The 72,089-nt window shown below is 33.3% G+C and overlaps 2 protein-coding genes across 6 annotated transcripts in view; both read left to right on the top strand.

The window, feature by feature from the left end:
• Nucleotides 1–3,128, top strand: part of PDE3A (phosphodiesterase 3A) — a 261,680-nt gene extending 258,552 nt beyond the window's left edge. For 3 of the 5 annotated variants that reach the window (XM_039882552.1, XM_039882551.1, XM_039882555.1), the window contains exon 16: nucleotides 2,448–3,128. In XM_039882552.1, the coding sequence (XP_039738486.1) occupies nucleotides 2,448–2,689 (242 nt within the window). In that variant the 3' untranslated portion in view covers nucleotides 2,690–3,128. Of the gene's footprint in view, nucleotides 1–1,460; nucleotides 1,574–2,447 lie in introns of those variants that run through there. The other 2 variants (XM_039882553.1, XM_039882554.1) reach the window with 2 other exon arrangements.
• Nucleotides 3,129–18,801: 15,673 nt separating this feature from the next.
• Nucleotides 18,802–65,831, top strand: SLCO1C1 (solute carrier organic anion transporter family member 1C1). The gene is given in 16 exon segments (XM_039882550.1): nucleotides 18,802–19,175; nucleotides 23,349–23,502; nucleotides 24,388–24,529; nucleotides 31,960–32,092; nucleotides 36,566–36,690; nucleotides 39,899–40,045; nucleotides 40,943–41,041; nucleotides 42,896–43,018; nucleotides 43,021–43,140; nucleotides 44,258–44,422; nucleotides 48,853–49,048; nucleotides 53,754–53,919; nucleotides 56,371–56,555; nucleotides 58,766–58,830; nucleotides 63,412–63,529; nucleotides 65,023–65,831. Coding segments are annotated over 15 exon segments (2,136 nt in total). The 5' UTR covers nucleotides 18,802–19,175; nucleotides 23,349–23,373; the 3' UTR covers nucleotides 65,246–65,831.
• The last annotated feature ends 6,258 nt before the right edge of the window (nucleotides 65,832–72,089 follow it).

Genomic DNA, 72,089 nt, shown 5'->3' with positions numbered 1-72,089 from the left:
CTTGAAAGCCTCCTAGACACTTCATGTTCAGCATACCCCTCAGATCTGCTTTTCACCTAATATTCCCTTTCTCAGTTCATAGTACCACCATCTACTCAACTCTTCAGTCCAGATAGTGCAAAGTTGTCTCTGATTCCTCCCTCTTGTTCATTTCATACATCTAGTCAGTTGTCAAAATCTTGTTGATTAAATATAGCTCACATTTGTCACATTTGTCTGTGTATCTTCATCTTAGTCCAAGCCACTGCCATCATGCAGTATCCTCCCTGGTGAGTCCTTTCCCTCTCTGTGTGCTACCTTTCAAAGATTTCGTAAGACTCAATATAATTGTAGCTACGTGCTTATTCTCTATCTTCCCACTATAGTAAAAACTCTGTGATGACAACCATTATATCTTTCTGGTCTATCAGAGAATCACCAAATGCTAGCACACTTGATATATACTACGTACTTAATAAATAGACAAGAAATTAGGAGCCTAAATAGTGAATTATGGTATCAGTACAAATTCTGTAAAACATTTTATGTTTCTTCTGTTGATGTTGATTTTTTTATTATTTTTATTTTTTTTATTTTTTTAAGTTTATTGGGATAACATTGGTTAATACAATTATATAATTTTCTGGTGTACATTATAATTTAACATCTATATATTCTATTGTGTGATTACCACCCAGAGTCCAGTTTCCTTCAGCTACCATATATTTGATCCCTTTTACCCACTTCATCCTCCCCAACACCCTTATATGTGACCCCCCTTACTCTGTCCTCCACTTCCCTCCTCCCCAACCCCCTACCCTCTGGTAACCACTAGTCCATTGTCCATGTCCCTGAGTCTTTATTTGTCCTGTTCATTTGTTGCTTTTATGTTTATATCCAACATATAAGTGATATCATGTGATTATCAACTTTTTCAGTCTGGCTTATTTCGCTTAGCATGATTATCTCGAGATCCATCCAGGTTGTCACAAATGGCAGTATTTCATCTTGAAGTTGACTTTATTACACTTTCTCAATCAACAGATGCCTTTCTATGAAAATTGTCTTTAGTACTTCTGTGTTGAAAACATTAAATTGTTTGATCACAAGAAAAGGTAATCTATTATTAACTGCATTTTTGCTGAGGCTTGTTCTGTAAAAAGTCTGTACATGTCTTTACAAAGCTTCCTGAAAGAGGCTATCATCTAGTAAAGGAGCTGGAATATATGAGAATAAAATGAATGCCTTAAAGGATGTACATTATTTAGGACACTGTTTTCATTATAAGTGACAAAACTCCAATCAAATGAATATATACAAAAGGGAAAATTATTTCTTCATATAAAAATGATGTTGGCTAGTATTAGAGCTTCTTACTCCTGTTCTTGTCTCTGACTCATCAGCCTGATAGCTTGGTCTTTCAACCTCGCTTTCTTCATAAAGCTGGCACTGTTGTCAGCTCTATGTTTACTTCATTCCAGATACGTTTATTCTGTGCCACTGGGGAAAATATCAGGAAAGTACTCTGGATTGGCTTGAGTTGGGTTACATATGTACTCACCAGTCACTGTGACACGGCTGTATTGTCAGGAGGTGAGTAGGGAAGTAGAATTCGAAAGCCTTTTTTGGGACTACATAACTAAAAGAAGGAATAAGAGTCCCTCTTAAATGACTTTGGATATGCAATTATCAGAAAAAGAGATAATGATAATGAGAAACGGGGGAGGAAATGGGAAACAGCATCTACTTGAGAAGCATATATAGAGTGACAAAAGAGTTTAGAAGAGAAAGATTATTTCTTAGAAGAGGAATTCAGTGACATCTGACTAGATCTCAAAATAATAAGTGGACATTGAACTTTTAGTGACTGAGTAGCATTTCAAAAGGAGGAGTAGTACCAGCTTGGAAGTAGAAGAATTCAGTGAATGTGCAGAAAAGAGAGCAGTGAACTATAGATAGATACTGGGCTGCAGATGGAGGAAGACAGCAAAAGTGTATTTGTGCCAGCTTGTGGGAGAACAAGCGTTCTTTGAGAGGAACTTGAAATTAATTTTTTAGTCCACATGAAGCAGAACAGTAACATTAAAGCCATCTTTAAAGAAATCAATCTTGTAGATTCTTGAACTCATTGACAAAGTAACGGAGGATATAACAAGAATTTATTCCAATAATCTAGGTGAAAACTTTTCAGAGTCTGAAAGAGTGGGAATAATATCAAGATATAAACAGAACCTTGTATTGAACATTACCAGATATTACACACTGTTCACGGTTATGTCTCAATGTCATATTAATGGTCATTGCCATCTTATTCTTATTTCTCCATTCTTGAAAATGACGTTATTACAGTATACAAATCAAATAATATAGGTACTCATTTGGTACTTAACTCATATTAATAATGTGAAAAGAAATAACTGTTACGTATTCAGCATATAAGTAAGTAGTCTAATTTATTGTTTTCTCAGGAAAGAAAACTTTCAAAAGGAGGAAAATCTACTGCCAAATAACTCAGCACCTCCTGCAGAACCACAAGATGTGGAAGAAAGTCATCGAAGAGGAACAACGGTTGGCAGGCACTGAAAATCAGCCCCTGGACCAGTCTCCCCAGCAGCATTCCTCAGAACAGATCCAGGCCATCAGGGAAGAAGAAGAAGAAAAAGGGAAGCCAAGAGGAGAGGCAATCCCAGCCCCAAAGCCAAACCAGTGACAATGGATAAAACGAGCTGTGTTCCAAACCGAGTGACTTGTCACAGACTCTTTTCAAGCCAGCACAACACTTAGACACAACACTGTAGAAATACAAGAAGATGGGCAAATGGCTACTGCATTTTGGGATTCTTCGCATTCTGTGTGTTTATTTTTACAGTGAAGTAAATGGTTAAAAACTCTTGCTCAGAGAAGCTTTCACATTGCAACACCAGCTTCTAAAGATTTTTTTTTAAGGAAGAAATATATTTGTGTGTGTATATATATAAGCTCTCACGTAGATACATGTAAAATATATTCACACACATGAACACACATAAACATACACACTGAAAGCCAGGATTACTGGCTCCACAATTTAGTAACATTCGTATTAAGATATATAGTGGTCACTGTGATATTATAAATCATAAAGGAAAAATAAAGGAAAATGAAGGAAATGGTGCCGCTTAGCAAGGGAACAGTGCAGCAAATGTAGGTTACAATTAAGAAGCTTTTGCTCTTAATTCCGAGGGATGAAAGTTCCAGAGAATTATTTGAATTCTTATCTCTCCTGCCAACATCTTGTATGTGTGTGTGTATGTCTGAGTCTGTGTCTGTGTGTGTGTATTAAGAGGGAGAGAGAAAGAGGATTGAAAGGGTTCTTGTGTGTATGTATTTTTCTGTGTATGTAGAGAGAGATTTTTGTGGTTAGTAGTTCATAGAATTCCAGCAGCAGATGACTCAGCAATTGTGAACAAACAGAAGGAAGTCCACTCTGCAGTGTCTTAGGCAGCCATTCCAAAAGCCTTCCTCCATTTAGCTTCAATAAAGATCTCTTTGCAGAAGGAGGGTAGTCATCGGCTGGGTGAGAGGGCCATGTGATTGGTACTACTGCTACAGACCACTAGGGGGCTCTCTATCACCAGCCTTAAATCTGGAAGACTGAGGCATTTTTCAATCTACTTGCCTAATGAATGTATAGGAGATGTTTGTCTCTGAATATGTCTGTCGCTCAACCTAAGATCAAATCACCATTTAAGGGGACGGCATTCTTTAAACACCTAGGAAGGAGCTGGAGTCAGATCTTTAATCAGGTTAGAACTCTAAAAGTTTTCCAGAGAAAACCTGGGAAATTACTCTTAACGGTAATCTCCCATGTCTTAATTTGCTGCAAAATGTGTGTGATAGAAAAAGGCAAACAGAGACCCCCTTTGGGATATATAGTGAGAGATGAAGGGGAAAATTTCAACCTAGCTTTTGGTGTTTGTTGACATAGTGAAAGCCTGATTCTTGGCAACTGTTGAAGATTGATTTTTTTGGTGGTAAAGGTCCCACTGACCAACCCTGTTGTGGTATTCCACATGCTGTGTGATGGGGTGGCTTTTATCTGCAATTTGGCCCATTGTCATGCTTCTTTTGGCAGGGACAATTATAGAAGGATTTGGGGGGACTGGCCTATTATTGAAAGTTGGTGTTTTTTTTTTGGTTTGTTTATTTACACTTGTTTATGCTGTGAGCCAAACCTCTATTTAAAAAGTTGATACTCACTTTCAATATTTTATTTCATATTATTATATTTGTCATGAATAATTACCTTGATGTAAATATAAAGATTTTTTTTTGTTGTTTCTGTAGATATAAACTTTTTTTAAAGGGAAAATGAAACATTTTTATAAAGTTATATTTTAATCACCATTTTTATACATTGAAAATATCTCCAAGCCCAGTAAATGAGTGATGATTCATGGAGGTCTATGGACAGCCACACATCTACCTATTCTAGTATAAGTGATAATCTGATACAGGTATCTTGTGCCAATTAAATGAGGATGCTGCAAAGAATGTTTTTTTTACTAGTAACTTTTGCTAACTTTTGGGTCCATGACTCCCAAGTGAAAGACTTTCCTGACCAACATGAAATGCTCATCATTGATGTTCCAACACTTTTGGTTATAACTCTTCCTTCAGTACTATATACAGACCTGCTCATCATCTAAACAATCTTAGCTTCTAAGCAAACCTTGATTGCGATTTCTACTTTTTATTTCCTCTGAAGTCATAGAAGAGTGTTTACATTAAAAATGCCTTTGTTTCTCATTAGCAATTATTTTTCCATTCCAAAGCAATGATTTTACAGTAATCCATGGCATTTTTAAATTAAAGCAAAGATAATACAATCAGAAATAAACATGGTTTCAAGGCAAATTTCCCAATAAGTAGGAAAATATGGAAAAGATCAAACTGATGCAGACTCTACCTAAATAAGAATAATTGCATTGTTTTTTTTTTGAGTTAACACCAGTTCTTCATTATTTAGGACTTACTGAGTTGTTTTCCATTTTCTTAGTATTACTAACTGTGTGCTTCTCTGTTTGCAAAACTTACTGTGAGTCAGATACATATTTCCCAGTGAACTTAACTGTTCTCCTTCCCTTGCATATAAAAGAAGAAAAAAATAGACTTTATACTCACATACCTCTTATATCTAATTTCTTAACAAAACTAATCTTTTCCCTTCTCCAGATGCCATACATCTGTAAAATAAATATAAGTTGAGGAAAACTCTAGGCGAGAAATAAGTAGAGTGTCGGAAGAAGAGTTGTGAGTTCATAACTGGATGTTGGCAGCTCTATCCAAGCTTCCTGGCCCCAAGTAGTGGCCAGCCTGACTGCCAGAACAGAGTTCTTAGCAAACTACCTGGTTTTGTTTGTTTCATTTTAAAGTACATGAAATAATGATGGCCAAAGCAGTTAGAACCTCTTCATTCCAGAATTGTGTCCATCAGTCTAGGAAAATTGATCATTTTTTCTTTAAAAATAAATTTTCAGTATATTAAAGATAGATGTCAGTTGAAATAAAGAAATGGAGATTCATCAAGTATGTGACTTTCATACACACAGTACATCCCAGAGGATGCCTAGGAACGTAAAAAGATATTTTCTGCTACTGAAGGTCTCCCTCTCCTTAGTGACAGCAATATTACTATGTCCACTTCTAACTCCAGAGCTTAATTCCTTAGAAGTGTATTTGTTGCAATTTACTACATTTTTATATGAGTCTATTTATAGGTGCCATTAGATAAACTCAGGTCTTTCAAATGAAGGAATTTCTAGCTCGTTTAAGGAAAAGAATAAATGTATAATAAACCATAAAACCAATGGTAGGAAAAGCTGGAAATGGCGAGTTTGATGCTACCAGTTGTTCCCTGTTAAGGAAAAGACCAGGTATACCATGAGTGTAATCGATGTCATTTCCAGCATACTGATACAATGCCTTTCTACTTACCTAAGCCAACTTTCAGACTATTGTTTCTTTGGTGAAAACACCACTTGAGGGTTTTTTAATACAAGTATAAAAATTTGTTTTTGTCGTTTATATAAGACCTGGTTTTGCTCTCAGTAGAAGATGAAGACAGTAGCTTGTACAGGGATATATCTATATTGGTCTTCATCTGACAAGGAATTTCTTCATGTTTAAGAAAATATCCACTTTCTAAAAGCAGAGTACCAAATTCTGTCTGTTCCATTTTGATGGAATTCCAGAACAAATCCTAACCATTGCAATCCCAGTAAAACTAAAGAAAAGGGATTGTGTGTCGTGTAGACTGTTCGTATTACGTGTATGTATTGCGATTTCCTCATGTTCCCTGCCTCTCTTGGTTTGCGTTTCCCGACGTCCCTATCATGTTCCCAGAGAACTTTCTTTGAAGGTAAAAGCTGTGCAAAAGGCATGAGACTCAGGCCTATACTTTGTTTAAATGATGGAAAAAATATAAATTATTTTCTAAGTAATAAAGATATGAAAATTAACATTGTAAATAAAGACTAAAGTTTGAAATGACTGCTTTACAAAAGTGAACTATTTGTGTGATGAATAACTCATGGCTAATGAGAAGAGAGTAATCAAAAAAATTATTTCTATTCCACTTTGGGAGGTCTTTTTGGTGCTTCTGTGTCAGTATGAGGATCTCCACTGTCCTTGTCATTTTTAATATTTCTAAAATAATAATTAAAACCACAATGAGGGTCTTAATCGTTTTTTTCTTCTAACCCCGATTCTTAATGCCTTTTCTAGCTTATATGCCATTTTGGAGGTAAACTGCCTTTTAAACTGGCAGAAGACTCCTGTAAAACAATTCTATAAACTTTCATAGTGTAGAGTAAATCAAGATTCTCCTTATACTAGAGATTATCAGTAATGTGTGTGGGGAAAAAAATTAATAAAATTTCAAGTGGTAATAGCTCAACTCCAGATAATTTAGAACTAAAGTATCTATATACTTTGAAACCAAACTGATCTTCTTTCATTCACCTACTCTCCTAGTGGACGGGAAAATACTTTATGACCATTATTCTAAATCATTCATTTTTTTCATGACTCTTCCATGAAGTAAAACTATGAACTTCTTTATAATATAAGTGACATTTTTCTAATCTGGTCAACAAAATACAACATTAAATTAGGAGGAAGATTAGCCATTTTAGGCAAAGAGCACATTCCAAAATTTAATTATTAATAGGATTTCTAATCAGAGGAAAATATACCAGTTTTAGGTCCTATATTCATATCAATGTGCTCCTCTAGAAAATATTCAAATTCTTAATGGAAATTTGGGGGTAAATTGATTAAACTATAAGTACTGAGTAAATTAAAATACAAACTATGCATTCAATAAAGAGCTTAAATTGAGGTTTCTATAAGCATTTGTATGTTTCACACTAATGATCCATGTCAAAGAACACAAATATTTTTCAGTCTATATTATGCCCATGGATGTTGGGCAACTCGCTAACATTTCATTTGTGAAAATGATGCTGCTTTTATCTTACCTAAGGGTGCTTTTACCTTATCTGAACTGATGTTTATGTTGACTATCAAGTCATCTTAACAGCAGGTTAACAATGGTGACAAAAATAATGGAGTATTTTGTTGCTAAATATGTTTGAAGATACAAAACTGAAGATTAAGGCTTCATTTCATTGTTGGAACTCAATCTGCTGATTCCAAAATACTAATCCAGTATAAATTACTTTGGTGCAGGTAAGAATATAAACTATATGAAGTGATATGTAGATGGAAAACAAAATTGACTTTTGACATATGCTTAATGCTCTAAAAAGAATCCAAATTCTCCATATTATGCTTACAAGTTTGATTACTTTGACAGATGTTGGTATCCATGGATTTCTGCTTCTCTGAGGAGTTGTGAAATACAGAAGAAAAGGCAAGCCTTCTCCTTATTGATAAGAAATACTGAATCAGATTTCCATATTACTTCATATCAAGATGATTTTTAATCATACAAATAATTTAATCAAAAATTGTTGAAAGATAGTAATATTTAATCCTCAAATGTAAGTAGTATTGCAAATACTTAAATATGATTTTTTTTTTGATTGAAGCTATTAAACTTTTTTTATTCAATTAAAACAAAACCCACAACATGACATTCCATGGTATAAAGATGCTAAATATTTTGATAGAACTAGTATATAACAAAACTGGAAAGAAGATTTACTTCTTTTTCTAATTAATGTCTTTCATGTCTCAGGGAGGAAAATGTTCTATGAAGGGTCCAATAAATACATGAGATAAAAATAAATTTAGTCCAATAATTTAATTATAATAATTGTACAAATTATAGTCTGAGTTGTTCTGAGTTATTCCAAGGAAAAGGCATGTGCTATCCCTCAGTTTATTATGTTTTAGGTTGTTTTTTTAAAAAAAGATCTATTAATGTAGGTTATATTTAACTAAATTTTAACAATTAAAAACCTAAATACTTATCTTCCTTACTAAGAAAATTAAATCTTATTAATCTCGACTTCCACAGATAAAGCACTACATCCATCTGCCAAGAGTGATCAAATGTTAGGTTGGAATTTGAAATTTATAAATAGAAAAGAAATAAAAAATATTTTTAAAGACAATGCTTTAAGTAAATTTTGTGTAGAAATATCTATTTCAAATGAAACAGAAACTACAGCAGAGAATTCTTCCTATTCTCTAAAAAAAAAATTCAAACACATAGGAGAAAAATATGGCTTCTCTTCAATTTTACTTCTCCAACTCAAAGTTAGTAAAGGAAAAATAATCAGATATTCTCATCTGCTGTGATAAGGAGATTGCCTTTCACCTCAAGTTCTAACTTGGCACATCTAGTTTCATTGTGTAGCCCACTGTACTAAAAAGCAAAAAAATAAAACACAGCTGTAGACTGGGAGTGAACACTACATAAAAGTTCTAGGTTCATCCCAGGACACATCTCCATTTCACGACAAACCAATTTAGTTTTCAGTTACTCTGGAGTAAAGAGACATAATGGATTCATATTTCAACCCTGATTTCGTTTATTACAATCAACACTCACACATGAATTCACCCATGGAGCATAGAAACTGCTGCTTGAATACCTTTTGAAGGGAAGGTTTTTGTTTTGTTTTTAATGCTAGTAATTTTACTCCCTATATAATAGCAAACTATTTAGATGGTTCAATGTGAAATTAAAAATAAATGTTTAAAGATTTTTTGTCTGTATATATAACTTGTTGGCTGATAGAATTTATCATCACCTTTTAAAAATTAACTGATTATTTTTATGACTCAAAAAACCCATATTATATCAAATACTTTGTTTTAGCTATTTATAAGCATAATCCTGTACTATGGTGTTGCTATCTTTAAATAATAACCCTAACATATCTATATATTACCTGTTAGTGGGATTTGAATGGCTTGAACTTTAGTATACATTTGTTCATTAGTTTGAAAATCACTATTTTTAATACTCTATACAATATTTGCATGGAATTTTTACCATATTTTGTTTGTTTTACTGGTGTGTGTTTGTTTTTCATTTGTGAGTGTAGGTCATCTCTTAGTATAGTCTCACAGAAGAACTTACACCATTTTTGTTCTAACAAGGACAATTTGTTAGTTGACAAGCACTGGAAATAAATATCACTGAACCCATCTAGAGATTTTTATCATGCAAGTCACAAAATAAAAATTGGTGCTTTTATAAATATTTTAAAACTCAATGCAAAATAATCAAAATGAGATTCTCTCTAGCTTTCTATAATGATATTAGAATATACGACTAAAAGTACATTAATTAGAATCCAGAGTGTTTTTGTTTTGGTTGGTTTGGTTAATTTGATTAGGTTTTTGGTGTTAAAATGTGTTGATTCCTGATGGAGCAAGTTGTTCTGGTCAGTTGTTACCTCTTGCTGACATAAAACAGTCACTGGAAAGTTAAAATTAGCAAATATTTGACTTTGTAGAATATGTGTAAACCAGAGAGTATTGGATTAACTTAATTTAGAATTCCTAAAAAAAAAGCAATATTTCAAATAACTGCCAACCAAAGTAACGGTGTAGGGTATGTCATATGTACATGACAGTGTAATTCTCACCAATTTCAAAAACTGAATCTGTTTATTAATAACTTTCCAAATTTATCAACTCTTAGAAACCCAAGAGTGAGGCATTGGACTTAAGTGATCACTTTGCAATTGAAAATAAATCTGTCCTCTCACCTGTGTCTTGCACTTAATATACGTAGCAATACTTTGTATCGTCCCATCACATGTATTTGTTAAACGACATAGTTAATGGCTGGTAAATGTTTTGTAAAAAGTAGAATCTGTACAGAAAAAAATTATATAAATTGTATTTATTTTTGTTGTTTTTTAGCTTAGACACTATAATAACGCTCCTTTTTTTCCCAGATTTACTGGAAGTGCCTCTTGGTTTTATATATATTAATATTACAGTAAAGATATACTCAAGATTATTAGACTTGTGTCACAGATAATAGATATGGATATTGCAATGTGAAAATAATGTATAATATAAATATAATTCTGGTAGCATGTTTGATGTAGTTATTTGTACAACCCAGGTCCTCCACCCAGCATTTTGAAGGCATCCTTTCCTCTCATATTCAAATTTAGTAGTTGTACCCAGCCTATGCTGTAGTATGAAAACTATTGGCCTTCTTATAATTTCCAAGGACTCCTGAGGACTTCTATTTTCATGGTCATTCTCCCTGCCTACTACTGATGAATTCTTAGCCATGTTAACCTTCATCTAACTTTCTGTAGCTAAGCTGTATTCTTTCTCTAATTAAATAGTACCAAAAGTAAGATATTCAAATTTCTGATATTCAGTTTTAGAGTCCTGTTAAAAGACAGGGTTGCTATTTATCCTATAAATGCTACAATTTATCCTATAAAGATTTTTCATGGATGCCATATGTACACGGGATCCCTATGCACATGGAATATTTGGTGGTACAGACAGAATTATGTTTGTTCTGCATATTTGAAGAGCTTTAGAAAACTTTGAATGATTCAAAACACTCAGTATTTTAATTAATTCAAATATAGTCCTCAGAAACAAACAAAAGCAAAATGTGATTTCTACTCAAAGTTCCTAAGGAATTAATTGTTCCTTATTTTGCTTTTCCCATTACCTATGGGACAAAACTCCAACTCCTAAGCCTGGAATAATCAAAGATCCTTTTGCTCTGGCCCCAATTCCTCCATGAAAGGCACCAGCCATTTATCACTTATATTTCTATGTCTTGGGCATATTATATTAGTGGAGTATTTATACACTCTGCATACATACATGTTCCTTCTCCCTCTGCATGCACACACACTCACGCACACACACGTGTACATACACATGCACACACATTCTTCCAACTATAGATAGAATGACAGGGCAAGACTGTGCCCTCTTTAGTTGTGAATTTTATCCTTCTCCCAGGGTTTTCCTATTATGGTGATGCTCTGTTAGCTGGATAATACAGTCTGAACCTCCATCTCTTTGTGCAGTTAGGTTTTGTCAAAACTGGTCTCAAGTGAGGAAGAGTTAAGTTACATGGTAGGGTAAAAGGAGTCACATGGGTAAGTTCTAATAGAGCCTGAGACTCAGGCTAGAGGAAAGGGATGGCCACAGCCACTGCCCGAAACAGAAGACCTCAGAGATCAGAGTGGTGTTTCCAGCTCTGCATATCACCCCTACACCTGCTGAACACATGAGGTAGAGCTTGGAGTATAGGTAACACACTCTGACCAATGAAAATAAAAAACAAATGAAATTAGTTCTTAAATAATTAGAAAATTTTTACTTATTAGCATAGATTTAAGAAATAAGTCTTGACTTATTTTAGTCCTGGAGCTACTTTGTATCCTGATAATTTCTGAAATCATTGCTAGCTTAAGAAAGGAGCCTCATGTCCACCTCTGCTGAAATCTGTCAGATTTGAAGTATTGTCAAGCTGCCCATACTGTCTGTGATCCTTTGGGCTAATGGGACCAGACAGAGCTGGATGGGGGAGGGGGAAGGGATTGCTTCATCTTTGTAGTTAGCGCTTGTGGGATGCGGGGGTGGGGGTAGGGGACAGCTCTTTGCTTTATTGTCAATTTGACTCTTTTTTCTGCCAGATACCAAAGGTGAATTCATTGAAGGCCTGGGACTTCGAAGTAGCTAGAGATGATGTATTGGTTTTCTGTTTCTGCCATAATAAATTACCACAAATTTGGTGACTGAAAACAATGCAGGTTTATTAGCTCACAGCTCCGTTGGTCAGAAGTCCAGATGGGCTTGCCTGTACTCTCTGCTTTGGGTCTTTCATAAGACTAAAACCAAATGTTTACCAGTCTGGGATTATCTCCAAAGTCCGTAGAATCTACTTCTAAGCTCATTTAGATGGCAGAATACAGTTCCTTGTATTTATAGGGCTGAGGTCCCCATTTCCTTTCTGGCTGTCCTCTGGGAGCCTCTCCCTCTTCTTCTTAAGGTCACCTACCTGCCTCCTGGCATTGCTCCTCTCGTCCACCCATTTAGACCATCAACAGCACATGATTCCTTCTTACACTTGGAGACTTTCTGACTTCCTCTTCTGACACATCCCTTCTTTCTCCAGCTAGAGAAAGTCTTCTACTTTTAAGGTCCCATGTGATTCCATTTGGTGCAAAAAATCTCATCTCCCTATTTTAAGGGCTTTAATTATATCTGAAATGTGTCATTTGCCATGTAACTTAATGTATTTAAAATTTTCCAGAAATTATGGGGTGGACATCTTTGGTAACTATAATTCTGCTTTCTACAAATCAAGAAAAGGATGAGAGATACAGTGAAGATAATGAAGGTATGTGGGCCACACAATTGTTTCACATAATGGAAACTCATATGCATAATGGAATTGGGTGTTCAATTGTAAAAGCCAGCAAGAGTAATGAGGAAAGCAGGAAAGACACAGTTTTGAGAATGTCGGAACACCCTACTAAAAACTGAGATAGAGTGCTAGTTGTAACCCCAGTATGATTGGGATGTGGTTGGTTACAAGGCAACATATAGTCTTAACCATCTACCATTATATGTTGTTTGTCCCACAGAGAGTATACATATTGGAATTAAAGAGTAGAAGTAGGAATTATTCCCCTCACTATTATACCTAATAACCAATTTAGTTTCCTACCTCTTAAATTTTTGGTTTTGCTTGTTTAGAGGAAGTTGTTTCCAAGTGAGGGATATTTTCATCACAGGACGTGGTGTTTCCATAACCCTGGAATTGATGCTGCCACCTGCTACTTTGTTCTTTCATGTCACTGAGCCAACAAGAGAGGAAGTAATTGATCCCAATTATCAAGCTGAAATTGGATTCTATTACAAAATAGTGACAGGAAAGATTATATTTAGAACCCAAAGGATTCTCTGTGGAGCCTTTTAGTACTGCCATGTCAAATAGTAAATACAGTGGGAAACTAGAGCAACCCCATAAAGGCAAGACCACTAAGGACCTTGTCTTTTCGGTAATAAAGTTTGGGGTAATTTCATCAGTAAAAACCTTGAACCAGATGAAGTATTGTCTGAGGTCAAAGAAAACATGGAATAGATAGTAGAAAACAAAAGTTATGTATATAATAATAATTGTGGCCTTATGGCCTATTAAAGAAAGAAATTTGAAATTCATCCACTAATAGTTTATCTATCTATACATATCTATTATTTATTTAAACCCCTATTATGGAAATTTTTAAACATATTCAAGTCAGAGACATGGTACACTGCATACTATGTACCCATCACCCAGCTCACACAATTATCATGGCCAATCTTGTTCCATCTATACCTCCAAATATTTAACACCAAAATTATTTTGAAAATATCTAAGACATAATATCCTTTCGTTTGTGAATGATTTAGTATTTACCTCTAAAAGATATGTGCCTTAAACAATAACACCTTTATCATCTCTAAAAAAATCTAACACAAATTTCTCAATACAACAAATACCCACCCAATGTTCACATTTCTCGGGTTATAGATTTTTGAATAAGATTATAAAATCTTGTTATCAGTTATTTCTTTTTAAATAAGGGCACAAATAAGGTTCATACACTGTCAACTTACACAATATCAATTCAATTCCTAAATTTTTTTCATATATAATTTCTCTATTTCCTTTTTTCTTTTATCAAGAATTTTGTTAGAGTAGTTTTAGGTTCACAGCACAATTGAAAGGAAGATACAGAGATTTCCCAGAAACCTCCTGCTTTCCTCCCACCCCCAAGCACACACAGCCTCTCTCATTATCAACATTCCCACCAGAGTGGTACATTTGTTGCAACTGATGAACCTGCAATGACACATCATAATTAACCAAAGTCCGCAATCTACATTGTAATCAATCTTCATGTTGTACATTCTATAGATTTGGACAAATATGTAATAACATGTATTCATCATTTTTGGTATCATATAGAGTATTTTCACTGCCCTAAAAATCCTTTTTTTCTCCACTCATTCATTCCTGCACCCATCACCAACCTCTGGCAACCACTGAACTTTTTATTGTCTCCATAGTTTTGCCTTTTCCGAAATGTCGTATAGTTAAAATCAAACAGTATGTAGCCTTTTTAGATTGACTTCTTATATTTAGTAATATGCATTTCTAAAGTTTCTCCATATCTTTTCATGGTTGAATACATTTTAGTGCTGAATATTGTATTGTCTGAGTAGATTACAGTTTATCCTTTCATTTCCTGAAGGACACCTTGATTGCTTCCAAGTTTTGACAATTACGAATAAATCTGCTATAAATATCTGTGTGCAAGTTTTTGTGTGATTGTAAATTTTCAAATCCTTTGAGTAAATATGATTCCTCGATTATATGGAAAGAGTATGCTTAGGTTTATAAGAAACAGCCAAACTGTTTTCCAAAGTGGCTGTCCCATTTTGCATTCCCTCCAGCTATTGCTCCACATCCTCACTAGCATTTGATATTATTAATGTTCTGGATTTTGGCCATTCTAATGAGTATTTAGGTATATTATTGTTGTTTTAACTTGCATTTTCCTGATGACAATGTAAAGTGGAGCATCTTTTCATATGCTTATTTTTCATCTGTATATCTTTGTTGGTATATCTATTAAGGTTTTGGGTCCATTTATTAATCAAGCCCATCTCCTTTTTCCCTTGCATTTTTTGATTGGGGGAAAAAAAAAACCCTGATTTTTTTGTCTTATTGGGATTCTCTATTTTGAACTTTGCCAATTGCATCTGTATTGTCAGTTGACATGTTCTTCTCTTCCCTGTATTTCTTATGAACTATTGTTTCATTCTAAACCAAGGCTTGATAAGATTAGTTTGTTTTTTTAAGTAGAGAGGAGGGCTATTTCAGAAGTGGTATTTTAAGTTTCTAACTTCCATCAAGATGGCTGTTTCTTTTTTGTGAAATTGTTGATCACTGATGATCATTATTTTGATTCATTAATTCACTAATGAATTAATTCAATAGGGGTTTGAAAATTATGATATTGTAATTATCTTTTTTTTTTTATTAGTTTGAATACTTCCATAGAGAGAAATTTGGCTTCATGCTTCAAAAATTCTAGTGAGCATAATGAATAGGAAAAGCAGGAAAAATGCAATTTTCCCCTTAAATGGTACCTTAGAAACATGCAAAGTGGACCATGTGATTTTTTTCTTATAATGTTATTACATGAATTCACAAATTTATACATTCTATATATTTCAAGTATTATAGTTATTCTTATCGATACTCAAAATTTCCTGTATTTGACTAGCAAGAGTCTATTCAAGTTGTCCCCTGAGTGTTTTTAGCACAATCTAAAACTTGCTTCTTGGTATGACAAGGTATTCCAGGCCTGTCTTATATCCCCAGATCTGGTAACAGTCAAATATAAAGACAACATGGTTCCTTTTTTTATCGTATTTCAGTGCTAGTTGCACTTATTGGTACTTGGTTGGTCCTTGTTTCTAGATCTTTTCAGTGCAGAGACCTAAGATATATATAATTCAGACAGAAAACTCTTAATTCAATTAAGAGACTACAAAGTTTTTCTTAAACTCATTCATCTTATAGATGATATTTTGAGCCGTGAGACTAGATGAGATAACTGAGAGAATAAGTATAGATAGAGCAAAAAAGATATTCCAAGGACTGACCTGTGGGGTACTCCAGCAATGAAGATTAAGAACAGATGATCACTAAAGCAGGAGGAAAACCAAGGGAGGGTGATATTCTGAAAACCAGCGAAGAAAATGGATTGAATAGAAAGGCACAATCAATGGTGTACAATTTGGTTAATAGATCAATTAAAATGAGGTCTTGAAATTGATCACTAGATTTAATAATGTGAAAGCCTTTGACGTTATTGATGAAAGTAATTGCGGGAGAGGCAAAAAACTACTTAGAGTTGGTGGGAAAAGAACCGGAGAATAGGAATTTTAAATGCAGAGTGTAGACAAAAGCTTCATCTTAAAAACATGGGCCACACATACATAGAGACAGGAGAGAAGACAGGGAATATGAATATACATGTAGATGGAGAATAAATGTGATGATGGCAGATTGTGATATTTCTCTCCTGATTTTTTTCTATGTCTTCAGTGAATTCCTTAAGCAAAGTCATTGCTGATAATAGTTGGGAAAGAAATGTGAAGGTTTAAGGAAGAAGTCATTCAGGAGAGAGGGAAAGTGATTGGGTTATTATAAGGTATTATGTTTAAAAATGCCTGTAAGGCCCAGTGAGGTTAATGGTCCAAATTCAAAACAAGCCCTGAGAGCAAGTTAGTAAGTTGGCCTGCAGCTATTTAAAACAGTGTATGAGAGTAGACAGAAAGTTGGATTTAAGTCAGATGTGGTTTGCCAAGGAAAAACAACAAATTAACAGATGAACAAGAGAATGGTGGCTGTAAGGACGTGAGTGATTAAAATGATTACATGAAACAACACAGGTAAGAAGTGAAATGAAAAGAATTGTGTCCTCCCAAAAGAAACTTCCTGCATCAGCCGACTTGGCCTAATTTTTGGAAATAGGATCTTTGCAGATGTAATCAAGTTAAGATTAGTTCATTAGAGTGAGCCATAATTCAATATGACTACTGTCTTTTTAAGAACAGAAGACAGACACTCACAGGGAGAAAATGGCCATGTGATGATAAAGGCAGAGATTGAAGTGATGAATCTACAGGTCAAGGAATGCCAACAATTGTCAGCAGAATCATACCCCACAATAATTGCATATCAGAAAGTAGAAGAGGCAAGGAAGAATTCTCCCCTAAAGGTTTCAGAGGGATCATAGCTTTGCCAACACCTTGATTTTAGACTTCTAGCCTCCAGAACTGTGAGATAATAGTTTTGTTGTTTCAAGCCATTCAATTGGTGATACTTTGTTACAGCCGCTCTAGGAAACTCATTCATTTATAGTTAATTAATTTATGATTAATTTTACATCACAATGGCAGAGTGGTTGTAATAGAGATTACATGGCCTGCAAAACCTAAAGTATTTACTATTTGACCCTTTACAGAAAAAGTTTGCTGACCCCTGGTCTAGTGCATGAAAGTAGGATATATCCAATGTAAGGCTGCACGTAAGAAGCTCTAAATATCATGTAAAATAAGTATAATGTTATTCAAAATAGTAATATTAACTATAGACAGTAGAGGTCAGAAAGGCATCATGTTTAGAGAGTGAATTTGAGCAAGTTGGGAATAGGCCGGATTACACTCTCAGGGGAAAATCGCATTTTAGGAGAGGAAATGTAGGCCCTTTGCACTTTTGGCTGGTAAATACTGTCTCCCCTTTAATACATCAATGACCAGCTGTTGTATATATTGAACGTGTAAGACCTATTAAGATGTTGCTCACTATTCCTTATGGCAAAGGCTGGTTTGATTGCTAAAATAAAATATTTGATCTTCCAGAGTCTGGGTACACATCATTGCTTCATTGTAAGGCTTATTATTTTATTTTCTTTGCATCTTTTATTTTTCTTTCATAGTTAAATGTACATATATTTTATTATTGATTAATGATCTTGACCATTATTGAACTAAAAATATATATGTAATGATACCTTTCTTCTTATTTAGTGCTTTGTTACTTGGAATGTACTTTTGAATACATGATATAATTTAATCCTTAAAACAATCTTGTAACTCTCTCTCTAATGAAAATTCTGCTTTACAAAGGCAGAAGTTGAGATTCATTTAAGAATGTGGTAGATCTTGAATATTCATTTAAGAACGCAAGCTAATACTGCTCAAAATCCTCTAAAAATATACTCTTTGAAAAATAATTGATTAGAATTGTAGAATTTCATATGGCAAGGCGTTATCTTTCCTGGGAATTTAGATAGAATAAACAATTAAATGCCAAAAATCCAACATTTTTCTTTTCTGTTTTTCTATTTTTAAGGCTCAGAAGTTTTCAGAATGTGAGCAACAGATCATGCCTCTGTGAGAATCAACACTTTCTGGAGAGAGATCTGTAGAGTCTTGATCCTGACCTGAAACATTGTCTCTGTATTTCTAGATTCTAGAATCCCAATGGGAAAAGAAACCACACAGAGATTCAGAGATTTAGCCCAGGAGCCTTTTTTTTTTTTTTTTAACAGAAGACTCCCAGCGATGTCTTCAAGGAGCCCTGGTTTAAAAACTTCTTGGAAGGAGAAGGAGGGATCTTTGTTACAAACTTCCGTCCCTCCTCCTGCTTCTGTTCCCTTACCCTCTGCCCCCTGCAGAGTTGTGTTTTCTGGGAATCAGCAAGTAAGATCACAAGTGGTCTTTTCTTTTTTCACTCTCTCCAATAAAGAAAGCTTTATCACGTGTGGCCTTAAACTTGCAGCAAATTGCAAAGAAATGGCTCAAAGGCTTCAGCTCTTTCTATGCCCTCGGAGCTGAGATGCACGTCAGTGGCTTTGTCAGCGTGGCCCGTTCTCTGTCGACTGCCAGAGAAAAGAGGCCAGGAGGGAAGCAGAAAGAAAAGAGATTGCCCAAGGGTGAGACCATGCCCTTCATCTTTTCTTTCCCCTAATCTGCTCTGTCTGTGTCCATCCAGGCTGTCCCCACCTGACAGAACTGCTCAGAGCTGCTGTAGCATTCACCCCAGTTTCCTCTTTCAGTCTGTGGAGTGGTCCAGCCTCTGAGAGGAATTGGTTGTCTTTGATCTCCACCTCCAGGTAAGATTTAGTTCTCTGCTTTAATGTTTTGTGACGATCATGTCAGATTCTCACAGAAGAGAGGTAAATAAACCCTTGAGTTCTGCATTTCTTGTCTTAGCCATAACACTTCTCCGTGGAAATTGCTGGACCCCTTGTTAGGTTGGTGGATATGCAAGAAAGACTGGTTAAACAAGCCAGACACACGCAGATCTAGGTTCAGATCCAGGTTCAGATTTTGACTCTGATGCTTATTAGTTGGGTAGTTTTGACAAGTTTCTTAACTGCCATGAGCCATATCATTTTCTTTAAAATGGAAATTAAAATGCTAACCTTGTTAGGTTGTTTTTAAGATTAGCCAAAGGTATATAAATCACCTGGCACAAGAAAATAGTACCTATTAAATCTGACTCTGACACAGTTACTCGCATTGGGGGATCAGCTTTCTACAGAACACACATTCCTTCTTAGCAAGTCCCATGGATTTATTCTCCCTCTTGAAGAAAAGGAATCTAGTGTCCAGAAGATAAGCTAGTAGAGAAGTTTTCCTCCTGTGAGATGACTAAGAGAAGAGGATAATGGGAAGTGGCTGCCTTTCTCAGTTTATGGCAGTCTTTAGAGGCTGATTGCTGGATGGTCTGTCACAGGATCAGGGCACAGAGGATCAGCGCATCTGTTGTGCTCCATCTACAACATTCTTAGACCACCTGAACTCTTTAAAGACCAGAAGATTGATTTTCAAACCCATATGAACAGAGAATTCAAATTTTTTTTTTTTTTTGAACTAAAATGAAGAAAATCTGCTTGGCTTATTTTTCTCTGGCCTCCAGAGTAAGTTAGACTCCAATCCAGGATGTTAGATAAAATCTTTGCCAGGATTCTTTTCCTGGAATAATCTGTTCAAGTGGTAGAACATTTAAGGATCTACCTGGATGCAAATCTTTCTAAATAACTGTGCGCTCTTGCTCTATTCTGCTATTGCAAATAGAGAAAAGAAAGAGCACTTGCAGGCCCTAAGAATCTTTCCATTCAAGTCATTGAACTCTTTCCCCCTCTTTTCACAGAAGAATGAAAAGCTCAATGCTCATAAACTGTAGCTTCCTTCAAACTTACTATACTTGAGGTGATATGCAAAGTAGCCATCAAGATGAAATTATATTTTCAGTAAAACTATGTAGTATCAGTATTTTAAGCTGGATGTCATTTTGATCTAACACAACATCAACTAGGATGACTATAGTTCTCTTGTTTTTTTATTGTTTCTAGATTCTAGTTGGAGTGATTTTTGTGTCAACATCTTCAACTATAAGAAGAAAATGTGTTTTGGTGTCTCAAGTTTTTAATATAGAGTTTAACATGATTTTTTTCTCTTTATGTTAGCATTCTAAATATAACCCTTTTAATCTTTTAAAGATATGGTTAGTGTTAAGTGATAGTAATTTTATCATAAAGCTATTTATATTTTCTTGTCACTGGCTGTATTATGAAGGATGAGAAATAATATATCCGAACTTATAAAACAGTAGGTCAATTTGAATTATACAGTTTAGTTCATGGAAGAGGATTCCATTTTAAACTGTGAATTTAATATTACTCATTTTGTATTTAAAATATTTTCAGGTTTATACATTTCTTGCTTGGTGATTTTTTATATCTTTAATATTTTTAAATATTTTTATATAAGAAATTGATGTTTGTTATAAAAAACTTAGAAAATATGGACACGAAACATTTTTAAAAAATCATCTGCAATGTCACCAACCAGAAATAATGAGCGTTAACATTTTGTTAATAAATTTCTTAAGCTAATTTTCTATGTATATACATATGTGAATATGTGTGTTTCTTTTATAAAATAGAATGTTATTTATACTGTTTAGTAGCATGTATTTTTAAAATCAATTCTGTGATGGAAATAGCTTTATATAACTATATTTACTTCTGTACACTAATTTCTAAGGGCTTCAAAATATTTCATCTCATGAATATATTATTTGTTGGACATTTAGTTATTTTGATTGTTTTTTTTTTCCATTACAAGCAGTGGATTTCTCCAGGAGTTTAATTAGAAGTACTCAGTAATTTTGTACTAAAGAAACCTGTTTAACATTGTATAACCCAATATTTCCCCAAATCTCTTTTTATTGTTCTGGCAAAATATTTCTCTGAAAAAGTAGTTTTAGTGACCAAGTTGTCTGTTGGTATCAGATAGATGGTAAAGAAGAATCTCAGTGTTCTTAGCTTCTTAGAATTTGTCTTTTTAAAATTAGGAATGGAAGTTGAATTTTATCACTTGATGTTTTACATCTATACTGAGATTTTATTATTTTTAATTTTGAATTACTTTTTTTACATTTATTAATGCATGATTGACAAAAAAGTGTGTATTTAAGGTGTACAGGCTGATGTTTTGATATACTTATATAATATTTTGAATTCTTAATGTGGTGATTTTGGTAAATATAGTTCTTAATATTGTTACATTTTAAAACTGAAACTTAATTATAAAAAAATTAATGAATTTGAAATTACTAGCATTTTATATAGGATCTTAGAATGTCTAGATTTGGTCTGAAGTTTTCCTTTTTGTTATCAAGGTAATTCTAGCTTTGTCAAATGAATGGAGACTATTATTATGTTTCCCTTATCTTTATTATTATCTTTCCTTGAAGGATAGCTCTTGGTAAAGCGCTCCTATTTTGTCATCTGTCCTTAGTATTTTTGTTTAGGAGCTAGTTTCAGAGAATTTTTGATAATGTCTTCCTTGGCTTTTTTTCTCTTCTGGTTTGTGTCAATACATGTAATTAATATTTGCCAGAAAGTTATTCATTTTGTCAAGATTTTAAAGTTGTTTCTCTATATTGTACATTATTTTGTTTTATACTCTAAAGTATCTATATTTGTATTTCATTAATATTGTATTCTTGTGTTTTTATTTTTTGAGCTTATTTAGCATTTTTAGCTCTTCATCTACTTTAGTATTTGAGTTTTAAAGTTTTTTCCTGTTTTACTCACTTTCATTTTTCCACATTTTAAAAGTTAAAGTTATGTATGTTTATGCAATCAAATAATCTAAAAGTCTAATAATGATTCTTTTTAAATCAGGTCCTTACCACACTCTTCTTGACTTATTTCCTGCTCCCTGAAGGAATCCCCTCCACTTTTCAATTGTTTAGGTCTTTCTTCTGGTAACTCAGTAACATACACATTGGCAGAAATAACATAAACTTCTACCACAGTACTTGAAATTTTACTTCTAACATTATTTCTTTAGTCAGTATGATGAAAACATAGAAGATTTCTATTAACATACAAATGCATCATCTGATAAACATTATAGTGATTCAGACATTATCTTATTTTTAAATTATTTCACTTAGATTACTTTCTCAGGCAGGCACAAAGCCATGTGGAATCCTAAAGAAATTAAGGCATAAGAAGTGTAAAAATTGATGTGAACAGGGATAAAATAGATTCAGAGTATGCGAACCTGTCCAGGACTTGGTAAGGACAAGGAGGAGGGGAAATCAGACACAGAAAAGGGATGCCGTCCTTCATACTTTAAGGCAGGCCAAAGACTACTTTTGCCTAAATTAAATCTAAGCCTGAGGCACAAATTTTGCTGCTTCCTCATTTGTCAAACTAAAATGATACACAACTGGTTCTCTCTCTCTCTCTCTCTCTCTTTTTTTTTTTTTTTTGCCATATTTTAAGCCCTTGGATGTTACAGACCTATAGGAATTATAAGGTGTTACAGGAATCTAAAGCAGGCATCAATCTTTTCTATCAGTTCTACTAAGAAGATAGATTTAAAGGCTTGAAAGACTTACTTCTAATGAGACAATATTCAAATGGTTGAATTCCTCTTCTTCCTTTACTGCATGCTCCTATTTTAAGCTGGCAAGACCACAAAGTTAGCAAAATTCTGCTTCATTATTTATTCCAAAGGCAACATTTATTTATTCTTTGCCATAATGAGGCTTAAACTGGAGAGATTGAGAAAGAATGCTGGCAACAGAGTCCTGATAGCAGGATTAGTTAATCAAACATCTTGGTCAATTTTAATTGAAAAACTTTGCCAACTTACTATGGTACAATAAGCTACCTTCACATCAAATTATGTCTATTGAATAAATTGTGTGATTTTGAATGAAATGTTTTTTGTTTTTTCTTTTTTAAAATCAACTTTGACAGATCAGAGTCAAGAAACATTTTCATAATGGACACTTCATCCAAAGAAAATATCCAGTTATTCCGCAAAAATTCAATTCAACCAGTTAGGAGGCCTTCCTTTAAAACAGAATATTCCTCCTCAGAGGAGAAACAGCCATGCTGTGGTGAACTAAAGGTAACAAACAATTAAAGGGTACAAAACTGTAAGTGGTAAACTAAAGAATAACAAAGAATTGAGTGGAGTCATTGGTCATGGCTGCCTATCCAGATATTTTTCATACAATATAACTAAAAGCAAGATTTCTTTTTCCTTTTTAAAAAGTGATCTAGATGCAGTTTATTAAAACCACACTTTCCAGGCAATGAAAGCAATCTCTGCCTGACCATATAGGTTAAATTACTAATTACTACTTTTCTGGCTTGCTTGAATGCCCCTTCTAAACCAAAAGGAGAAAGAAACTAATATTTATTGAATATCTGCCATGTACCAAATATTATACTAAGCACAGTTACAATGTTTAATCTATGAAACATCCACACTATTCTCATTTTATAAATGAAAAAATTTGACTTTCGTTGCCACACAGTAAGGGATGGGGGTTTGCTTTTTAAATGGTGCTCCTTATGACTCCAAGTTTCTGTTCTTTCTTAATACCAAATATTCACTCAACAAATATTTATGTCTTTTTTCATATAAATGCTAACCTACCCTGTGGATATGCTATCACAGAACCAGGTCTAGTAAAAATACAAAAAAAAATTTTTTTTCACTAAATAAGAATTTGACTAGGAATTTAACTAGAATATGAGCTTAAACACAAAGACTAGTACTTCTGCTTTTTTAGTTTGCTGGTGCATGTATCATCACTGTGAAACAGTGATAAGATGTTAAGTGCTTGTTTTATGGTTTTTAATTTTGTAGTATAATATCTTACCTTTGATAACAAGCTTGTTCCATTGTTCTTGGTTTGGGGTTTTGTTGTTGTTTTTTGTTTATTTAGTAAGTTTCCAGTTGTGTCAAATTGGAGTCAGACTAAGTGTGGCTTGTCATATTTTCCAGGTGTTCTTAGGTGCCTTGTCTTTTGTTTACTTTGCCAAAGCACTGGCTGAAGGCTATCTGAAGAGCACCATCACTCAAATAGAGAGAAGGTTTGAAATCCCTTCTTCACTGGTGGGAGTTATCGATGGTAGTTTTGAAATTGGTAGGTACTGAGGATGCTTGACTTCGCTTGTAAGTACCAGGTTTTCTAGGCATGACTAAAGGATAGCCTAATTAAAATTTGTTCTCTCCAAGAAATCACCATTATAGTTCTACATGTTCACTGTTATATGAATCACATATTTCAGAGTTTCTAATCAGAGTGAAAGCCTTTTCTGGAAGAGGGTGAGATGCTATCAATATTTTGAGTTTAAAAGTATGTGAGCAGAGATTTTACAGAAGAGCCATATATCCTGGGAGCCCTGTGATTCAAAATTTGGAAGAATCCAAATGGGCTCTATGAAAAATTATTGTAATGATTTCAGAAAAATTTAAACTATAAAGGAGGTTTCTGTTCAGTCACCTACAACGAATAGAAAGAGATCCTGTTAACAGAACAGTAGAGCGAAGCAGGTAATGAAAATTCTTTCAGTCTTTGGTTAGCAATTGACTGTGGACTCCCTCTTAATATTTGAAAAGAACAAGTGAATAATGTGAATAATGCTGCAATGAACATCAGGGTGCATATATCTTTACAGTGTTTTCAATTTTGGGGGGTAAATACCCAGAAGAGGGATTGCTGGGTCATTCCAGTCTTAATTTTTTGAGGAACCTCCATAATGTTTTCCATAGTGGCTGTACCAATTTGCAGTCCCACCAGCAGTGTATAAGGATTCCTTTTCCCCACAACTTCTTCAATGCTTGTAATTACTTATTCTATTGATGATAGCCATTCTAATGTGTATGAAGGGGTATCTCATTGTGGTTTTGATTTGCATTTCTGTAATAGCTAGTGAAATTGAGAATCTTTTCATATGTCTGTTGGCCATTTGTATGTCTTCTTAGAAGTGTCTGTTCAGGTCCTCTGCCCATTTTTTAATTGGATTGTTTTTTTATTGTTGAGATGTATAAGTTCGTTGTATATTTTGGATATTAATCCCTTATCAGAAGTGTTGTTTGCAAATATCTTTTCTCATTCAGTTGGTTGCCTCTTTGTTTTATTGATGGTTTCTTTTGCTGTGCAGAAGCTTTTTAGTTTGGTATAATCCCATTCATTTTTGTGTGTGTTTACTTCCCTTGCCTTTGAGGTCAAATTCATAAAATCCTCTCAAAATCCAAGATCCAAGACTTTAGTATCTATATTTTCTTCTATGCAATTTATTATTTCAGGTCTTCTATTTAAGTCTTTGATCCATTTCGAGTTAATTTTGGTATATGGTTGCCAGCCTTGTTTCTATAGTGTAGTGGTTATCACATTTTCCTTATAAAAGTTTAGAGCTGAAGAAACTTAGTAAGAATCTGGTCCAAACTTTTTCTTGGATTCCTAGGTCCCAATGCAACTTGAGAGAATCTATATTTGCTAGAGGGAACTAATGTATGAAAATAAGTGACAAATGGCTCTGAGTCCAAATTTATATCAATTTTTCCAGGTCATTCTAAGGATAGAAATTATTTATTGGATTCAATACAGTAAAGTGGTTTAAAGTTTCCTTATTCTCTCTGCAAAACTTTATCCCAAGCATCATAAGTTTGCTGTAGTTGTTTGCAATTTATAGTTTTTCAGAAAAGTGGGTTTTCTGACCATAATCTTAATCTATTTATCTTGCCTCTCTCTACATTCCTTCCTTCCAGAATTCTGGACCTATTCCTTCCCTCCATCTCCAGCTCTCAATTCTTTTTTTTTCAGAACAATTTCATTTATTCATTTACATGAATTTGCATTATTATCTAATGTATGCTAGACACTCAATTTTTTTCTAAGCATTTTTTTATAACAAAGACTTTTTTCTTCAACAATCAGAGTTTCCAAGAAAATAAAATGTTTTCAATATCATGACCTCCTAATATTTCCAGATATTAATTATTTGTTTTGAATATTTTTCATGTATTATCTTTTACATATTTAAAAGTTTTACTTTTTACATTTTAGTATGTAATCAGCTGGATATCGATTTTTTTTAATATACTGTGGTTTTTTTAGAGTAGTTTTAAGTTCACAGAAAAATTGAACAAAAGTATATACACTCTGCCCCCATACATGCATAGCCTTTCTCATTATCAACATCTCTCACTGGAATGGTGGTACATTTGTTACAACATTCGATAAACCTACAATGACATGTCATTATCATCCAGACTGCATAGTTTACACTAGGTTCACTCTCAGTGTTGTACATTCTATGGGATTAAATAAATATATAATGACATGTATCCACTATTACAGTATCACATAGAGTACCTCTGCCCTCCAGATCCTGTGCTTTGCCTATTCATCTATCCCTCCTCCCTGACCCCTGGCAAACAGTGATCTTTTGTCTCCATAGTTTTGCCTTTTCCAGAATGTCAAGTAGTTGGAATCATATAATATGTAGCCTTTTCAGATTGGCTTGTTTCACCCAGTAATATGCACTTAAGGTTCCTCTAGGTCTTGTCATCACTCATCTCTTTTTAGTGCTAAATAACAGTCCATTTTCTGGATGGACCACAGTTTATTCATTCATCTACTGAAGGAAATCTTGATTCTTTTTAAGTTTTGGCAATTATAAGTAAAGATACTATAAGTATCCATGTGCAGGTTTTTCTATGAATGTAAGTTTTCAACTCCATTTGGTAAACATCGAAGAGCACAACTGCTGGATCATGTGGGAAAAATATGTTTAGCTTTATAAGAAGTCACCAAAGTATTTCTTAAAGTACTGTTTTGCATACCCACAAGCAATACTCTACATCCTCACCAGCCTTTAGCGTTCTGAATTTTGGCCATTCTAATAGGTCTGTAGAGGTATCTCATTGTCGTTTTAATTTGCAGTTAGTTCCCTGATGACATATGATATTGTACACCTTTTCATATGCTATTTTTCATCTTTGTATCTTTTTTGATGGCATGTCTGTTAAAGTATTTGGCCCATTTTTACAATCCGATTGTTTATATTCTTATTGACTTTTTAAAGTTCTTCGTATACTTTGGATAATAGTCCTTTTTCTGATATGACTTTCACAAATATTTTCTCTTGGGCTTGTCTTTTCATTTTCTTGACATTGTTCTTCACAGAGCAGAGATTTTTAATTTTACTAGAAGTCCAGTTTATTCTTTTATGTTATCTAGTAGTTTTACAGTTCTGTGTTTTGCATTGAGGTCTGTAATCTATTTTGAGTTTATTTGTGTGAAAAGTATGAGGTCTGCATCTAGATTCATTTTTGTGCAAATGGATGTCCACTTGTTCCAGTACCACTTGTTAAAAAAACTATCTTTGCTGTATAGTACTTTGCTCTTTGTCAAAGATAAGTGACTATATTTAGATAGGTCCGTTCCATTGATCTATTTGTCTATTCTTTTGTCAATATTACAGTCTCGGGTACTGTGGCTTTATAGTATACCTTGAAGTAGAGTCCTCCAACTTTGTTCTTCAATATTGTGTTGGCTGTTCTGGATCTTTTGTTTCTCCATATTAACTTTGGAGTCAGTTTGTCAATACCCATAAAATAATGTGCTTAGATTTTGATTGTATTGACTGTAGAGCTCAAGTTGTGAAGAATTGACATTTTGACAACATTGAGTCTTCCTATTCGTGAACATGGTATATTTTTTCATTTATTTACATTAATGTACTACATAATGACATTTCAGTCAATCACAGACCACATATATGACAGTGGTCCCATAAATTTTAATGGAGCTGTATTTCCTGTGTAAAATGGAAGGATATGTCATTCATGAGGAATTTTCTTCTCTGACTGAAGCAATATCCATGGGACTTGGCAATAAATTCCCTCTTATTCATAGCACTTCAATTTTGAGATTACATCTTAATCACTCAGCCATTGACTTGTTTCAGCACTGAGGAGCCTGTCTCCCTAGCACTACATACTCAGCCTTCCCAATCTAGCCTGATGGTCTTCAGAGTACATTGCCATAAATTGTTGTTAGGACCTAAATCCTGTACAAGGACACAGGTCCACAAGAGCTACATTAACAAGTTTAAATGTCAATTCCACTTTAGTAAAAGCTTTCTGTGGTAGTACGGAGCCAACCTATCCCTTTACTTTGGAAACATTTGCAAGTTGTAATAATATAAAGCATAAATGACTTTAATTTTTCCATTAATACAATACCAGAGCAAGCCCTTTGTGCCAAAGAAGGTCAATGGAACCAAACACAAACTGAGTCTTCAGTACTATACCCTCTCCATGTTAAATACCCTCTTTTTAATGAATACCACAAAGTTTCTTAATCTGACCACTGCTCCAACATGTAATAGCTAAAACCACATTGTCATGAAAATCTTTTATGTTCCTTTATCTCTCTATCTTGATTTCTAATTCCTATTGATCCTCAGATCACCTTTTTTTTTTTATTGATAGTGAGTATTATGTGATCTACACCATATCCTGCTAATTTCTCCTCGATATTTTCAGTCAGTCCTGCCCACATTCCTGCTCATGAAGCAGCATTGACTTCATCTATTTCTAATCCTGTCAGAAGGAAGCAGGGAGAGGGCTTGTGGGACTGTGTTTATAAAGCCTACAGCAGTGTACAGTGATGTTCTGGGCCTTCACATTCACTAACCACCCACTCACTGACTCACCCAGAGTAACTTCTAGTCTGCAAGCTCCATTTCTGGTAAGTGCCCTATATCATTTTCATCTTTTACACTGTATTTTCACTGTACCTTTCCTATGATTAGACATGTTTAGAGATACAAATACTTACCACTGTGTTACAATTGCCTAGCATATTCAGTACAGTAATATGCTGTACAGATTTGTAGCCTAGGAGCAATAGGCTATACTATATAACCTAGATGTATAATCGGCTATACCATCTAAGTACAATATTGATTTCTAAATGTTATCTGTATACAGCAACCTTGTTGAACTTCTGGCAATTTTAATTGATTGTCTATAGTTTCTGTAGAGTTTTCTGAATAGACAGTCAGTTGTATGAAACATAAGTCATTTTTATATTATTCTTTTGAATTCTTATATCAGTTAATACTTATTTTTGCCTTATTGCACTGGCCTCAGTATTATGGTGATTAGAAACAGTGACAATGGGCATCTCATTCTCTTATATCTGACTTTAATAAAAATGTCTTTAAAATTTTACCACTAAGCAATATGTTTGCTGTGTGTTTTTGATAGATACACCTTAGAAGACAATCAGATTTTTTTCTTATTATAAATGAGTGGTTAATTATATTGAGTGCTTTTCTACATCTGTTAAGATAATCATGGAATTATTTTTCTTTCATCATTTAATATAGAGTTTTAATTCATAGGTTTTTTTTTTTTTTGGTAGTAACTTTGTACTCCTGAATAAACTGTAGTTGGTCTTTTCTTTCATTATCTTTGACCGGTTTGGGTTGCAAAGACATATTGGTATTATGAGATGAGCTGGGTAATTTTCCTTCTGTTATCTGAAATATCACGTGTGGTGGGGGGGTTAGAGAGAGGGAGAAAGGTAAAATTTGTTACTTGCAAGTTTAATAACATTTTAGTAAAACATTTTTCAAACTCTCTGGACCTGGTGTCTTTTTGAGAGGCTAGTGATAGTAGATGCAAAAGAATTTTGATATCCTATTCTATTTTTAAAGATCATTTATCACTATTTATTTTCTAAGTGTATCACTTAGAACTCAGAAAGGATACTAAGTAAAGGAAAAATTGTATAAATACCACAGATGCAGAAATGGTATTATGTAGTATTTGACGTACCCACTAATGTAACACAGAAACAGCGGGTAAACATTGAGTTCTTTATTGTGAGGTGGTGGTGGTGTGAGAGGTGGAGAGGGTAAGGGAAGGGAGACATATTATTTATAAACTGTAAATCAACTTTCATTTTATTTTGGTTGACTTACTGTGACATATTAATAAAAATATACACATAATTATCAATATAATGTAATACAACATTTCTTCTGAATATTTAAATGTCAAATGAGAAATATTACACTCGATTTTTCTTAAATATGAAAATTAATAGAAGGTTAATTCTTCCTGGAGTCAAAAAGCCTGGAGCCACTATGCAATCTACTTTTCTCACTATTATTATCGTCCTCAATAATAAATATGCTATAAAAATTGCTGCTCCTTTTGCACTTGACTAAAGCTGGCAAAGTGAATAAACAGTAGTAAGTTAGATAATTGCTTACAGATGTTAGGAAACATGCTCCTGCTAGAAAATTGGAAACATTGAGAACTTTAATGCAAGGTCACCCATCAGCCATCACAATCAATTGCAGTGGAATTACTGAAGTCTTGCTCTGCCTAGCACTGCAGCTCTTAAAAACTAAATATTCTAAATGAAAATATTCTAAATAAAAATATTCTAAATGAAAATATTCTAAATGAAAATAACTAAAACTTAAGCCCCTAAACAATGTTTATCAAAGTATGTTCCAGGAGCCATTTCCATCAACACATTTGAGCTAGTATTAAAAACGCAGATTTCTTGGCCTGCCCCCACATCCATAGAATCAGAAACTGTTGGGAGCTGCCAAGATTCTGCATTTTTAATGTTTCAATTTTCCTCATTACCCCCTTCCAGGAATTTTTGTGCACAGGAAAGCATGAGAACATCTTCCTTAAAGCATGTTTGGTCAGTTATCACTATTATCAATTAAAAGTAATTTATCACATGCTTCTTTAGAGACATTTTAGAAAAGCATAATTTCTACCTTCAAAAATGTTCCTTAATTATTTTTTTAAGAGACAGATGGGTATATTTATGGAGATTTTGTATTTCATAAAATTTGTACTTATAATAGTACACATTAAGGTTATATAATTGATGTGTTTATGTAAAATAACTTTTATTTCTATTTTGAGGCTTATATTTTTCTAAAAAGTATATAAACAAATTTTAAAATATTTATATAAATATGAGTTTCATAATTTCATTTCATTTAAAGTTAAATACAGTTTTATTTGTTTTACTTTTTCTATAGGGGATATCAGCTAAAACAAGAATATAATATGTATGTTTTAAGAGCAAATGAGATACTTTTAGAAATTTTGATAGAAAACTTTAATAAATAAAGAAACAATAATAAAGTTTTCTTCAGAATCAACAAACACAATTTAAAAGAGCAACTAAAGGAAGTCTTCTACCATTCGATTTACTGATAAAACACTTTAAAAGGACAAATAATTAGAGTGGATGAAAACGAGGTAAAAGGGTTGGTAATTAAAGTATTTTGACAATGGAATGAGATGGTTGAATTAATGAATATGAGGACAATTTCAATAGTCATCTCAGATTAATGAAAAAAAAGTCAAATGATGGGAATAATGGTGGGAAAACAGTTTAGTCAAAACAAAATATGGCAGACTTGCTATAGACATTCATTCATTTAGTTATATTCATTTAGGGATGCTGATAACTTTTTCTAAGTTCTCTAACTTATAAACATATTATTCTTTCCCCCAAAGGGAATCTCTTAGTTATAACACTTGTTAGCTACTTTGGAGCCAGACTTCACAGGCCAAAAATAATTGGAGCAGGGTGCCTCATCATGGGTGTGGGAACATTGCTCATTGCGATGCCTCAGTTCTTCATGAAACAGTAAGTCTAAAGCAATCATCTTTTTCTCACTTTAACCAACTGCATTTCTCCCTTTTTTATGATTACAGTTAATTATTTAAACTTAAGGAAATAGCCCATGGTTTGTATCTTATTTTTATTACATTCTCTTTGGGCAAAATTTCAGAACACTTATAATTTACTTACAATAATCTGCATTATTATAATACACATCATAATAATATGTATTGAAGTCAACAAAATTAAAGGGATATTTTCACTAATATGTCTTCATTCAAATGCTTTAATTTAGCTATGGAGGCAAAATATATAAGCAAAAATAAATTAATATAGTACATAGTAAATGTCAAATGAGTATCAAATGTGTAATGAATAAATGCTGTAGACAAGATGCTGGATCATGGTACACGTGACTGGCAGATCACTGACTTAGGGATATATCAACTCAAATAAATATTCAATGTTAAAAAACTATTTCATAAAACTTTTTCAGTAAAAGTTGGATATCAGTATCCTTTAACCGTGAGTCTACTTTTGGTACTTTTGTTAGTACTTTTGTTAATACTTTAGTTAGTTCCAGAGATTTTTGCCTTTATATCATTTCACCCTTACAGTAACCTGTAGGGTAGGAGAACATAGTTTCTCTTTTTTTAGTTTAGAGCTAAAGACCATGACTAGAAAGTCTGGTAACTTCTTAAGGTTAGATGTCTTATAATTTTAGAACTGGAATCTTAAAACAGGTATTCTGATTACTTCACACATATCCATGTTGCTTCCCTTCTCTGTGATTACCTATTGCCAACCCTAAGAAGTGACTACCAAGAGGTTTTGAAGCAAGAGAATATTTTTCAAAATTATATATCAAGAATGCTTTAATTATTGCCCACTCTAGATCATTACATCATGACTTTTTAGAGCTGGAGATGAAGAAACTTTGAACTGATCTGGCCAAGGATTCTCAGATTGTTTATATAAATATAGTCATATTTTGATCTCTGTGGCCAATCTGTAAAGGTAGAACACAGAATCCTCTATGTGAGATCTTTCCTACCTATTTAGATGGTTTCCTTACCCACCTCATTTTTACTTGAAGAAGAATCTGTGACTTTGGAACCTCTGCCTGCTCTTTGTACACCTACCGAGGCTCCTTTCCACAGGGCAGAAGTTTGCTTTGATTACTGAGGTTCTACAAAGGTGTTATATGTGATCAATGCCAATGGGAGGAGGCAAAAGAAACCTGAGGAAGCGGGCCTGCAATTCGCCTAACTCTTGCTCCATCTATAGCTGTGCCACTGCTCTGTTCTAGTCATTGTGCCTTCATGCAGCAGTTTTCTCAGGGGGAAAGAGAGTTCCAATACTAAAAAAGTTTAAAGTTTGAAAGTAATTGCAGAGGATAGATAAATCCTTGACCCTTGACTTAATTTATTGTGAAGTGGCTCAGCAGCTCTCCTATATAACTTTGGGCATATTATTTAATCTTACAAGGTCTCAGTTTATATATTTAAAAATAAATACTATACTTACTAAAAATAATATCTAGCTTATAATGTTGCAAATATTAAATGAGATGACACAGGTAAAATTTTCCTGACATAGCCAGTAGTTACGCCCCAATTTTGTATATGTATCTTCCTTAGATAATTAAGCCATATGGTTTTAACCAGAGACAAGCAATGGTTTGTTGTGAAGGTATTGCATTCAGATTAATAATTTTCTTACTTTAAATTAATGAGAAACAAAATACTAATACAACAAAATCAGAAGGAGAGGTATATCTAAGAGAAGGTCAGCTAGGCAGCCAGACTAGTGCTGACAAAGGATGCCAAAGGAACAAAGACAGATTCTTATCTACTACCTTTTACATGCTGAAAGATATATTTGTTCATTCATTTTTCAGTGTCTGCCATTGTCTGACACTGTGTCAGGTAATGGGGTTACTTCAGTGAGAAAAAAATGAAATAAAATGAAAATACACACAGAATTTTTTCCCTCATTAAATTTGCTGTCTACTGAAGATTATTAGAATAACTTGTTTTCAATCTTTCACAAGGTTAATCACAAATTGTGTACTTGTCTAAAATTTTTCTTCTCTAAAACACTACTTATGCTCTGTTTGCCTAGTAGAAACACCCTTGATGTCCAACAAATATTAATCATAGATATCAGTTATTCAGCGCCTGCCCCCAGCAGACTGTGTTTAGCTTTATGTGTGTTAGCTTATCTAATTCATGAATTTAACAAATATATATTGATTATTTTTAGAGGTAATGGTGATAGAGACAAAAATCTCTCTTTTTATGGATCTTATGAGGAGACAAATTAACAAATAAATAATGATATAGTTTGCCAGATAATGTCACGTACCATAGAGAAAACCCAGTGAAGACACATAAGAGGTATGTGTGTTTGGGTTGCAATTTAAAGTAAGGTTGTCAGGGAGTGGTTCACTGACATGGTGACATTCGGGAATAACTGAGAATTGAAGGGGAAAGCCATGCAGATGTCTGTGGAAAAAGATTCTAGGTTAAATGAATAGTGAATGCAAAGTTCCTGCCACAGAAGGTAGTCAAGTGTGTGGGTGAACTGTAGTGTAAAAGGAAATGGGAGATGTCAAAATTGTTTCTCAAACTTCGTTGCACATTTGAATCACCCAAGGCTCTTAGTAAAATGTAGATTCTGATTCAGTAGCTCTGGAGTGGGGTTTGAGATTCAGCTGATGCTGATGGTCTGCACACCACACCTTGTGGACTAAGGTTGCAAATAATTGCTAGGATTTTAGGTTCTCTTTAAAATGAAATAGGAAGCCAGTGGACAGTTTTGAGCAGACTGGCATGACCTGACATATTTTTAAAGGGTCATTCTGACTACTACTTGGAAAAATAACTCTGATGGGGCCAACTTGAAATTATGGAGAATATTTAGAATAGTGTCTATAGAAATATAACTCTCTGCAACTACTGTAGGATTTCATGTATCTGAATCAAAATTGTGTCAGCCAGAGTTTGAATCTGGGTTAGAACTAAAATCCCTGACTAGAAGACTTAAAGACATTATACCACTGGCTCCCTTTTCAATCACTTCATTGTTTCCTTATCCAACAAAGCCTAAATAGGCACATCTATAGCCCACATTTACAACTAAGAAAGTAGAAATTTGAAGAGGTTAATTAATTTTTTTAGAATGTCATATATAAGAATTAATGGCAAAGGTGGTGCTTACATAAAATTCCACTTATTCAAAATCTAAATAATTATTATTATTGCAATAGTTATTTTTTGATAGATTGAATTGAGAATGCTCAAATAATTAATAATTTTCAAAAAATTGCATAATTACTCTCAACACTCCTTTCAAGAGCCTCTAGGCTTTGTACAGATATGGAAATTATTAAAGAAAGAAAATTATATTTAGCATGACTTCAATGTTAAATGTTCTCTTATTAGCTAAGAATTAAAAACCAGTTGTCCTCAGTAAATGGTTCTTAACCTATTTTGGTCAGGGGACCATTGATATAAGTGACAAAAACTATGAACCTCTTCCCTTAAATTCTCATATATATCAAAAATGTTCTTCTTTTTTTATGAGGTTATGAGATTCATGGACTCACCAAAATGCAAGACTGATAAAAAGTAACCCATTTTTTAACCTGAATATTTTCATAACTCAATACATCTTTTCCTTACCATGATGAATAGGTTTTTACTATTAACATTACAAATACATTACTATGATTACTAGCCTCTTCATCATATAGCGCCTGAATAAAATGAGACTCAAGATGATGTTGTGAAGTCCTCTTATCAGGTAACTCTTCTCTGAAGGGTGCAAGTGGGGGAGAGAAATTAGCTCATGAAGGACAACGTGAGAGGGGATGTAGTGCTAGGGAACTGCAGGAAGGATTATCACAGCCCTACCATTCAGTGTTGGCTCCTCAATCTTGCTGCCATTGTAACCTTATAAAATGAAGGAAGGGGGGAATTAGAAATAATTTAGAGCCAGATTAATAAACTCTAAAGAAGAAGGATGCCATTTGGATAAATGGTTCAAAAAGTCCATGCATCATCGTCGGTTCTCTAGAATCAACATTGCAGTTATTCTAATAAATTTACAACTAAATACAGTGTGCCAAGGGCCATAGTTGTTAAATTATTGCTTTTTCTTTGACCCAGATATAATCATGATTTTCTCAAGTGTTAGATATTTTTTCACCAAAGAAGTAGGTGACTTATGGTCATTCTTCTATGAATAATTCTTTCGTTTTTTTTCACTACAGTGTGTAATTGGTTCAGATATGGTATAATACTTATGAACCAGATCTTCTGGCTATCTCTTCAGAAAACTCTGCTATTAAATGATGGTTTGGCTTGGTGATTTAGATTCAGAGATAGCTGTGAACCCAAACTAAGTACCCTAATGAGTCATGTAGTATACATGTAATGTTTTTAGCATGATGCTGAATGAATCTATAGTGAAGAAAATGTTCTTTTTATACAGGTACAGATATGAAAGGTATTCTTCTTTCTCCAATTCCACTCTTAGCATCTCTCCATGTCTCCTGGAGTCAAATAATCAATTACCAATCTCAGTTATAGAAGAATCACCGTCCAAAATAAATAATGGTAAGATGTTTTTACTTTATTGACTAGGCAAGCTTTTGTTTTTTACAAAATTTTATATTTGCTTTAGTATGAACAAAATTTTTGCTGACAAAATCCTATTTACTTTAATTGAGATATTATAGTGCCATAAAAATTTTTAGAATATAAAACAATATATGATGAGATCCTACAAAAATATACAGACAATCAAATCTTATGGAATGACAGGAGTATTAATTGCTGGTGACAGAGGAAAACTTCCAGTGGTTGCAAATAAGGTGGGCTGTGAAAACAGGGTAAAACTAGTTTAGCACATATAAATCTCAGTCCATTGCTCAGATATGAAAGAAATAGATTTTTCCTATGAAGTCAATTTAATTTCTGTGTTTAGCCCTTTTTCATCAGAATGGCAAAAATTTAATCTTAGTCACTTTCTGCCAAACCTTTACCTTTTTCCCAGAGGCTACTTATATTCTAAGGAGCTTACATAATAGTAAAGGGGAGAGTTGTTATTGGTGCCATGTCAGTTTAGATATCTAATCTTTTTGGCCACAATGTTTGGTCATATATATGTCCATGTCCATGTCCTTTTTAGCACAACAGCTCTCTCTGATATAGAAGTGACAGTCTTGGAAACATGGAAATAATTCTACTTTCCACACATGATCAGAGTCACAGAATTTTGTTAGAATAGTAGTGTTCTGTGTGGCTGATGCAAATGACACAGCAATGATATGTATGAGTCACCCCTGGGAACATGAGAGTCACCTCTTCTGTGTTACACTAGATATTGGAAATCCTGTGAGTAGCCAAAGGCAGGAATACTTAGCTCTACTGTACAACCATCTCATGTTTGGGGTCTTGCTACCTCTCTGGGCTCTACCTGGCTACCAGTTTCTTTTCTTTCATGGAGTCCGCAGATCTACCCACAGGTGTTTGCCACATCTCTGAGATGCTGCACAGGCAGCACCTCAAACCCCCTCTCTCCACAGCCCTTCAGCATCAATATACTCAACACTTCCTCCCTGCCACCCCCATCTTACTCTCTACTTTTAGCCTGGGAATCAATTTCTGTAAAGGGAGTGTGGAAGACTTTCTTTTATGTACCTGCTATCCATCCAAATCTTTTATTTATACCATAAAACCTTTTCACTCCTCTAGTATCTTCATTAACACTTTTTTTGAGATATCTTTTTCATGGACAATGAACACGAGAAGTCTGGCTATTTGAATGAAGATAAGTGCCAAAGGATTAAAAGAAATGTAGAAATATGAGGGGAGAAAGTGAGAAAGACATAATGGACACAAAAATATAATGGATAATAAATTTAATTCAGATTTGCATAAAGAAGCAGGAAGTGAGCTAAAGTGTTTGGACTTTTAGCTGTAGAAAAGATACAGTCATTGAAGATATTTTGTTTTTCTTTTTGAAAATCTGGGAAGAGATGTGATATAAATGACAATACAACTAATTAGGAAATATTTAAACCTTTAATGTTAAAAAAATGAAATATGGGTTTAAAGGCAGGAAATGAAGGTATTTTTAACGTCAAGAGATATGTTATTAGGTAGGTACATAGTGTAAGGCTCACAACTCACTCCTTTTCTTCCCTTTAAAGCAATAGAAATATGTGGACATTAGACATAGTGAATGCAAAGCTGATAGTGGGGTAAATATAGGACCTTTTGAAAGATGACAGTGGGGTAAATATAGGACCTTTCTTAAAAATACTTTTGAAAGATGACAGTGGGGTAAATATAGGACCTTTCTTAAAAATACTCCCCACACACTCTCATTTCCCCCAAAACACCCTAGAACAGAGCTGCCCAAAGGAACTCTCTGTGCTGATGGAAATCCTGTTCAATACAGTAGCAGTAACTATTAGCCACATATCAAGTATTTGAAATATAGCTAGTGTGACTGAGGAACTGAAGTTTTAATTTTGTGTAATTGTAATTAATTTAAATTTCGATAGCCATGTATGGCTTTTGGCTACTATATTGGAAAGAACAAATCTAAGGTGTCTACACTTATCTATGACTTCCTCACAGACAAGGTTCTTAGAGTCACACAAATGTTAGAGCTAGAATTGACATTAGAATCAATTTTTGGAAAAGGAATTCACATTATATTTCTGGAAGTGGAATAGAAATCCAGAGAAGATAAGTGAAAAACTCACAGTCACTTGGCTACACTTCAAGAAAGGGCAGAATCAAAACAAGAAGCAACACGATTGCACAGTGGTCTTTTCTGTTCCACATCCACATGAAAGTATTCACCCAGTTCTTCATAACCTAGACTTCTCCTTTAAAAATTACCTTAAGGCTCACTAATAGGTGAAAATAATTGCTATTTCATAGGATTATTAGGAGAATTCAATTTAAAAATGCCTACAAACCACTTACCCCAGTGCCTGGCAGAAAGGGAATATTCATAAGTGGTGATTGTTGGGGGTTGTTAATACTATTCCTTATTCTCAAGTGACTAAACTCTTCAAAGCATATGTTGATGTTATGGGAATAATTATCAGACTTCACCTGATCATATTAAGACATGGCTTATAAAAAGCATTTTTAAAACGTTAGCTTTGAATTTCATTCTAAAAATAATGTCAAAGGTTCTTTTTGTTGGAAGAGTTAAACTACTGAAGCATATAGGATTTTAAATTTTTATATAAATTTGTTTCCTAAATACAAGCCCTAAATATGGTTATTCGCTATTAAATGGTTGTAATTATAGGCAGTGCTACCCAAAGGTGAAGTATCACCCATGTATAAAATTTTGAATTCCACATAAAACTTGGTCAGCAATAAAATTACAAGTAATTTCTTCCGAAAGATAGAAAAGCTTAAAGATTATGGCTAGAAAAACTTTTGTTTAAAATTTTATGTTTTCTCCCAGATGGGATATTGAATGTTATTGAAATGTAGGAATTCCAAGAACTTAGTGTAAGTATAAAATAAAAAGAAGAGAGAAAATAGGAAGTAAGGGAACAGGAACAGGAAGGAATAGAGTTTCTTGGTCAAAGTCTCTTGGGAATTTATACTACCTAAAATATTGAAGTTACAAAACTTTTCCCAGTCTTGGTCAAATTACTATCAAATTATATCTATTGCAACACTTCACTTCTGCATTCTAATCCAATTTGAGGACAACTTATAGAAATGCAGAATAAATATTTAACTTTGATAGTGATCTAATTTCAATCATGTTTGCTTCCCTTTCAAGAATGTGAAATTGATGCCAGCTCCTCCATGTGGGTTTATGTTTTTCTGGGGAACCTTCTTCGTGGAATTGGAGAAACTCCCATTCAGCCTCTAGGCATTGCTTACCTTGATGATTTTGCTAGTGAAGACAATGCAGCTTTCTATATTGGTAATGCTCAACTTCTTCATCTTCTTGTGAAGCAGGGGACCTGGTTATCTCAACTTTGTTCTGAACTAAATAAAGTGTGGAAGGCTTTATACTTCATAGCCAACTCCTTTAAATATATCACACATTTCTGAAGTTCACACTGGGGATTTGAATAATAAAGAAACTTCAATTAGAAGGACCTGTTGCATTAGGGAAAGAACATCAGATTAAAAGAAAATAACTGTAACCTCAACTACAATGATGACAACGATGACAATGATTAAAAGAAAATAACTGTGAGCTCAACTGCAATGATGACAATGATGACAATTTATCATCATGGATTTCAGATGTCATCAGTTATTTTTATTGGGCTAACTGTACCACAGAAGTATGCGGTGATCTATAGTTATCTCCATAGTTATTGCTCTCACGAATGGGTCCACAGAAGCTCTGAATACATATACTTTTTCACTAAGGTGGAAGAAATCACTTTTAATATCAAAACATGTCTTATGCTTAACCAACCATAAAAAGTTTTTTGAAAGACTGTCAAATAGTATAATTCTGATTTTTATCAGTGGAGGAATCTAATCCTAGGGAGTAAAAGTTACTCCATTTTGGGAAATTAGCTTCTTCAGAGTCCTGAGATTATTTTCTTGCTCAGAGGTAATTAAGGCCTTGAAAGTGTTCATTCTTCTTCCACAGCTGAGAAGGACTTATTTCCTAATTCAATGAAGTTGAAAAACTGACAAATTAAGTACACTTAAGTAAAGAGTTGATGAAATATTTTCAGCTACTAACTAGATCTCATTCACATTTCTTCTTTAAAACTTTATTAATTTACAAATGCAAAGAAATAGTACCTTGCTTTTTAAATTTAATTTTTAATTTAATTAAAATTATTTTTTGGTGCAGGGTGTGTGCAGACGGTTGCAATTATAGGACCAATCTTTGGCTTCCTGTTAGGTTCATTATGTGCCAAACTGTATGTTGACATTGGCTTTGTAAACCTAGGTAAGGGAACTTATTTTTATTCATTTATTTTGGTTACTGTAATTTTTTAATGGAAAAGTGTAGAAAATATCAAAATGCCTTTTTATAAAATGACAGGATGGTAATTGTTCATAAAATGAAAATAATCTGTGAAAAACTTGTTATTGATAAAATGGAATAGAAAAAATAGATGGTGATTAGAACTGGATGACCCATGGTTTATTATTCAAATGTATCCTTTTTTTACTTCTGGTTTGCCAGTTCAAACACATTCCAGCATAGTTAAACCTAAAAGCTCTGGCTACTTGTTGACTCTTATTGGTTTCAGGTGTATCAGCATTTATTATAGTCACAACAACTGATAAAGTGTTTGTAGACATGCCAGAAAGACCAAGGATCAGAAGTCTTCTGGCAACAAAAATCTCCTTCTTTATTGCATGAATCTTTTTTAGGTGGAGGCATGTTATAGTGAGACTAGCTTTCCTTTTGGGAGAGTGCTTGTGAAGGGAATAAATGAGAGATCTCATCTTTCCATACTTATTAATTTGTTTCTGTCCTTGTGAATATACCCCCTAAAAATAGATAGTAGTTTTCTGTTTGTTTGTTTGTTTTTTAAAGAAGTCCCAGAAAGCAGTTAGAAACAAGAAAATGTTTCATTTTTTTAAGTCCTGGGATAACATTTTGAAATCATTGTGTTAACATGCAATGCAAAACTCTTACACTAGTCGTTCTTCTTTAATCAGATAAACTGCAGAACATGCTCCAAAATTTTTATTTATTTATTCATTTATTAATTCGTTAACCTACAAAATTTTACTTCTCCTCTATTCCAGGTGCTGTTTTACCACAGTAAACAAAATAGCTAAATTCCTTGACTCCTTAAATTTTAAAATCCAGTCATGGAGACTGATATAGTTAAGAAAGTGTAGTTAAGAAAGTGTGATGAGTGGTACAGAGAAAAAATGATTAAGGGGGAGCAATAGCGATGCAGCGACAAACTAGTTAAATGTTTTACCAAATATAAAGTAATAGCAATTGAGACTAGTTGTCAAAAAACATGTGCTTTTTTTTGTTGCTCTCACAGAGTGTGGTAGAGGTGGAGTATAATAATATGTTTTATAGGTTCTTATATATAATATATAATATAAATACATAAATATATAAAATATTATATATACATACATATATATACACACACACATATATATATATAACACTTGGTTTGGTTCAAAAATCTTTGTCAATGCTTACCTTTTAGTCAAATGAGAAATAGTGTCAAAAATAAAGTTTTTGTGATGAATAAGATATTGATGTTTTATTTACATGTAAAAATCTTGCTTCAGACCTGAAATTGCTCTGAAGTATTATTAAACATCATTTAATAAATAGCATTTGGAGTGGTTCAGACTATATTTAGGGCACAAGGTGCAGGACGTGACTCTTTCTTTGAATAAAATCTTAGACAATATATAAATCAGGTGAAAATGGCACTGATGTGGCGTAGCTGTCAGAAGGTGTTGAACCCTTATAATTCTTCCTCACATGTTGCTTTTCTCCTGCTCTGGGTCCCAGGATCCCTCTGCAGAACCTCAGAGCAAAGTTTTAAATCCATGTGTCCCCTTCTAGTATTTAGACTTAATACTTTTAATCTAAGGAACAAAAGAAGAAAGCGTCATGCTCCAGACATACCCTCTTTCCTTCAAAAAGCAAGTTAATAATGTTCAGATTAGAAAAAGTTATGTATGAATTATTAAGTATTTTTATGATGTGATAGAACTAATGCCAGGCTTTTTTTTTTTTTTTTTTAAAGAGGTGCTTATTTCAGCCCATTAGCTTTGCTGTATATGCTACTTAGCCATCCTCTCTCTTTTTCAGATCACATAACCATTACCCCAAAGGATCCCCAGTGGGTAGGTGCCTGGTGGCTTGGTTATCTAATAGCAGGAATCATAAGTCTCCTTGCAGCTGTACCTTTCTGGTGTTTACCAAAGAGTCTTCCAGACCCCGAAGTAGAGAGGATTCCAATTCTTCCTCGGAGAAATCCAAGTTTATTGTGGATGGTCATACAGACTACCAAACACCCCATGGAGAAAAAGTAAAAATAATGGAAATGGCAAGAGGTGAGCCACATTCTCCTTGATTCTGAAATACTTTGTTTTCCTGTTCAAACTTTCTAAGGGATCAATAAATGATACCCTTCTCTCCCCTTCATGTGTTCAGAAAAAGAAAAAAAAACCTCAGAAACTATACAGAAAGCAGAAACAAAGATTAAAAAATCAACTTTACTACTGGAAAATGATTGAAGAACATGACCCATAGTTTTGGTAACCTTTCTTGATAACATCCCTACCCTCAGACTTCCTCAGTTTAGGCCTCTCTGCTGCCCCTAACCAGGATTGCTGCTTCATATCAGTCTGGATGGACAGGAAAAAAAAGAGTAAATCTTTAGGGCTTATGGCCTTTTAACAGATGAGATCTACCCATTTGAGAAATGTGTACCAGGGTATGTCTCCCAACAATTATGGAAGGAGCGAATGTGGGGTAAGGCAAAAGGCCAGACATGTTCTAGTGAATACCCTCCCTGTGGAAATGGGTGACCGTGAGAAAGTTTACTTCCTCTCAATTGGTCTGTCAGTATTCCTTCCTGGAGGGCCCCAGCAAGCAATATTTACATTTATAGAATATTTTCACATTTCTAATTGTTTGGCTTCATAAATGGAAGAAGGGAAAAAGCCAAAGCTTATTTCTTACACTAAAGTTCATTCATTCAATGGAGATAGCATTCATATTCCTTTTCTTGTGACCATGACCCAAGTTTGAAGGATAGAGACCATGAAACTGAAGTCCTTGATGTCATACCTATGACTCCCAGCTCGGTAGTAAGGGAGTAGTCTCATTTCTCTTGCCTTTTACACATATTAGTTAGAAGAATCTGTTTCTGTCTGACTTATACCTCTATCGATAATCTAGATTTTATGCCTGAAAAAGCAAGTGCCTATGTTTAGATCTGAACCTGGCCAGATCTCAGCCTTGATTTGGACCAATGGCTTAATATACATTGTGTGTGTGTGTGTGTGTGTGTGTGTGTGTGTGTGTGTGTGTGTGTGTTTCACACTAAAAATGCTCCTGTTAACTGTAACAGTGGAACTTAGCCATCTAAGCCCTGCTGCCAAGGCTGCATCTTCTGCCAAGTGTAACACTGTCTTTAATTACCCCCATGTTATTTTTGTCTTATAGATTTTCTTCCATCACTGAAGAATCTTTTTGGAAATCCAGTGTACTTCTTATATTTGTGTGCAAGCACTGTTCAGTTCAATTCTTTATTTGGCATGGTGACATATAAACCAAAGTACATTGAGCAACAGTATGGGCAGTCGTCCTCTAAGGCCAACTTTGTTATCGGTATGCTCATCTGTCCTTCATGCTTTCCAGTAGGTACTATCAGCTGCATCTCATTAACTCTTAGTACTTTTAGAGAAAATTGTTCCAATGTTTACACTGAAGATAATTTATGGCATTTTAGATATGAAGTCGAAAAGTAAGTGAAAATAATCCAGCAGAGTGAAATATTTACATAGTCTGCGGTACAGTTTTCTAGCAAGAGTTATTCACAACTATGTGTGAGTGACCATGAGAACATCACATAGTCCAAGTATGCATTTTATTAGGAGGTTGTTAATTTCAGATATTTGTCTTTCGAGTATAGCTAAAATATAACAGTGGACATTTTACCTGAACAGTTTATAGGATTATAAAAAGGGAGCATTTAGATAGTTAAAGGGTGTTTATTACAAAACAAAGTTTGTATTTGCCCAGTCAAAAGACTTTTCTGATTCCTGGAATTTGAGTTATTTAAAGGAGTTGTGTTTCTAGTTTGGAAGTACAGTCAATAATGAGAAAGATATTCAAGAGCAAAGAAAAGCGTGAAGAAATGAATGCAGAACCAAAATATACAAATACATAATTACTACTCTACAAGTAATTGGATACCTTTAAAACCTGAGTTAGCTATTTTAGTCAATGAAGATGTAATTTAATGCTACTGTTTCGAGGCATAAAATATATCCTATTTTTTGAACATATCCCTTTATGATAGGAGACTCCAATGGTTTAAATCATTCATTCTCCTTGAAATATTTTAATAATTACTCTATATATCTATCTCTGAAAGAAACTTTGTCGGGAAGGATGCTGAGGACATATAAGTTTTCTGTAACAATCCTGGATAATGGGCACTTAGCAGATGATAATCTAATTTACTCTTTGTTTAGACTGTTACGGCTATACGACACAACTTTTACTTTCAACATTAATTGGTTCAAATTAATTTAATTTTATTATTTAATGGTGGACCTGAAGAAATATTTTAGGGTTATTTTCCCCCAATACTCCATCCATGCCAATCAATGCTTTATATTGACTTTAAGAAGAATAGAAGAGGAATGAAAGTTTGAGAAATTCTTTTTATTTTAAAATTTCCTTTGTGTTTATTGAGATATAACTTACAAGCAACAGTTAAGTCTCCAGACCTTAAATGTGTAGCTTAGCTAAATAAATGTTTATACATATATAATATATCTCTGTAGTAAACATGATCCAGAGCATGTTTCACATTTCAGTATCACCAAAAGGATCCCTCAAACCTCCTTGTACTCAAGACTCTTTCCCAAAGCTAGTACCTATTCTGAACTCTATTGCTATAGATCAGTTTTGCCTGTTTTTGAACTTTATGTAAATGGAATAATATGTTAGGTACTCTTTTGTATCTAGCATATTTTACTTGAAATGAAACCTTATGAGATTCATTCATATTGTGTATAGCAGTGGTTTGTTTTTTTTTCATTGCTGTGTAATATTTTAACACATGACTATAATACGGTTTATTTACTAATTTTATAGATGATAGACATTTGATTTTTTTTTTTTTTTGCTTTTGGCTATTATAAATAACTCTACATGTATTTTGGTGGGCATATATGCTCGTTTTTCTTTGCTATATCTTAGAGCAGAATTGCTGGGTCATTTATCTCCAGTTAAATTGCCAAAACATTTTACATAAGAGTTGTTCAAATTTATACTCCCATTAGAAGTATAAGAACGTTCCAGTTGCTCCACACCCTTATGATACTTAGTACTGTCAGTCTTTTTCATTGTAATTATTATTATGGGATGTGGTGGTATCTTATTGTGCTTTAATTTGCATTTAACTGATTAATGATGTTGAGGACTTTTATCAGGCTTATTGGTTATTTTAACATTCTCTTTTGTTAATTATGTTCAAAATGTTTGCTCATTTTCATTGAGTTGTCAATCTTTTTCTTATTGATTTATGGTACTATACTTTTTTCTTGATATGAATTCTTTATTAAATATATATATTATAAATATTTTATCACAGACTTGCCTTTTCACTCTTCTAATAGTGAGCTTCTTAATTTTAAGTTCAATTTTCACTCTTTTTTATTAATGTTATTTTAAACTTGTTTTAAGAAATATTTTTCAAACCCCAAGGACATGAAAACGTTTTCTTAATATTTCCACTAGTAGCTTGTTTTAACTTTTACATTTAGGTTTTAATCCATTTCAAATGTTTTTGATATAATGTAAAGAAGGAGGTCAAGGTTCATTTGTCAAAATGAAAAGACAATTTTTCTGCATAAATTATACTAAAGGGATACATCTTTAAGTATATGTTTTTTTTCATTGTTTATCATGTACATAAAACTTAGAGATTTGGGAGTCATTGAGTTTGCTCTCACTAGAGTGATGACTAATTTTTTTTATTTCAAATTTAAAAGTTTATTTTATAAAGGAAAATTAAGCATAGCTTGGGGGAGTGTATTTGTAATAGAAAATGAGACTGTATGTAATCACATTCCTTTATTGAGTAGGTAATAAATGAAATACTTTTGCCTATAAAATTATTTTTAAGGAGAATTAGCACAGATGAAAGAATTTGAAATTCTGGGAGACTCGGTAGCCTGCTCAATGTCATGCATATGTGGTATACATACATTATGATATACCCAGGAATAAATTATTTCTCCTAGGTTTCTAAGTTTATTTCCACACTGGACATAATTATTTTTTGGAAAACTGATGAGAAGAATTTAACCATATGCTCTTTTAAGATAATGCTCTTTTAAATTATAGATGATTGATTTTTTTAATCCAGGACCTTTCTCTATACACTTGGCATTTTCTCATGTTAACTACTTTAATTTTGCAAAGAAAATTGAAGAAAAATAAAAAACCAAAAATGTTTCAAATTCAAGGACTAGAGAATATATGGTAAAATGTTTTTCCTTTTTTAAGTGTGTTTTTTTTTAATTTTCATTGCAATTTCTACTGGAAGAAGTTTGGATATGCAGTTGAATTTTCCAGTTAAGCTTTTCCTATCGCTATTAAGTTACATGCAAATAATCTTATCTTTTCTTCTTAATACACAAATAGTAATTATTTACTCATTTTTAATTAACTTCTTTGAATTTTTTAATTGATTAGACAGTTTCTAGTAGATACAATACAGCAACATTTACTATCAGTGATAACACTGATTATCATTCTCAGTTCCTGGAGGTATCACACAGACAAATCAAGAAAAATTAACAATTATTTGGGGAAAAGCTGCTTATAATAAAAAAAATATTAATTTTTGTGGCTAAGGCATAGCAAATTTAGTAATTGTGTTATGATGTGTTCTAAAATTAGGTAAAGGTATAATAAAAACTGTGAGATGATAAAAATAATCTTAATTTGTGAGGAAAAAAATACTTTTATTTTGCCCCAGAACGATGGCTAATTTTACTTCTTTATCCACAATGGGCTATAGGAGTGTGAAAAGTCTCATAAATTTTCCTTGCATTTAGATCCTACTACTTATTTCTTATAACATTAAAGTAATATTGTAAGGTTCATTATAAAATATGAAATTTTGCTTCACTAGAAAAGAAGCTCTAAAAAATCCCAAAGTACTGTAATTATATTCATTACTACTTCATCTTAATGGCTAAGGCTATCATGCATCTGCATGGGAATCAAAAGTTTCCAATTTATATTGTAATTGTGCTGACCATCTCAAAACATTTAATACATCCGTCATAAGTCTTGTTTAGGATGGTAACAAAGAATAAGGTCTTTAACCTAAATAGGTGTGCTGGAATTATAATAGGAAACTAGCTAAAATTTCTCTTAGCTTTCTTGATGTTTGGGTAAATATATTAAAATCAAAAGAAAATACATACAATAAATTGAATCAAATTGCAGTATAAATTACAAATAATATTTCCATTTGGAATATTTAGTCAGTAAACATTTTAAGATCAACATTTTCTGGTGTGAGTGGAAAAAGTGTGTAATAAAGAAATCAGAGTGAAATTTCTGTCTCATTAAATTACTTAAAAATATTTAAGATGAAAGAAAAGAAGCTTTAGGAGGCAAGAAGCACATCTCATCTGATATTCAGGAAATTTACCATCAACTTGGGCCAACATGGTTAACTTATAAATCCTAGGGAATTTGAAAGGGATAATCAAACTGACAGTATGTTTGAAATGTCCTACTAAACCCTGTGCTAGACATTGTGTAGACAGAACTCTGGGACTGTCAGTTGTGCTGTACTTAGGCTATAACCTAGACATCTATCAAAATCTTTTGATATACATCAATAGATGATAGCAAATGAATATTTCTGTAACTTAAAATGACCAAGTAGTCTAATAATATGTCAGGAACTATTGCATAGCTTTGTATAATCCCTTAGAATGTTCGAATGAGTGCACTCAAATTTCTTTCAGAGATTTAAAAAATGATACATTTTTCTTGTTTCTCAGGGCTCATCAACATACCTGCAGTGGCTCTTGGAATATTCTCTGGGGGGATAGCTATGAAAAAATTCAGAATTGGTGTATGTGGAGCTGCAAAAATCTACTTGGGATCATCTGTCCTTGGGTACCTCCTATTCCTTTCCCTGTTTGCATTGGGATGTGAAAATTCTGATGTGGCAGGGTTAACTATCTCCTACCAAGGGTATGTTCACTCATTAAATAATCTGAAGAGACTGGCTTGCTTAGTCAAATTAATTTTTGATAGAGCTTCAAAATGAAATAATTTGATTCTTAAGCATCATAACTGTGGAAAGGGAGTTATTGTTCTGTTGTGAAATAGCTGACAATATTTATGATAAGGAATCTGTTATTGTCACCAAAATCTCTCATACATCTCTTTTGAATTTGAATATCTTAAAGAAATATAAATATGCTAAACCCACATCTTACTTTAGGGAAGCAATCTGATGGTAGAAAATATAGACCTTGAATCTTGCTTCTGTTCATTCTTAGTGAACAGGCATTGTAAGGGTTATTTAATCTAATCCAGGCTCAACTTTCCCATTTAAAAATAGAAATAATTATCTTTTTAAGTTTTGTAACATTTAAGCAAGATAATATACATGAAAGTGATTAACACTTGCCTGGCACAAAATAGATGAGCCATTCATGGAAACAATTGTATTTTTTTTCTTTGAACACCTGAATAACCAAATGGTCTCTATGCTACCCTTCATAGTCTCTGATGCTACCCTTCACAGTCTCTGTTGTACACAAATTATGTGAAGTTTCAAGAGAGAATACTATTCTTCCACCCCATGACCCACATGACAGCTCTCTTTAGCTTTTTGCACTTGGTCAAGAGAATATGTATTGATGTTCTCCGACCTATGCCATCCCGTATGGGGTGGGATAAGATTCTTAGTTTTCAGAGACTAATGCTCTATTTTTTTTTAATTAAAGAGTAGTTGGCATACAATATTATATTAGTTTCAACTGTACTATATAGTGATTTGACACTTATATACCTTAAGACATGATCACTATAAGTCTAGTAACCACCTGTCACCCTGCAAAGTTATTACAATGTTATTGACTATATTCCCTGTGCTATACATTACATCCCCATCACTTATTTATTTTATAACTGGAATTTTGTACCTTTTATCACTCTACATCTTTTTCACCTATCCCTCGCCCCCACCCTCTGACAATCGTTAATTTTTTATCTGTATTTATGAGTCTCTTTCTGGTTTGTTTTGTTTGTTCATTATTTTTTTTAGATTCCACATGTAAGTAAAAACATATGGTATTTGTCTTTCTCTGTCTGACTTATTTCGCTTGGCATAATACCCTCTAGGTCTATCTATGTTGTCGTAAATGGCAAGTTTCTTTCTTTTTTTTATTACTCAGTAATATTCCCTAGTATGTATGTGTGTGTATGTATGTATGAATGTGTGTGTGTGTATACATATATATACACCATCGTTCTCCATTCATCAATCATTGGACACCTAGATTGCTGTCATATCTTGGCTATTATAAATAATACTACCATACACATAAGGGTACATATATCTTTTCAAATAAGTGTTTTCGTTTTCTTCAGATAAATACCAAGAAGTAGAATCTATGACTCTTAATACAAGGCTACATAGATCTTGAAGAAATTACTTTGCTCCTTCCCTTCAAGAGTTCTTGCCATCACTGCATCTCTGAACATGAGTTCCCAGAGACAGCTCTCTTTATACATCCACCTAACTACATTGCTGGTTTTAAAAAAAAAAGTATTGAGCCACTATTTTATGCCAGGGTGACTTCCTTGACTGCATCTGTCTGACTGATTGAAACTGCCTGTGGCTCAAAGGCCAACGCTCCTAACGTTACATTCTGTTTCCTGCCAGTTCAGCTGCTCTTCTTATGGCTTGCTCTCCAGCTTCCTTCCTACGTTTTCTTCCAAGCTTATCTATCTGTCTTGTCTCCATAGTCCAGCCTTCATCAACTTCATTAACTGGGTTTCTCCTGCTGTTAAGTGAATATCATTTATACTTTTTTTTATCTAAAATATCCAGGAAAATCAATGAACACAGAGTTTATATACCATTGCTTCTGGATGTTATCACAGCACTGTTAGCTTAGTGTAGCATTGCCTTGGTAACAGCAATGTAGATTTAAAAAAAAAAAAACATTAGTTATAAACAGAAATAGAAAGACATTTCTGGAGAGAGTAGAAGCATTGTATTATCTTTAACTGTCCCTATTATCCTCATGGTAGATGGATAGTAGTAAAGTACTTTGTATTTTGCAACTTACAAAACACCTTAAATTTCATTATCTCACTTGTATCTTTAGAGCACCTTTATGAGGTAAGTTTTGTTACCTTTTTTTAAAGGAAACTGTTTAGAAAGGTCAGTTAGCTTCCTAAAGTATAACATTCTTTCTATAACATCATGCTATTGCTAAGCCAAAAGCAAACACATAAACAGGCAGCAACAGCAAACTTGAGTTTCACATTGAAAATATACTCACATAATAAAAAATTAAATATTTTTAAAGGAATAAAAGATAGTATACTCATTGAGTAAATATTAGCCCTTGAAAGCACTCACTTTGAAAGACTATGGCTGGATTGCAATAATGCTATCATTGTTTAAATCATTCTAAAACTCTTCTTTAGCCCTTAAAAATAGCTTTGCTACTGGAAGCAGCTAAAAGAAATCACAGCACCACTGGGAAAACCTCTTCTCTCTCAGTCTGACTGCATTTGTGTATAAATATTCTGGCATATTTGATAAAACTCATCTTATAATTAAAAATTTAAGTAACAACTCCACTGTCAACACATCCTTCATAAAATGTGTATACAACTAACTTCTGCTTTGAGATTGCCAGAGGTGATCAGTTTAACTTACCTCAGTAATATAAAATAGTTGGTTTTGTAAAATACAACATATTCCTGAGGAATTATCCTGAGTTGCTTTGTTCCACAAGGCTGTTTTAATTCTGGGTGTTCAATAGGAACATTGTAGAGAAGCCTTAGATATGGTAGTAGAGGAAACCTTTCTTCTGCAATAATGAGAATAAGTCTGATGTGAGAGTCACAAATTTAGAATCCAGAGACCTGGAAGGGTTGTTTTTTGTCATTGTGATAAACATAGTGAATTTGAGCAAATTATCTGTCCACTTTGGACCTGACTATCCTGATCTGCTAAATGAGTAATTGCCCAGGATCACCTCCAAAATTTCTTTTAGCTCTAATCTTTTATTATCTCAGCCTACAGTATCCATAGTGGCCTGGTTCTAGGCTTTAAAAGGCATATTTATACACTTTCAGATACTACCAAACAGTCTCAGTTAACAATTAATGCTTTGTGGAAGAGACTATTCCTATGTGACTTCCCAGGTGATCTGGTTAAATATCTTTTTATTCTATTTGAAGACACCTCAGTGGTCTTTTGTTTTGACTTCTAAGGTACCCAAATCCATAGCAGTTCTACTAGATGAAATATTACATCAGTTAAGAAATTATTATTGCAATTTTTATAGGAAATACCTCTCAGAAGGAGGGGCCAAAATGAGTGATTCTTTCACCAAAATAGAATACCATTTTTCTTCAATTCCTTGATTTACAAGCAATCTTATTTCTTAAGCTATTACATTCTTGGAATTATTCTTGGTGCTGGGGATACAAAAGTGAATAAAACAAATAGTTTCTGCCCTCACTGAGTGGACATAACAAAGTATTTTGTTGTTGTTGTTGTTGTTGTCGTTATTGTAGGTCTCTCAAATACCTTTGTAAAAAATGGGAATAGGGAATAAAAATTAAGTTCAAAATGGAAGAGAAATAAATGAATTATGAATGGACAATGGATAGCAAATAAAGAGCAGATAGAATATATAGACCATTGTATATCACTAAGTGACCCTTAAAATAAAAACGGCATATGGATAGTGCAAGGAGAATAAAAATAGAAGGATTAGGCAATTCAGATGACAGGAAGAAACAGAAAGAAAAAAGAAATTCTGGAAGAGATGAAGGGAGAAGATAAAAGAGAATGAGATGGAACAAAAGAGGGAGAGAAAAAAAGAAGACAACCAAAATTAGGTAAAATTAATTGTTTTTTAAAAAGCCAGCTTCTTGAGGGCAGATATTTTTTCCTCCATGTTTGTAAGCATCTTCTCTCCTCCCAAAGCAAGGTTCCAATACATTTTTGTGTTTGAACAAATGAATGAATAAATCATTTTAAAAAGCATGTGCAATAGAGTCAAAGAGGATAATATAAGATATTGAAGGGCTCCATACAGTGGGGGAATATGTGGGAAAGAGAAAAGTTAAATGAACTGGCAATGCATTTATTAGTAAGACATACACAAATAAGATATATAGCTCCTACAGGCATTGAAAATTTATTGAAATAATGTTGACTGCTTGGCAATGTTTTTCTGTCATCACACCATCAACGATGCCCATTTCACTGATGCTCAGACAATTTTGAAGGAAATTTAAACACACACACACAATATCTGCAATGCTTTAAAAGTAATGCCATAAATAGCTCTGAAAGTAGCTCTGAAAGTTTATTTTTCTGCCTTGTTATCCATTTTTATACATCTTTACATAGTAATGTATTGAGATTCTAGAAATAGACATTAGTAAAAGCCCTTAAGCCAGGAATAGGATATTATGTGAAGTCGTAAACCTCTAAAGATAATTTTCAAGAGAGAGTTGTTTATTAGTAAATTCACATTTAATGATCAGAAGTTGACATTTCTAATGACAATTGTGTTTCCAAAAGGAAAACTTTGTTGGCAGTGTCATTTATATCACTCAAGAACATTGATTTTTGAAAATATTAGGGTGCTGCCTGCTAAGAGGTAATATTTTATACTGTTACATTTCTTTTCAGAACCAAACCTGTCTCTTATCATGAACGAGCTCTCTTTTCAGATTGCAACTCAAGATGCAAATGTTCAGAGACAAAATGGGAACCCATGTGTGGTGCAAATGGAATCACGTATGCATCGGCTTGTCTTGCTGGTTGTCAAAACTCCACCAGGAGTGGAAAGACTATTGTAAGATATCTCTAAAGTGTGTGCCCCTGGGCCTGCTGTAATATGTAACTCCACAACTCAGTGTGGGTTCAGGGACCAACCCAGAAGCAGATGACACTGGTAGGAGCCCTGGCTCTTACTCTGTCCTTGTTCTTTTGTGTGGAGACAGGAAATATAACCATCACTAGTGGAACTAGAGTTTTCGAAAGAACCAGGCTGAGAATTAGAATCATGGAACAGGCTGGAGGAGCTTTGTAGTTATGTTGTCTAGTTCTCTCATTTTGCTTTTAAGGAATGAGAGAGTCTCAGTCATAAGATCATATAAGATCTGCATCGAAATTCATGTTTCCTAACTCCAAGACCAGTAGTCCTTGATAGTATTAGAGACAGAAAAAATAAAGACCAGTGTTAGGAAGTCTAGACCAAAAGATCTAGACCCAGGGTCAGGAATCTATCTGATGTTAAGGAAGTTGATGGTTCTAGGACAGTTCTTCCTGAGAAATCGAGCCAATTTGTATAATAAAGAGTAGGTAGCTGGAATGAAGGATTTCTGTAGGATGGAAGTGTAAGGTGAAGTTGGAAATATAAGTAGAAAATCAATTGTAAAAGATATGATGTACAACAATTATTAACAAACTCATCCCTCTAATCACACATTTACATTCTTGTCCTAAACATAGATTCTTCCTCATATTCTCTGTGTAAAAAGCAGTGGTCAGACTGCTTTGTACTTACAGCTAATGAGATCTGTCTGTATTTGACAGTGGTAGAGGGCAGAAAATGAAACCACACATATATTTACACATGCTTCTCAACAATATAAGAATGATTAGACAAACATTTCTGCAGACACAGAGTAACACTTGATTTTCTTCGTTTATTGTTATTTTGACATTTTATTCAGAACAGAAAAGATTGGTCTCTAGCAACAGTGAATAAGACTCCTCACCCATCTGAAGTCTGAGTTTTCACCCTCTCTCCTTTTTCATCTTTCTTTCCTTTCTCTCTTCTTTTTGTTTCTTTTTCTTTTCTTCTTTTTTTTTTCTTTTTAGCTTTTCGCCACTACCCTTTTGCTAAACTGCTTGAAGGTTTTTCTTAACTAGAGCCTCATTTATTCATTTATTGAATACATTGCATGCCAGGGGCTAAAAGAGGTGCTTTAAAAACAAAATTGCATTTAGAGTAAATGAATATTATTTTACTTATTTTTCTCATGTGAGAACTGAGGCACCGAAATACAAGGGACTTGCCTAAACTCACATATGCAGTGAGAGGCAGAGTCAAGATTCAAAAGCTCTTTACCTGACATTAGGGAAAAATAAAAAAAGCACACACACACAAAAACCTATATTACTACTCTTCCTTGAAAAGGAAATGCCAGTTTTAGTTCATTATTTATCTAAAACTTCACAACTCTTTTGCAATGAAAATGATAACTCATTATATATACACATTCATACATGAAATTTATAGAACTAAACTATGAGAGATTATAAAAAGTTGTCTCTCTGTCCAAGATTTAATTGAGTTTCATTTATCAGTGTATTTTTTCTAATAACCACTATAAATTCTGTCATATCCTTAAATTGTGCCCATGTATTTAAAAAATTGTTATCGAGGGCCTAAAATGAGAGACTAAACAACAATAACAAACAGAAATTTTCCGACAGAGGTTACATCCTAGTGGGGATATATTGTTTAAACATAAATAATTATATAATCCGATAGGTAGCAACAAGCATTATGAGGAAAAGAGAAGTGAGGATGAAGGAGTTGAGAGATGGAGATATTATTTTGAATGAGTAGCCATGGAAACTCTCTTTAATGAAATATCTGAGCAAAGACCTGAAGTGTGTGTGGAAGCCATGTAGCTGTCTAGAACAGCCCAGCAGAGAAAACAGCAAGGGCACAATGGGAACCCATGTGTGTGGCTGAAGCAGAGGGAACGCGAAGAAATCACTGAGCAATCAGTTCTGAGCAGGATCCAAAAGCTACCCCATGAATAGTATATAAGACACTTTAAGGATTTTGGACTTTATACAAGAAACCATTGGAAGGTTGAGAATAGTGATGCAATGTGACTGCATTTCTCAAGGCTCACTTTAATTACTGTGTATGAGAAATACGATAACTGGATAAGAGTAGAAATAAGTTGAGCATGAAGACATAGCATAATCAAGGCAAGAAATAATGGTAGTTTAGGCTTGGAAGCAGCAGAGGAAATAAGGCACGAGTGGATTTGGTATTATTTGCTGGGAGACTGTTCTGTAGGATCTGTTTGTAGACCAGCCATCTGCTATTTGGATAATAAAGTTATCTCTATATTTTGCTTTGTTTGCTATATTCTAACAGAAAAATAAAATAATATTTTCCTTATTATTTATATAATGAATACTGCAAAGTCTTTTAAAATAAATATTTATCTTTAATTTTATGTAAAGTTTACCTCAATAATTGATTTTTTCCTTACAGATATTTTATAACTGCACCTGTGTGGGAACTGCCACCTCTATATCAGGAAATTCCTCAGGCATGGTGGGCAGATGTCAAAAAGACAATGGATGTTCCAAAATGTTTTTGTATTTCCTTGTAATATCAGTCATCACGTCCTATACTTTATCCCTAGGTGGCATACCTGGATATATATTGCTTCTGAGGTAAACACTGATGCTCTCATCTCAATTTTAAGATAAGATTTCAAATTCTATTCTACAGAATCATCACAGTTTCTTATGTCTCTCTCAGGAAACTTGTCCTACATCTTTGTTCCACTTTTATACTTTTCCCACTTTAGGTTTTAACACTAAAATGTGGTTGAAGTTTTTCTAGTTAAAAATATTTGCAGACCATTGGTCTAGAAAGAAATGTCAGTGCCTACATCACTATAGCCACTCAAAAAATACAAGGTGCTATTTCTAATGCTGGTGATAATATTAACCAGTATAGACTAAATGTGTTTTAGAATTAAACATGATTTCACTGAACTTGGATGAAACAACTTATAAGACTCTTTAAATTTCATCTAATGCCACAATGGTTTGTATTTATTACTTTGATATGTAGGTTATTACTTTTTCCAAATTATTCTTGCTTGGACTGGAATTATCTGCGTATGTGTGTATATGGGTATTAATGGCTTTCAAATCAATTGAGGATCCTAATCCATAAATATGGTGTTAATGACTCCAAACATTTTTGCCTATAAAATCCTCAAAGAATTTTTAATACTGTGTACCCCTTTGCAAATTAAGTAGACATCTAAAGATTTGTTATCGTAAGTGTAAATAGTAACTAAGCATTGATTTCCAGTATATTGTAAATATTTACATTAAAAAATATAATGATTTTAAATGTTGGACACTCTTTTAAATGTAAAATTATATAAAAAGAACTTTAATAGTCAAAAATGTTACATATTTCTTTCTTCCCCTGAACTTATATCTTTATTTAACTTCCCTATAGGTTTTTCTTCTATTACAATATAACTTGTGCCTGAACATTTTTATTGACTCTCCTATCATAGATCTCTATAAAACAGTATATAAATTCAAATTTTAAAATGTTAATTTTATAACCAGTATTCTCAGTGATAAAATGTTTTTCCAATTGAATTAGTCTTGCAAATATTACTATTATACAATTAATAAGAATAACCTAAAATATTATACATTTTAATAAAATTATTAAACATAAAAATCAAATTTTATTGGAAATTAATCTTTTATGAGCTGGATTAGGTGACTTTTAAATTAATATATTGAAGAATGAATATTAAGTTTTTCTAAATTGAAATTAATCAAAAGTATTATATACATCCTTAATATCCTACAGTTTATATTATGGAAATTGATTAGGAAAGATAAAAAAATAGTACCTAACATCCACAAATCCTTTTTTTTTTTTTTAAAGGAGTTTAAGGAGAACATGAGATATTTGTATTTTCAAATGGGAGTATAGGATTGAAAAGATGGAAAAACACTGCCCCAGAGTTCTCAGACCAGGGCTGTTCTTCATGGGTGGCTATTTCTTCAACATCCCCTTATACTGTGTCAAGTGGTTACCTGGGCCAAACGAATAAACAGTCTACTAGAGGAAGAATTTTCCTCACCACCAGTCCCTCCAATGAACCATGCTTGCTGTATTTTGATGTCATAGGATTGAAGAAAAAAATTGTGATTTTTGCCTCTTTTAAAGTGGAGATAAATGATATTATACCTAAGAAGAACCATGATTAATACTCAACAGTTATCATATATCATTATTATCATTACTATTAAAATCTATAGGCCAATGAATTAAAGCTATACAGTCATATTAAGGATGTTCTTGTTAGGCATTCTTGCACTTGGCTGGAAAATTCAGGTCTCCGCTGTTTAGCAAAAGCACTTAGTATGCCACAGTGATTGTGATTTTATCAACTCAGGTCAATGGGGTCCTATGACTTCAGATGAAAACCACAAAAACTAGTTATAGGTTATTAATCTTTTATTGTTGCCTCAAATTATTGCAATTTCTTAGAAAAAAAATTTTTTTTCCTTTGAGTCTTTGTTATTTTGCTAGTTAAACTTATAATTTTACTTTACCCAACACTTTTTGAATATGATGTTATGTAAGGGTGATTTATCTTCTAGAAATATTAAGTGTAAACTCCTTGATGCATTCATCACATTTAATTTTACATAATTTGCCTTTCCACAGTTAGGACATGAGTGGGTTCTCCATAAAAGCTACCTGAATTCTAACGTCCACATGTATTAAGTGGATTATCACTAATATTACTATTTGCTTTAATGGAAAATATATATATATATATATAAATAAATAATATATATGAGTATGTGTATAATAGTGCTTTTGTTGTTTTCAGATGCATTAAGCCACAACTTAAGTCTTTTGCCCTGGGTATCTACACTTTAGCAATAAGAGTTCTTGGTGAGTATAATCTATGTTTTAAGTATGGTAGCCATCACAAATGTATTTTGAATACTTCCCTAAATATTTTACAGAGTTATTATGTATAACTAAATGATGTAGGCGGTTAGGTCCCTATTATTTTTATTTTCATCTTTCCTTCATTTCCTCTTCCCCTCCCTTTTTTCCTGACTTCTCCCTTCTTTTATTCCAGAAATATTTATTGAGAGCTAATACTGTACTCATGTTATAATACAGTAATTTTGTGAGAGTAATAATATTTTTTGTTTAACAATCTTGTCTCTTCTAGCATTGGTCTATTGTCAAAAAATCCATTGCTATTATGGGAGAGCCCTCTGAAAGGAAAGAGAAAATAAAGAATAGATTAAAAAGACCGAAACCTAAATATAATTTTTTCAATTATTAAAATAAAAGAAATTCTTTTGAGCTACTCTCAATGGTCTGATATCTCATTTTGGTAGAAAAGTCAGATCATTTAAACAATCAAAGCAGTATGAATTTGGGTAGATGATTTTTAAAAATGTAATTGGAATGCTTTTTCTGACTACCAGATTTTTCAATATGTCTTAATTAAAACCCATAAGAAATAGAGCGAATGAGTCAGATAAAGTTTCTATTCCTTAAAAAACTGATATTATGAAGAATAAAATAAAATAATTACAAGTGTTCTTTTGTAATTTAACCAAAAAGAACTACCAGAGGAAAAAAAAAAGAAACTCTGCGCTTTAAAAAAAATCTGAAAATAAAATTGGTTTACAAAGATCTCGATATAAATAGGTACATATGAAAATATAACATGACCCTGATAAAACTGGGGAAACAACAAAAATGTAAATTTATGCCATCATGGCCAGCTTTTTTATAGAATTATAATTCTATAATATAAAAATGAAGTTATCTAGAAAAATGTCAGATTACTGAGCCTGAAGTATGCCCCTAGCTAGAACTGGTCTCTGTACCTACCTCCCTCTGGCAATACAGATGTGAACCTACAATGTGAAAAAAATTTTTGAGTAAAAGAAATGATTCATAAAATTGATTCTATAAAAAATAAAAATCTACTTGAAAACGGCAAAAATATTGTAAGGCTAAAGGTAAATATCATAAAGCAAATATCAAAAAAAGGTAAATACAAACTGGGAAAATTTTTTTTGCAATTTTTATGATAGACAAGTGGCTAATATCCGTATTATAGAGAGAGATCCTAAGTATTGAGAATGAAAAAACCAACAATAAATAGAAAAATATGTAAAGGTATGGACAATCATTTCATGGAAAAATAAATGTAAACGCCTCTTCATGTATAAAAAGATGGTCAAATTCTCTTATAATAAGAGTACAAACTAAATCTACACTGACATGCTGATTCTTACTTATCAGATTGGCAAATTATCAAATGCTGTTTCCAGTATATGGAAAAATAGTTATGCTTTTACATTGCTATTGAGAAAATGATACTATTTCTGGGGAGGGCTATCTAGCAAAAACTAACAAAATTACATATAGATTTATCTTCTGACCTAGCCACCCTACTTCTAGGGATTGATGCCAAAAATTCATTAGTGAAAGTATGAAATAATTCTAATTTTATGGATGTCAATCACTGCGGCCTTATTTATAATAGCAAAAGACTGGAAGCAGTCTAAATGTCCATCAGTATGAGATTGATTGAATAAACTATAGTAAACTCACACAATGAAATAATAAGTAACTGTAAGGATGAATAGGGAAAAATCTCTCTCTAGTGTTACCAAATTAATTGGTCAGCTCTAGCTGCCAAAACAGAACAGCATGCACTGGGAGGCTCACATGACAGAAAGTAATTTTCTCATACTTCTGAAGACTGAGAAGATGAAGATCAATGTGATGACCGGGTTGGTGTCTGGCTTATTGATGGCCATCTTCTCACTGTGCCCCCCCACATGGCCTTTCCTATGTGTACACATGGAGTATGAAATACAGAGATCTCTGCTGCTTTTTCCTTTCTTATAAGGACACTAGTCCTATCTGATTAGGGCCTCACACTTATGACTTTATTTAACCTTAATCATCTCCTTAATGACTCTGTCTCCACATGCAGTCACACTGGGAGTTAGGGCTTCAATGTATAAAATTTTAGAGGGACACAATTCAGTCTATAATACCAAAGATCTCTAGAATATGCTATTAACGCAAAGGGAAGCAAAATGTAGAATAGTGTTTATAGTATGATGCATTTGGTGTAAGTATGGAAAAATAGAAATATTATACACACAATCAAAGGTATTTGTTCTTATTTAAAAACAGAAACAATAGAAGTGTAAACTAAAAACTAATTATTTTTTTTAAAAAGTTTACCTGTTAGAGAAGAAAGAAAAGAGAAAATAGAGGATAGGATGGAAATGAAGCTGTAAATGTAACTTTTAATGTGAAATCATGTGAGGTTTTATATAATTTTTAAAAATTAAGTTAAAAGAACAAAGAAATTCTTAAAACAAATTTAAACTAGCTGTATATCATATAAGTGGCATAACCATACAGGAAAAATCTTTCAATGACTTAAAAAGATAGAGTTATTACCAAATCTCTATAGTTTCACTATATTTTATATTTTATTAATATTAACTTTGGCATCCTTATGCTGACACTATTGTATATTTTAAGATTAAGCAAATGAGATATTGCTATCATTAGGAATCAATATTTTCAGCATAACAGAAAAATGATAAAAGTATAACAAAAAGTAATTTAAGTAAAACCCATTTTTAATTATATGTGAGCTTATATAGTTTTATTTTTAAATAATTGTATTTTATATCTCTGTCTCCTGAAAAATCTAGAATCTGTATAACTCAGGAGAAATGGGCACCTATAGCACACTCAGTATATGATCTGCAATTATCATTTCTCAGTAATGGAACCAAAGCACCTGGGAGAAATGACCCATTCAAGGTCTAGGGTAGAAAATGCATAAGATGATTATGGGACAACTTTTTGTGCTGAAAGTAAGAAAGCTATCAGAGGCTAATAGGGATATGTCAAAAGAACACAAGACCAATTTGAGGAGCTTGGTCTAAGGTGAGATAATTTGAAAATTTAATAATAATAAATAATAATAGCTGTATTGTATTGAAATACATTGACTATATATAAAGACATGAATTCATAATGGTACTTAAATAATTTGGGAGAGCCTAGAACACCAACTCATTATTCTTAAAATTAATGAAGGGAAGGAGTTGACTATTTGTCTTGCCTTTCTTCCATTAACTATATTTCAAAGTAACCAAATAATCATGAAGGAAAATATTTATGGAAAAATTCTAAATAATTTGTACACAAGGAATAATATGATTTTTAAAATTTCTGTTTTGCAACTTCATAAACATCTGCTAAAAGTGAAAGTTGATGAAAACTTCATTAATGGAAGGTATAGTCTGAGCCTCAGATCCATTTTAACATTACTAAGAGTAACAAGCAGGACACACAGAACCACCTGTCTTCTTGAATTGAACCTGAGTGTATCCAAGAGCTGACTACCAGGTTATTGGAAATATGGAGACTAGGAGAACAAATTAAAAACTATGTTGTAAAGAAGCAACGAGTCAAATTTAGACTGAGGCACTTTCTACAGGACAAATATCTTACTTCAAATATCATCAGTATGGAAAAATGTTGGGGAGAGAGCCATTAACTAAATGTAATATGTTTACCGAGTATGAATCTTGATTAGAACAAACCAGTGTCTAAAACTGTGTCACTCAGTGTCTCTCGAAGACATTCGGAAGAGTTTGAATATGGATTTTTTCTCAATTTTATTAAGAAATAAATGACACACATCACTGTCTAAGTTTAAAATGTACACCGTGATGGTTTGATTTGCATATATTGTGAAATGATTACCACAATAGGTTCAGCTAATCTGCAACTTCTCATACAGATACAATGAAAAGAAACAAGAAAAAAGGAAAAATAAATTTTTCCTAATGATGAGAACTCAGGAATTACCTTTTTAACAACTTTCCTATATATCATATATCAGTGCAATCTATAGACATAATGTTGTATATTAAATCCTTAGTACTATTTACTTACAATTGGAAGTTTGTACCTTTGACCACCTTCGTCCAATTCCCCACACCCCCACCCCACCCATCACCTCCAGTAATCACAAGTCTGGTCTCTTTTAATCCAAATTGATTGTTAGATATATTTATCTATTTGCTCTACTTGTTCATGGGATTTTATACAAAATAAAATCAACTAGTTCTTTCTTGAATATGGAATCTTTCTCTTCCTGGTACAGAGGGAGACACCCTTACAAATGGAGATTTCCTTACAAATGCAAATCTCCCTTACAGAAAATAAACTTACGCCCTGTCTTCAGAGCTTCTCCTGTTTCTCAAAATAATCAGCTCAAAAGAGTCTTTACACTAGAAGCATATTCTGGAGGGGCATATTCTGAGCTCCTATAGATGCCCAGTTATCTCTGAAGCAAAAATTTTTGGAGTGAAAGTAAGTGGTTCCAGATAATCATTCATTATAGGATAACCAAAAAGATGTACATATATTTTTAGTAGCAATTATTTGTTTATCTCACAGCAGGCATCCCAGCTCCTGTATATTTTGGAGTTTTGATTGATACTTCATGCCTTAAATGGGGATTTAAGAGATGTGGAACTAGAGGATCCTGCAGATTATATGATTCAAACACTTTTAGGTACCGTATCAAACTTATTCTGCATCTCACTGCTACCACATCCTAGGTTTGCACAATGCAATGGACACTAATAATTCGTCATGTAGTTTCACTGCTTGTAAGGAAAAGGATAATCTAATCCATGAGTGTGTTCTGTTTTATAGAATACTTCTGTTATCATTTGATTATTTGGCTATATTTTTCATTTTTCCCTATTCCTAATCTTGACTTGCATTTTAAATGAATGATCATTTTTTAAAAAATATGACATGAGATTCCAGAATAGAGTAGAATTTTGAAAGGTTATGCATACAAATGAGCAATCCCCTGAAACTCAGAAGCATTTAAATTTAGGTCACATTTTGGGTTTATTTCTATTCTTTTTTAAACTGAGCCAAACTGTCCCATTTACGTCAGATATAATCCCCCTGGGCAAGAGTTGGATTTGGCTCTAAATCTATTCGGCTTTTATTGCCAAACTGATGTTCAATTATTCCAGTACTTGAAATGCATAAAAGTAAAAGGTTTTCTCTGTGAGTGTGAGTGTGTACGGGGCTGAAGGACATGGCTTTTTCACTATGCTATCATTCAGTTCAATTCATCACTTAGTCCCCTTATTGCTTAAAGCTATGCTTCAACAACTTAAAAGCAAGAATTTTTTTAGATTTACAATCTGAGCATTTTCTAGAGAAATAGACTTGGTGCTGAGCCCTGTAAATTGGAAGTTGGATGCGAATTCAGCCAATCATGTTAAATAAGTTTGTTTGATTTAATAGGCTTTGAAGTTATGTGAGAAATTTATTTTGGTCTTTGAAAGGGACCTGATCTGTGAGTAGAATTCACACTTCATTCACATTTGCTAGGGCTGTAATTCACTTTAATCTAAAGACAATATTACTTAATCAGAGGTTGTGAGTGTGTGTACAAGGTGATGAGAATGAATCATGCAACCTGTCCTTCCAAACCTTCCTGTCTTACAAAAGAATGTAGAACTAAAGGCTTCTCATGGAAGAAACTGATTTAAGCCTCCAGTTTATTCTTGAGTCATTCTATTCCACAGAGAGCTCTGATTCCCCTTTAACATTGCTTCTTGCAGTTTTTCTGTAGAAGTGAATTTGGGCAAGTAACCATATGATTTATCATTAACACTTTTGAGAGTTAAAGGGGACACTATTAAAAATTATACTAGGACAATGCCAGCATAAGCTGGGACTTTTGGGCAAACAGGAATTAGGTCATCTGGTCGAAGGGACTAATTCACAGAGAGAATGGAATTGATTATGTAATTAGTAGTAACTAAAAATGACGGTACTGCTAAAAAATTACCCTATTAAGCATACTTCCTTCAAAAATCTGTCAAATGTTCATAGAAAGGACTTAGAGCCACTTATCTGCATTCTTAAAGAAAATCATCCTCATGATATTGATGGATTTCATTGGTATTGATATTTATTGAGTGACGTTATTACCTTCCTTACACATTTTATTTAAAGTTGGATTCTCTCTTCTTTTAGACACATATATCTGGGACTAACTATGATGCTGGGCATAATGTCCATTTTCCTAAATATTGCAGTACTTTTCACTTTAAAGAAAAATTATGTTTCAAAACATAGAAGCTTCAGAACCAAGAGAGAAAGAACAATGGTGTCTACAAGAATCAAAAAGGAAAATTGTACTACAAGTGATCATTTGCTACAACCCAACAACTGGCCAGGCAAGGAGACACAGCTTTAGAAAAACGAGGACTTGAAGACATCTTTGCTAATTTCTGGAAATTCTGTAAACAAATTTTAATCAAAAGGTTATAAATGTGCAAATTCTTTATCCTTTCAAAACATTTCTACTTTGTTTTTGATCTTAGGTATTAGATAATACACCTGATAAATACAATTAATTGTTATAGAAGATATAGATGATAAAGTTAACCTTAAATTTATTAATTTATATACAAATCTTTTATATTATTTACTCATTCTGCTTAATTTTGCCTTGTGTTCATTGACATATCAGCTGTTATTCCTAGTAGAACAATTGTCCACATAGTCTAAAGGCTATGAGTAAAGTAATTTTTAAACTGAGATACTTACTGAGGATAAGAGAATACTCTTAAAAAATTAAACCATATCATGACCTCTTTCAAATATCACCTTGATGATGTAAGGATGGAGTCAGAATATGGAGAGGAAGATCTTTTTTTAAACTTCTCCTTTTTATTAAAATACAATAATGGATATAGAAATAGATAGTGGCAACTGATTTGAATTTTGGATTATTAGCTCTTCTACCATTCATTACATGTGCTTTATGTGTGACATTTTAAGTGACCATGGTTGTAAAATAATAAAATTAATAACACGCTTTATTGTCTTTTATGAATTCAATGGATTAAAAAATATTAAAAACAATACTGCCAATGTTTTAATGTATGTAAGCAGCTCCAGACTTATGCACGTGATGTTATCCTATAACATATTTGAAAGTTGAATTTCTGAAAGTTGGTAATAAACTTAGGTGTTATAATAGGAATGCAGAGGTTGAGTGATGGACTTGGTTTCCTTTAGTGTTCTCTCTGGCATCCATCGCAGTGCCTAAGGGTTTCTGGGTAGAGGGCTGCTGCTTGTACAGCCTGCTAGACAGCTCTCTCTTTCTCTGCGACTGAAAAAGTCAAGCCAGGCATTTATTTCCTCTTCACTGGCTTCCCGGTGCTCCTATGACTAGCTACAGCTCATCATCTTTAATCATCAGCTCTATTATGTACTATGTGTTTCTTCTTCTACCACAGCTGCACAAGAGGGCCTGGCCCTCTCAAGAGAAGCAGACTTAAGGTGGACTTCATCCCAGGGAAGTCTTGGAATTGTACCACAATTCTAAGCAGCCGTTAGAACAAACAGAACAATAAACAGGGTACTTCAAACAGTACTTCAAACTTGAGGTGTGTCTTGGAACCTAAATCCAACAAAAAGGTTCAGCTCAAAAATATAGTAGCCTTACTCACACAGTGGAAGAATCAAGTAGTGCAAACAAAATGGTTTATAGCCTTTTAATTTTTCTTTTATGTGAATATAAATGGAAAAAAACTGGAGATGGAAAGTTTGGGGATAGAGAGCAGAGAAATTTTCTTTAAACATATATTAATTTTGTCATTTTATTGTAATTAGTGATGCAAGGTTATTTTGTGTTTTACTGTTGTTGTTTTTTTAATGAAAATAGACTTATGTTTTCTTTCCAGCAGGCCTACTTCAGACCTGCTGTGTCATACTAACTGGTGAGCAGGAATCCTTTTTGTCATCTCAATATCAGTCTTACTCATAACAAATATTTACTGAATGGATAAGTGAGTACACTTGTCAAGAGTTTTCTTTGTAGAGGTATAATTAAAATTCAGGTTCCTCATCCTGTCTCCCACATCCTCTTTATTTTTCAAAGCTTTTTTGTAGCAATATCCTGAAAAATAACTACTTTGCAAGTAAATTTCTAAACAGAATTCTATCCAATTTACTCCTGAATAACTTGAAAAATAAAAATTGGCCTTAAGGATGATAAAATGATTTTTTTATGAAGGCGCTGAATGTCAATGAAAAGAAAGCATATTTTTATGCATAACCATTAATTTGACAGTGGATTTATATAAACTAAACTCAGTTGTATAGTATCAAAAGGTATCGTTTATTAGGGAATTGAATTTACTAAAAGGAACCTTGATATTTTAGATGAGTAAATTCATTTGACAGAAGTAAACAGGATTTTTATGCCTTAGAAAGCACATATATTTTTTTATTTAACAAACCAAACCCCATTTCAGAAGTCAAAAAAATTTCCTCATCCCCAGGGCCAAACTTTAGAGGTAACATAAAGCCTTTCTTGACATGTGTGATCCCACAATGGCTCCATGTTCAATGGGCCACTTTATTTTCTTATTCTAGAGCTGTGGCCCCTAGAGTGTACTAGTACCTCAAATAAACATCTGATTCACTATAATCTTCAGATAAGTAATGGTTCAGCAATATCATTTTAAGATTGTATTAAATGATTTCCCCAAAGTGGAGGCAGTCAAACTAATGCTGGTTTCTTTCATTACATAATAATGCCTCTAAAACAAGTAATTTCTATGCTCTGTTTCAAGTTAGATATTTATTTACAGTACAAAATTAGGTTTTATTTTTATTGTATCTGTAATTTTCTCTATTAAGATCTTTAATTGTTCTACCTGATGTTTGGTTTTACTTTTGTTATATTGCTTATTACATTTTTTTTTGTTTCCTTATGTTTTCCTTTTATTCTACCATATGCTATATGTACTATAGTTTTGCTTTTATTTCCTGCTAACAATATGGAAGTTATAGCTACTTCTTAGCAATCTGAAAAATATTCTGCATTTGGTTATTCAAACACACTGATACTATTTTACTCTTTTATAATTGCCAAGAATCAAATTTAAATAGTCTATTGACTCTATTTGTGTAAAATTAAACATTTAAAATGTTAAATTTAAGACTTAAAACATAAGACTAGAAGCCATAAAACTCTAAGATATATCACATATATAAATATCACTGGGTTTTGTAACAGATTAGAAAAAAATGACATAAGAAGCATCAACTTTGAAAAGGAGGAGTCAATACTCTCACAGAAATGCCAATCACTTCCCAAGAAACACCTAAAGAATCAGCTGAACAAACTAAACCAAGAACAGACTTGGTAAAGGACAGTTACAATATAAACATGAAACAATTAACTGCTTTGCTAAATCTGTTACACATAAAATAGAATAAAAGATCCTAAATAATCTTTTTAGAAAATAAAATAGAACAAAACATTCCAAATCATAATAACAACACAACTATTGAAGACTAGAAGTACACTAATAAGAATATTTGGTATGTATATTTTAAGAAGAACTATAAAATTTTACTGAAGAACATAAGTCATGTTCTTGATGGGGAAGACTCAATATTATAAAAACACCATTTTTATTTTTCTTTTATATTTTATTTTTTTTAGATGAGGCAACCCTTGGTTGACCTCACAGATTGCAAGGACTTTGTCAGCTTACAATCCCTTATTTTTTATTTTTTACGCTCACAGCACATGGTCTTCCTAGGTGATCTCCCATCCATGTACTAACCAGGCCCAACCTTGCTTAGCTTCCAAGATCAGATGGAATCAGTCTTGTTCAGGGTAGCATGACTGTAGACTAAAAACACCATTTTTCAAAGTTGATACTTATGTCATATTTTCTTGTCAAAAAAAAACCCCAGTGATATTTATATATGTCAATTATACGTGTCAATATTTATATCTACAATTACAATCTACTTATAACATTCTGCTTTTTTGAAATCATCCAGCACCTCCCAACATTGTCAGGAAACCTCAGAATTCCTTGGTAAAATCTGTGACCTTACAGGATCTGGTCCCTGACAACCTCCACATCTCCCACAACACCTCTACCTCAAATTCTTCACCTAGATCCCCTGACCACACTGTACTACATGCAGTTTCCTGAATGTATATCTATGTAGAAAATGTTTTCTCCTTTTTTCCCTTTCACCTTTTTTCCCTGTTCAGGGCTTCTCATACTTTATTGTGTCCATGAGTCACCTGAGGATCTGGTTTAATATGCAGTTGTGATTCAGTAGTTCTGAGGTGAGGTCTGAGATTCTGCATTTCTAATTAGCTCTGTAGAGCAGTAGCATCACATTTTTAGCAAGAACCTGGCTAACTACTATTTCTTTTTGACGGTTTAGTTCAATCACTTCTGTTTGTCTTCTCCTGGACCTCACCTTTGCAGTACCCCCATAGTACCAGGCAATATGCTAGTGGAGTCTTTTATGGTAGAGACTCTTTTATCAGTTTGTACTAACTTATACATTATCTGACACATATGACAAAATCAATATTGAATAAATGAATTAATTAATGGTATGGGAAAAATAAACTTCATTTAGGAATTGAGAATAGGATTAATAAAATCACACCTTATACAATTCTTCCAGAAATTTATATATTTTTTATTGAATTTACATCAGAAAGAATTTGGCAAGAATAGAATAGAATAGACTGGAATAAAATGGAATAGAATAATAAAATAAAAATAGGTTAAGTGCTCTAAAGCAGGGATTCCCAACCCCCGGGCCACAGACCAGTACCGGTCCATGGTCAGTTAGGAACCAAGCTGCACAAGAGTAGGTGAGCAGCAGGTGAGCGAAGCTTCATCTGTTTTTGTAGCCACTCCCCAGCAATAACATCATCTCCTCAGCTCCACCTCATCTCTGCCTCAGATCATCAGGCATTAGATGCTCATAGGAGCACTGGTCCCTGGTGCCAAAAATGTTAGGGACCGCTGCTCTAAAAGTAGTCTCAATCTTTAGAAATTGTGAATATACTAGAAAAATACAACCAATAATGAAGAACTGTTTTCTATTACCTAAGTAAGTAGGATATTTGATGCACTGTATAAATAATTTTTCCAGAAAAACTCAATTTCAATTTAAATATGTATTTTATCTTGCTGCATTTCTATAATCCTTTAATTTTGCATATTTCTTTTGAGTCTATAAAGTATTTTAGCATATACATTTTTACCCTCTTAATTCTACATAATCTAAAAGATCAATAATATTTTTCTGATTATAAATGAAAAACCTGAGACCATAAAAGGATTATAGAGTTACCAGACTTTCTAAGTTCATTCAGTCAGATATTGGCAGAGCAGGAGTTCAAACCCACATCTTTCGATGCCTAGTCCAGTGCTCATTTATCTTATCTGGTTGAAACTTTTTCAAAGCCCAACTTAGCAGAGATGGTGATATGATACAGGGTACCATATCCATAATATTCAGTTTTTATTTTGATAAAATCCAATTTTTGCCTCTGTTCCAAAATTTTTGCCTTTACTTAAGCAACAAAATTAGTTTACCTATGTTATTGTTTTCTTTTTTTCTTTCTCTTTCTGGCCTAAATTTCAGGGCTGACTAAAACAATTGACATGAAAAAAAAAAAAAAGTTTGGTGGCTCACATCCTGCAAAAACCCCTGTAATGACTGTAGGGCTAATCAAAGAACACAGAGTTCCTACTACCATAGTAATCAAAGTATCAGCACTGGATCTCAGAAATCCTTAGTTAAGAGACAAGTGGTTTCGGGACACAAAATCAACTTACTTATTAGCTGTGCTGAGGTTGCTAGCTGGGCCCTGACCTCTTGTCCAACAAAACCTGTCATTGACCAAACTGAGTTGAAAATCAAGGACTTTGAAGTCCAAGGTGTACTAACCTGAGATAAAAATTGGTCCGAGAAACCTCGATAACTTTGTAAATAAAGCACTCTCATGCTATAGTATATAATTTTTGGCATTATATATATTTAATGTTACCAGGCCTTGCATAATCAAGAGCAGTTACCTCTCAGATCTCATTTCTTCCCATTCCTCCTACACTCATCCTGCTCTACTTAGCCTCCTTTCTGTTTCCCCAACACATCAAGCAGCCTCTACATAAGGTCTTTGCACTTCCTGAGTCCTCTGCTTATAACATCTTGTCCCCTAGGACTTGATCTCTTTCATTCCCTCTTTGTTCAAACATCAGCCTTTTGAAAGCCTTCCCTGACAACCTTTTCTAAAAGAGCATGTGCTGTTCCACTTTATCCCATCAACTTTATTTATTTTTCTCAATAGCAGTTATCATCTCTTTAATATATATCTTCTTGCTATTTTATTTATTGTCTGCAAGTTCTACAATGTGTCAAGGAATCGTTGTTATTCCCCACTATAATGGACCTGGAAAAGAGCAGCACCCAATGACTGAATAAAATATCCCAGATTTGAGAGAGGCAGGACAATTCAGTAAAAAAGGCTTCTTATCTGTTGAAAAAAAAAATCAAATTGCTGCTAAGAAATGTGTAAGTAGATATCACATACTGTAAGCTAACAAACTTTTTACATAGGCTTTACATAAGTGACTCTTTCACAGCAAGGCTTTCCTAAGATGTTATTTACAGTTAATTGGACTTTACTGCTGAGGTTATTCTGGTTCATCTACACATAAGACTTTTTAATAGACTACATTTTCTAACATTCAGCCTCCAACATTAGTAACACTCAATCTTAGGTTAACAGAGCTTTAGGTCATGTCTGCCTTGGATTAACTCCATACTTTAAAAATCCAAGTACTGATTTATTTCATGCCTAAAGCCAATGCGATTGGAACATACTCCATGCTTCATAAACAAAATACTTTGGTAGTGAAAGATTCCAATTCCAAGACATAAAAGTACTCAGGAGGCTAACAAGTGCATTTGTTTTGCCTTATTCAGAAACATATTAAAAAACAACAGCAACAATAACCATAACACCCTGCCAGAACCCTGGCCATGTTGAAATCATGTAGTTTACTGCAATTCTGCTTGTGATGAGTGTTCCTTATTGTGTGCTTTTAAATGGAGTCTTTGCCATTCTAAATCTGGGCCTGGATTGCCTGGGAATTTGCCAAGTGCCATGTCTGTACTTGGACATCACTTACCCTCATGCCTACTTCACCATATGTCAAGGAATCCAGTTACTCTCATGATGGGGGCGCTCT

Source organism: Pteropus medius, unplaced genomic scaffold (genome assembly GCF_902729225.1).
Source record: "Pteropus medius unplaced genomic scaffold, Ma_sr-lr_union100, whole genome shotgun sequence".
Taxonomy (NCBI): Eukaryota; Metazoa; Chordata; class Mammalia; order Chiroptera; family Pteropodidae; genus Pteropus; species Pteropus medius.
This window is presented reverse-complemented; position numbering and strand designations above follow the sequence as displayed.